Source organism: Phoca vitulina, unplaced genomic scaffold (assembly GCF_004348235.1).
Source record: "Phoca vitulina isolate PV1807 unplaced genomic scaffold, GSC_HSeal_1.0 scaffold3, whole genome shotgun sequence".
Classification (NCBI taxonomy): domain Eukaryota; kingdom Metazoa; phylum Chordata; class Mammalia; order Carnivora; family Phocidae; genus Phoca; species Phoca vitulina.
This window is the reverse complement of record NW_022589706.1, coordinates 35695753-35750877: the sequence shown is the minus strand read 5'-3', so window position 1 is coordinate 35750877 and position 55125 is coordinate 35695753. Positions and strand designations below refer to the sequence as shown.

General features: G+C 41.1%; 1 protein-coding gene across 1 annotated transcript; it reads right to left on the bottom strand.

Moving 5' to 3' along the window:
- Window positions 1-5635: 5635 nt before the first annotated feature.
- CWH43 (cell wall biogenesis 43 C-terminal homolog) lies at window positions 5636-54756 on the bottom strand. Its single transcript, XM_032397921.1, has 16 exons — window positions 54714-54756; window positions 52664-52855; window positions 51173-51293; window positions 50632-50786; window positions 47766-47967; window positions 46571-46659; window positions 40888-41145; window positions 38440-38562; window positions 34815-34894; window positions 28194-28299; window positions 26995-27130; window positions 24977-25126; window positions 19686-19830; window positions 15936-15997; window positions 8690-8845; window positions 5636-5747 (listed from the first exon to the last, which is right to left on the bottom strand). The coding sequence occupies exons 1-16, from the start codon at window positions 54754-54756 to the stop codon at window positions 5669-5671; spliced, it is 2097 nt and encodes a 698-aa protein (XP_032253812.1). The 3' UTR covers window positions 5636-5668.
- Window positions 54757-55125: the final 369 nt, after the last annotated feature.

The window sequence follows — 55125 nt, the reverse complement described above, 5'->3', positions numbered from 1 at the left end:
TTTTTTATTTAATTAAAATTGTTTTAAATTTGAGTATAGTTGACAATGTTACATGAGTTGCAGGTGTGCAGCATAGTGATTTGACAAGTTTATACATTATGCTGTGCTCACCACAAGTGCAGCGACCATCTGTCCCCATAGAGCGTTACTACAATTGCATCGACTACATTCCCCGTGTTATGCCTTTTATTCCCATGACTTATTCATTCCATAACTGGAATCTCCCACTCTCCTTCACCAATTTTTTAAAAGGTTTTTTATTTATTTATTTGAGAGAATGAGAGAGAGAGAGAGAGTGCATGAACTGGGGAGAGGGGCAGAGGCAGAAGCAGGCTCCCCGTGGAGCAGGGAGCCCGATGTGGGGCTCAATCCCAGGACCCTGGGATCATGACCTGAGCTGAAGGCAGACACTTAACCACTGAACCACCCAGGCACCCCCCCTTCACCTATTTTTGCCCAACTCTCCTTCCCCCTCCCCTCTGGCAACCATCTATATTTATAGGTCTGGTTCTGCTTTTTGTTTGTTTATTCATTTATTTGTTTTTTAGATTCCACATATGATTGAAGTCATATTTGTCTTTCTCAGTCTAACTTACTTCACTTAGCACAATACCTTCTAGGTCCATCCATGCTGTCCCAAATGACACAACCTCACCCTTTTGTATGGCTACATAATATTCCCGTGTGTGTGTGTGTGCGTGTGTGTGTGTGTACATATCACATCTTCCTTACCCATTTATCTATCAATGGACACTTAGGTTGCTTCCATATCATGGCTATTGTAAATAATGCTACAAATTTCAAAGCAGTGTTTTCATTTTCTTTGAGAAAATACCCAGTAGTGGAATTGTTGGATCATATCATATTTCTATTTTAATTTTTTGAGGAACCTCCATACTGTTTTCCACAGTGGCTGCACCAATTTGCATTTCCATCAACAGTGCACAAGGGTTCCTTTTTCTCCACATCTTTGCCAACACTTGTCATTTCTTATCCTTTTTATTTTAGCCATTCTGACAGGTATAAGGTGATACCTTATTGTGGTTTTGATTTGCATCTCCCTGATGACGAATGATGTTGAGCATCTTTTCATGTATCTGTTGGGCCATCTGGATGTCTTCTTTGGAAAAATGTCTATTCAGGGCCTCTGCCCATTGATTTTATTTTATTTTATTATGTTATGTTAGTCACCATACAATATATCATTAGTTTTTGATGTGGTGATCCACGATCCATTGTTTTCATATAACACCCAGTGCTCCATGCAGTACGTGCCCTCCTTAATACCCATCACGGGGCTAACCCATCCCCCCACCCCCCTCCCCTCTAAAACCCTGTTTGTTTCTCAGAGTCCATAGTCTCTCATGGTTCATCTTGCCCTCCGATTCCCGCCCCCTTCATTTTTACCTTCCTTCTCCTAATGTCCTCCATGCTATTCCTTATGTTCCACAAATAAGTGAAACCATATGATAACTGACTGCCCATTTTTTAATCAGATTGTTTTTTTGGTGTTGAGTTGTATAAGTTCTTTGTATATTTTAAATATTGACCCGTTATTGGATAGATCATTTGAAAATATCTTCTCCCATTTAATAGGTCGGCTTTTTGTTTTGTTGATGGTTTCCTTCCCTGTGCAAAAGTTTTTTATTTTGATGCAGTCCCAATAATTTATTTTTGCTCTTGCCTTAGGAGACATACCTGGAAAAAATGTTGCTACATCTCATATCTGAGAAATTACTGCCTGTGTTCTCTTCTAGGACTTACAGTTTCAGGTCTCACATTTAGGTCTTTAATCCATTTTGAGTTTATTTTTGTGTGTGGTGTAAGAAAGTGGTCCACTTTCATTCCTGCATGTAAGTGTCCAGTGTTCCCCAATACAATTTATTGAAGAGATGGTCTTTACCCCATTGTATAGTCTTGCCTCATTTATTATAAATTAATTGGCCACATAAGCATGTATTTATTTCTGGGCTCTCTATTCTATTCCATTGATACATAAGTCCTTTTTTGTGCCAGTACCATATTGTTTTGATAACTGCAACTTTGTAGTATATCTTAAAATCTGGGAGTGTGATACTTCTACCTTTGTTCAACTTTCTCAAGATGGCTTTGGTTATTTGGGGTCTTCTGTGATTCTATACAAATTTTAGGACTGTTTGTTGTAGTTCTTGGTATTTTGATAGGGAATGCATTGAATCTCTAGATTGCTTTGAGTAATATGGATATTTTAACTATTAATTCTTCCAATCCACGAGCATGGAATATCTTTCCATTTGTTTGTGTCATCTTCAATTTCATGCAAGTTTTATAGTTTTCAGAATATAGGTCTTTCACCTCCTAGGTTAAGTTTATTCCTAGGTATTTTATTCTTTTTGGTGCAATTATAAAGGGAACTATTTTCTTAATTTCTCTTTCTGCTACTTTGTTGTTAGTATATAGAAATGCTATCGATTTTTGGGTATTAACTTAGTATCCTGGAACTTTACTGAATTCATTTATTACTTCTAGTAGTTTTGGGTGAAGTTTTTAGGATTTTCTATGTATAGTATTATGTTATCAGCAAATAGTGACGTTTAACTTCTTTACCAATATTGATGCCTCTTATTTTTCTTTCTTTCTAGTCTGATTACTATGGCTAGGACTTCCAGTACTATGTTGAATAAAAGAGGTGAGAGTGGACATCCTTGTCTTATTCCTGATCTTAGAGGGAAAGCTCTCTCAGTTTTTCACCATTGAGTATGATGTTAGCTGTGGATCTTTCATATGTGACCTTTATTATATTGAGGTATGTTCCCTCTACACCCACTTTGTTGAGTTTTTGACATGAATGGATGTTGAATTTTATCAAATGCTTTTTCAGCATCTATTGAGATGACCATATGATTTTTATCTTTCATTTTGTTGAAGTGGTGTGTCACATTGATTGATTTGCACGTATTGAACCATCCTTGCATCCCTGAGATAAATCCCACTTGACCCCAATGATCCTTTTAATGTATTGTTGAATGCAGTTTGCTAATATTTTGTTGAGGAATTTTGCATCTATGTTCATCAGGGATATTGGCCTATAGTTTCCTTTTTTTGTTGTGTTTTGGTATCAGGGTAATCCTGGCCTCATAGAATGTATTTGGAACAGATATTAGTTCTTCTTTATTTTTTTTATTTAAATTCAATTAGCCAATTTATAGTACATCATTAGTTTCAGATGTAGTATTCAACAATTTATCAGTTTCGTATAACACCCAGTGCTCATCACATCACGTGTCCTCCTTAATGCCCATCATCAAATTACCCCATCCCCACACCCATGCCCCTCCAGCAACCTCAGTTTGTTTTCTATAGTTAAGAGTCTCTCATGGTTTTTTCTCTCTCTCTGATGACTTCCCATTTTGTTTTCCCTCCTTTCCCCTGTGGTCCTCTGCTGTTTCTTATGTTCCACATATAAGTGAAACCATATGATAATTGTCTTTCTCTGATTGACTTATTTAGCGCAGCATAATACCCTCCAGTTCCATCCATGTCAATGTATATGGTAAGTATTCACCCTTTCTGATGGCTAAGTAATATTCCATTGTATATATATACCACCTCTTCTTTATCCATTCATCTGTCAATGGACATCTTGGCTCTTTCTGTAGTGTGGCTATTGTGGACATTGCTGCTATAAATATTGGGGTGCAGGTGCCCCTTCAGATCACTACATTTGTATCTTCAGGGTAAATACCCAATAGTGCAATTGCTGGGTCGTAGGGTAGTTCTATTTTTAACTTCTTGAGGAACCTCCATACTGTTTCCCAGAGTGGCTGTACCAGCTAGCATTCCCACCAACAGTGTAAGAGGGTTTCCCTTTCTCTGCATCCTTGCCAACATTTGTTGTTTCCTGTCTTGCTAATTTTAGCCATTCTGATTGGTGTGAGGCGGTATCTCATTGTGGTTTTGATTTGTATTTCCCTGATGCCAAGCGATGTGGAGCATTTTTTCAGATGACATCCTACTTTATGTGGAAAACCCAAAAGACTCCACCCCAAAATTGCCAGAACTCATAGGAATTCAGCAATGTGGCAGGATATAAAATCAATGACAGAAATCAGTTGCATTTCTATACACTAACAATGAGACAGAAGAAAGAGAAATTAAGGAATTGATCCCATTTATAGTTGCACCAAAAACCATAAGATACCTAACCAAAGAGGTGAAGGATCTGTACTCCAAAAGGTACAGAACACTTATGAAAGAAATTGAGGAAGACACAAAGAAATGGAAAAACATTCCATGCTCATGGATTGGAAGAACAAATATTGTTAAAATGTCTGTGCTACCCAGAGCAACCTAGACATTCAGTGCAATCCCTATCAAAATACCATCAACATTTTTCACAGAGTTGGAACAAATAATCCTAAAATTTGTGTGGAACCAGAAAAGACCCCAAATAGCCAAAAGAATATTGAAAAAGAAAACCAAAGTTGGTGGCATCACAATTCCAGACTTCAAGCTCTATTACAAAGCTGTAATCATCAGGACAGTATGGTACTGGCACAAAAACAGACCCATAGATCAATGGAACAGAAGAGAGCACCCAGAAATGGACTTTCAAGTCTATGGTCAACTAATCTTCAACAAAGCAGGAAAGAATATCCAATGGAAAAGGACAGTTTCTTCAACAAATGGTGCTGGGAAAATTGGACAGCCACATGTAGAAAAATGAAACTGGACCATTTTCTTACACCATACACAAAAATAGACTCAAAATGGATGAAAGACCTCAATGTGAGACAGGAATCCATCAAAATCCTAGAGGAGAACACAGGCAGCAACCTCTTTGACCTCGGCCACAGCAACGTTTTGCTAGACACGTCTCCAGAGGCAAGGGAAACAAAGGCAAAAATGAACTATTGGGACTTCATCAAGATTAAAAGCTTCTGCACAGCAAAGGAAACAGTTTGCTGCCTACAAGAGACTCACTTCAGACATAAAGACACATACAGACTGAAAGTGAAGGGATGGAAACACATTTACCATGCAAATGGAAGCAAAAAAAAAAAAATATGGAGTAGCAATACTTATATTAAACAAAACAGACAAAATCAGACAAAACAAAGACTGTAACAAGAGACAAAGAAGGCCATTTACATAATGATAAAGGGATCAATCCAACAACAGAGTATAACAGTTATAAATATCTATGCACCCAACACTGGAGTACCTAAATGCATAAAGCACATACTAACAGGCATAAAGAGAGCAATTGATGGTAATACAATAATAGTAGGGGACTTTAACACCTCACTTACATCAATGGATAGATCATCCAGGCAGAAAATCAATAAGGAAAGAGTGTCTTTGAATGATACCTTAGATCAGATGGACATAACAGATATATAGAGAACATTCCATCCAAAACAACAGAATAAATTAGCAGTAAAACTTTCTTATATTACCCCACATTCTGTATTTTATCAGAAACTTAAGAAAAACAATTTGGAGAAATGCTTTTACTTAGCAATATATTTTATAAATTGATAGAATTTCCCACTGCGTAAGTACCATATTTTTTTCAAAATTGAGGTTCTTTGTGGGTAGTTCCCCACTTTCGTTCATCTCTTCTTCTTCTTCTTCTACTTTTGTTTCCCTTAGACTTGCTCAGTCAATGAATCCTGTTTTAAATCATTTATAAAAAGTATTTGGGTGTACTCATATGAAAATGATGATTATTCTCATAATGGTGTCCTTCTTTGTAGGATCCAAATCTAAAAAAAAATGTAATTGTCATGTAAAAGCCATTCAGAAAAGTACATTCTTATATAAAATTTCAACCATAATCTATTATGGTTTTACTTATCTATTATAAAACCAGGAGAGATATGATCAATTTACAAAACAGCAAATGCAGAAATAAAAAAGGATTCATGCATATGGGAAAGGCAGACTACAATTTTAACCTTCAAAGTCCTCTTTCCATGGTTATGAATCATTCCAAAAGCACAACTGTTTAAGAATTATTGGCTGATAACATTGGTGGAAAATAAGTCTGGATTTTCTCTCTAGTCTACAGTTTGAATAATATCCGTTTTATGGATGAAGGGATCATGAAAGCTGAAATGTTATTTATGTCACATTAATGCATATGTAATCTACTTTGGCACAATTTCAACTTCTAAGTCTTCCACAGGTGCTACAGATGAACACCTTAGCTTGCTGATGAATACTTAATTAATTTTACAGCTCTGGCTGGGATGATGAGATTCAAAAGGCACTAGAAGGGAAGGTAAGACCTGAGTAAATGAAGCCACTGACTTCCTTTTCTTCATCAGCAATCGCAATATCCACATAGCCTCCGTAACGCAGGACATAGGGGGTCTGGGTTTTTTTTGTCATCTCAAGACAATAATAAGGAATATTAAAATAGCACCTTTGAGCTGCTATTCTATGACTAGAACTGAGTCCTAGGAAATTAATCAAGGATATGCCCAAAGATTTAATAAGGAGTCCCCAGAAGACTTCTTAAAATAATGAAAGAATAAATGTGCAAAAACAACTAACTTGGTTAGTTATATTTGGTATATCCATATAATAGAATATTATGCAATCATTTAAAAACATTTTCAGAAGAATACATTATTGTGGAAGGAGGCTCATCATACACTATTTGGAGAGGAAAAATGAGATTAATAAATAGAATGAACATACACACACATACATATATGTTTCATACAATTATAAAGTTGAGATAATTGTGTGATATATAGATATATAAGCACATAAAAAGCAAAGATGTATCCAAAACTATTACCAGTGATAACTTTTGAATTGCTTATCTCCCCACTAGAACATAAGCTCCCTTACAACAAAGACTTGGTCTTATTCACCGTTTTGTCCTCAGTATCTAGCACAAGGCCTAGCATGGTGATGACATCGTGGTACTCAATGAGAACTTGCTGAATTAAGGAATGGGATTTTTGATGAACTTAGTATTCTTTGACTATTTTTATTTGATAAATGTTTATATATATATGCGGAATTTTTAAATTAATACAAGCTTTCTACTTATGCTTCTGCTATTTTCATAATTAAACTGGGAAAGCAGATCGAGCTCCCTTCACAGGTGGTTTGGATCAATCTGCAGTTGTGATTAGCTAACAAATATTTTATTTGGACTTCTCCACACTCTTGATGTATGAGAATAAGGAAACAGGGGAACCTTTATCTTCCCAGATTTTCTAGTTTCCATGTAAGAAGTCACCTCTGTCAACAAAAGGAGAAAACTTTGGATTTCACTTCTGTGACGATTACAAGTATTACTGTTGCTATTGTATCTACTGCCTATTCAGCATTCACCATGCACGTCCTCTTTTTTTTTTCCAAGGAGCTTTATTGAAATGTGCCAAAAGTACATGGACAGCACAAATGTGTGAACAGGAAAAAAAAATCACATGTATCACCATGCTATTCTAGGAGCTCTATGTTTCATTCAAACCTCAAATTACCTTAGGAGGTGAACACTACTGTTTTTCCCATTTTGCAGGTGAGAGACTTGAGGCTTAGAGAGATTAGCCAACTCGCCCACAGTTCCCCAGCTGTTTGCTGGCAAGAGTGAGGATTGGATCCGGGTAACTTGCCTCGGAGCCCATGTTCTTCACTAGCATATTACACACACAAGGGGTGACATCAAACACAGCGATGCAAGCAATCAAGACTTGTTATAGCTCTTCTTACATTCATTCCCTACACTTTGGTACAGTTTTTTTCTTGTTGTAAGGAGAGACAAGGAAGAAAAAGAAAACAGATAAATTCCACTGTCCCTCACCCACACCCTCCATGCCCTGGGGAGCAAATAAAATGAAGTTTGAGAAGCTTCTACAGCGATTAGCTGGTAAAAGTAGTAGAAATGTCAAATAATAATAACATATATGATATGTTCTGGGCTTGGTTTTATGCAGACATTTCTTCTCATTAGTCGTGAGAAGAAAAAAAAAACACATAATTTAAAGCACATAATTTGCTGCAAACAGATTTCTCAGATAACCTCTATTTAGAACTAAACAAAATCCAATATATTTCACATGCTAGAATCTCTGCAGTGGAAATGAATTATCCTCTCTACGTAGCCTCAATCCTAATTGCACATTAGAATAACTGGGAACGATTTTTGAAAACCCAAAGCCCAGAGGTGGGACTCCCCAGGTGAGTCCAGTGTGCAGCCAGAGCTGAGACTCTCAGCAACCCAACCATGCTAACAGCCTTCCTTCCCACTTCTGAGCTCTGTCATTCACTAGCCGTGTAACCCCAGTGAAGTCATTTCATTTTCCTCAGCCTGAACTTCTTACCTATAAAATGAGGATAATGAGAGTACCAACCCAAGAATGATTAACTGAGATAATACCGAAAGCACCTAGAACAGGGTCTGGAACACAGAACACTCAAATTTTAGCTGTCATTGCGGTGGTGATGGTGATGGTGATGAAGATGATGCCAATGTGATCTTTTTCACCTGACCCTGGGACCATAACGTGTTACTCTATCCCAGAAAGCAGGAACCATAACTTCAATCCAGGCAGGATCTTATCATTTTTACCATGACCATCCTTACCTGAACAAACCTCTAGAACCATATTTAATTTGGAACTCATCGCAGGATAATATATTTAGGTCTGTAGAGGGGATGTGGTGCCTCATGAAGGAATGCACTCACCTAGGATTGAAATGAATTTCCTTTGGAACTTCCCTCTGGTCTGTGACCACTTTCTGGTTGTCTCTATAATTAATGGGGTCATCAGGGATCCTAAATTTGGCCACCTGAATTTCAGAGTCACTCAGTTCAGCGTGGGAGATTCTTGCATAACCCAGCCTATGGCAGAAATAGAAATGGGTTGTAAAGGTTTTATCACCGTACAGAAATCTGATGAGATCTAATAGATATCACCTGCATTATTAGGCCAATTTCCCATTTATAACTCTACTCTGTACATCACTAGAATTAGCTTGATTTATTACTCCAAATATTTATCAAAATATTGCTCTTATTATATAAATGAATAAGGAACATGCACACAGATTTAATCAACTAAACAAACACTAATGAATATTCTGGTCTCTACAAATCACCTATCACACAATTATGTTTTGCATCAAGAACAGGAGTTCTCCAGAATGACAGGAGGATATGCCTAAACTCTTTCTTACCTTTAAAAATTCAAATACCACACACATATTTTCATCCACATTTACAAGTCTAAAATAAAAGATATTGTATGTCTGAAAAAAAAATTACACATCCTGTTTTTGCTTAGAGCTTTCAGTTCTACAGGAAATCAAAGCATTTTATAGATGTTATCCAAATAGTTACAGTGAGGCCCAGATGGAAAAACGGGGGAACCATGGGCAACCAAGAATTCATTTTATTTATATTTTGCCTCTTCAAGAAAAAAAAACACTATCCACTTCATTCATTCGCTTTTCAGTGAACAAATATATATCAAGTCCCTACCACATGCAGGCATCATTCTCGATAGGAGGGATAAACAGTGAACAAAACAAAACCCTTGCCCTCGTGGAGCTTTGATTCTAGTTGGGGAGAACAAATTAAATATGTATGTAGGTATAAAATCTATCAGGTGGTGAAAAGTACCTAAGTACCCCGGAAGAATAAGAGTAGAGCGGACAGGAAATGCTAAGTGGCAGAGGTCGCTAGTTTACAGTAGATGCTCAGCATACCGCTCTGACAGAGTGACACTGGCAAAAAGATTGAATGAAGAAACAACCCAGACAGATGTTGGCAGAAGGGCGCTCTAGGGAAAGGGAGCAGCAAATGCAAATATCCCGAAGGAGAACGTGCTTGACTTTTTTGAGGGCCAGTGACTGGAGTGGAGTGCATAAGGGCAAACACAGTAGGAGATGAGTTTGCACGCATGTCGGGGATGGTGGATGATACAAAGCTTTCCGTGCAGACCCCTCTAAGGACTTCAGATCTTCTTCCGACAGTGAGATGGAAATCCAAGCGGTTCTGTGCAGAAATGCAATGGCGACTGTGTAGAGAACAGACTCCAGGGAAGGGAGACCAGTTAGGAGGCCACGGCAAGGATTTAGGTGACAGGCGGTGGGGGCTTGAGCCAGACAAGTAGTAGGAGAAACATTCAAAACAAAACCTGTAACTACATGCCAAATAGAGACAGAAACCCAGAGCTGGGGCACGTGGAGGCAGCAGGTCTGCCCACCATGAAGGGAAAGAGGAGAGCTGTGACAGCATCAGAATGGGGTGACAGGTGTCTGACAGGCTGAGCTATTTGTCTAAGCCCAGGTCCCAAATCTGTGCAGTTCCCTGTAATTTACGGTCACTGTCTCTAGTAAATCTAACTTTTGTTATTTATCAAATCTCTAAGATCAAAGTTATAACTCATTTCATAGACACTGCCTTCAAGGTCCTTCTAAAAGTCCTTGAAGATAAGGAACCAGACAATCCAAATTGTCTACTAAAACAAGGAATCTCTTATTGTCCAGTAAGGATTTATTAAGTGCTTATGAAGTGCACATCATTGAATTAGATGGTTGATATAAAGTTTATAGAATTGGTTTTATGGACAGAAACTGAAAAACAATAATCCCTAACTTCATTAAATTTGTTTTTTTATTTTAAATTCCAATTAGTTAACATACAGTGTAATATTAGTTTCAGGTGTACAATATAGTGATTCAACACTTTCATACATCACCTGGTGCTCATCACAAGTGCCCTCCTTAATCCCCATCACCTACTTCACCCATCCCCCCACCAACCTCCCCTCTGCTAACCATCAGTTTGTTCTCTATAGTTAAGAGTCTGTTTCTTGGTTTGCCTCCCTCTCTCTTTTTTTTCCCCTTTGCTCATTTGTTTTGTTTCTTAAATTCCACATATGAGTGAAATCATATAGTATTTGTCTTTCTCTGACTGACTTATTTTGCTTAGCATTATACTCTCTAGCTCCATCCATGGCATTGCAAATGGCAAGATTTTATTCTTTTTATGGCTGAATAATATTCCACTGTGTATATATACCATTTCCTCTTTATCCATTCATCTATTGATGGACACTTGGGCTGCTTCCATAATTTGGCTATTGTAAATAATGCTGCTATAAACATAGGAGTGCATGTATCCCTCTGAATTAGTGTTTTTGTATTTTGGGGGCAGATACCCAGTAGTACAATTCCTAGATCATATGGTAATTCTATTTTTAACTTTTTGAGGAACCTCCATACTGTTTTCCACAGTGGCTGCACCAGTTTGCATTCCCACCAACAGTGCAAGAGGGTCCCTTTTTCTCCATATCCTCGCCAACACTTATTATTCTTGTGTTTTTTATTTTAACCATTCTGCAGGTGTGAGGTGATCTCACTGTAGTTTTGATTTGCATTTCCCTGTTGATGACTGATAGTGAGCATCTTTTCATGTGTCTATTGGGCCATCTAGATGTCTTCTTTGGAGAAATATCTGTTCATTTCTTCTGCCCATTTTTAATTGGATTATTCATTTTTGGGGTGTTGAGTTTTATAAATTTTGGATACCCTTTATCAGATATGACATTTGCAAATATCTTCTGTATCTTCTCCCATGCTGTAAGTTGCCTTTTAGTTTCGTTGATTGTTTCCTTTGCTGTGCAGAAGCTTTTTATTTTGATGTAGTCCCAATAGTGTAGTTTTGCTTTTGTTTCCCTTGCCTCAGGAGACATATCTAGAAAGAAGTTGCTATGGCCAATCTCAAAGCAGTTACTGCCTTTCTCTTCTAGGATTTTCATGGTTTCCTGTCTCACATTTAGATCTTTCATCCATTTTGAATTTATTTTGTGCTTGTCTTTTGCATGTTGCTGTCCAGTTTTCCCAACACTATTTGTTGAAGAGACTGTCTTTTTCTATTGGATAGTCTTTCCTGCTTTGTCGAAGATTAGTTGACCATAGACTTGAGAGTCCATTTCTGGGCTCTCTGTGCTGTTCCATTGATCTATGTGACTGTTTTTGTGCCAGTACCATACTGTCTTGATTACTACAGCTTTATAATATAGCTTGAAGTCTGGAATTGTGATGCCTCCCACTTTGCTTTGCTTTTTCAAGATTGCTTTGACTCTTTGGGGTGTTTTGTGGTTTCATATAAATTTTGGGGTTTTTTTCTAGTTCTGCTACTTTTCCATCTGTTATAAACTAAATGTTTGTATCATCCCCCAAATTCATATGTCAAGCTATATACCCAGTGTAGCCATATTTGGAGATGGGATCTCCAAGGAAGTAATTAAGTTGAATGAGGTCATAAGGGTGGGACCCTGATTCAGTAAGACTAGTGTCCTTATAAGAAGAGACACCATACTGCAGCCACTCTGGAGAACAGTATGGATGTTCCTCAAAAAGTTGAAAATAGAGCTACCCTATAACCCAGCAATTGCACTACTGGGTATTTACCCCGAAGATACAAATGTAGTGATCTGAAGGGACACCTGCACCCCAATGTTTATAGCAGCAATGTCCACAATAGCCAAACTATGAAAAGAGCCCAGATGTCCATCAACAGATGAATGGATAAAGAAGAGGTGGTTTGTATACACAATGGAATACTACTCAGCCATCAAAAAAAGAAATCTTGCCATTTGCAACAACATGGATGGAACTAGAGGGTATTAGGCGAAGTGAAATAAGTCTATCAGAGAAAGACAATTATCATATGATCTCACTCGTATGTGGAATTTAAGAAACAAAACAAAGGATCATAGGGGAAGAGAGGAAAAAAGTAAAACCAGATGAAATCAGAGAGGAAGACAAACCATAAGAGACTCATAATTATAGGAAACAAACTGAGAGTTGCTGGAAGGGAGGGGGGTAGGGGGATGGGGTAACTGGGTGATGGACATTAAGGAGGGCATGTGATGTAATGAGCACTGGGTATTATTTAAGACTGATGAATCACTGACCTCTTCCTCTGAAACTAATAATACATTATATGTTAACTAACTGAATTTAAATAAAACATTTTTTTAAAATTTTATTTATTTATTTGACAGAGACAGAGACAGCAAGAGAGGGAACACAAGCAGGGGAGTGGGAGAAGGAGAAGCAGGCTTCCCGCGGAGCAGGGAGCCCGATGCGGGGCTGGATCCCAGGACCCTGGGATCATGACCTGAGCTGAAGGGCAGATGCTTAATGACTGAGCCACCCAGGCGCCCATAAATAAAACATTTTTTTAAAAAAGAAGAGACACCATACAGCGTATGTGCTTGAACACACTCTTTTTCTCTGTCTCTGTCTCCAGAACAGTGAGTAAATAAATTTCTGTTGTTTAAGCCACCCAGCCATATTTAGCATATATATGTAAATATTTATATATTAAAAATCTGCCACCCCACTCTTCCAGGGAGAGGTGATAAGGGTCTTGGGCCACAAGTATACAGAGCCAAATGATTAGCTATTATGGGCACTGGTACTATAAATATCACTGTTCCCTGGCAACTAACAATATTTACAACTTCATTTTATACCTACTTCAGTATATATCATAAACTGTTTTCTAGAAATTCTAATATCCTCATTAAAACAACCACTTTAATATGAATGAAAACAGAAACAGTGTTTTCAATCTGGTATCATATACTTTATAAACTAACACTTTAGCATCTCCCTCCCACCTTAACCCTTTGGAAACACCAAAATAATAATCAAGCTATCTGTCCTGCAGCCACGTGGGCATGTTCTGGGCCTTTTGGAGTTTCTGAATTATTAGTGTAACCAGAACTATCTTGGCATCTCAAAGGTCTCCTTGTCTCATCCCAGCAAGCATATGAACCCATGAACCCATGGATTTATTCAGGAACCAATAAGGGTCACCATTTATTAAGTCTTAATAAGAGTCCACAGAACCTGACGTGATCTTCTGCCTTCCTTCCCTGTCCATATACAACCCCTTACCTCTTCTACCACCCCCATCCCCCTACACACACCGTAGCCCAACCAGCCTCACTTTTCTTCAGACACATCTGCACTCCTGCCTTCAGGCTTTTGCATTAAGCTAGTCCCTGGAAGGGTCTTCTCTCGGCCACATGGACCACTCCTTCAAATCTTAGCTCCAGTGTCACCTTCTCAGTAAGACCCACCCAACCGGCTATTTACAATGGCACCCACCTCCATCTTCTGGATGCTCTTTAACCTGCTCAGTTGGTTTCCACCATACTCACCACCTCCTAAACTATGACACCATGGAATTATGGTCTTTCTTCCTTCTGCCAGGGTAAGGATCCGTCTCTGTTTTGTTTACTGCTTATACCCCTGGTGCCTGGCATACATTATGCTCCACGAATACTTGTTGAATGACAAGGTAAAGAAGAGTTGAACATCACAGTGTGCTTTCACTAGACTATGACTCATAACTGAACAAGCCATATCTCCAATGGGAGAGAAGTTGATCCTGTGATTCTCATCCCTAGAAGCCAACCATTTTCTCTCATAAATGGAGACCACAGATCTTAAAATATATGGCTACTTAGGGGTGATAAGTTCACCATCAACCCCTAACTTCAGGTAGCCAATGCTAAGACACCTCTGGGTGATGAACTAGCCTGTGTGGAGAAGGGTCAGGCCAGAGAGGCCCATTCCTAGAAGCCCACACAGAGTTTCAGCACTGTCCCGAGGAGGGTATTAGAGGCCTCAAGTCAGATATCCCCCAACAAATTGTGTACTCGCAGGAGGATTGCCGTGAGTTTCAGGGACTATCTCCAGCATGTTCCCTCCACTGAAGAACCCTATAAGAGGAGGGACCTGTGAATCAATCCACTGTCTACATGATCTGTCCCCACTTACCTCTCTCATGTCACCTCGCTTCCATCTCACTCTACTCCAGCCCTGCTGGCCCCTTCGCTCTTACCAACAAATACTAAGCATGTGCCACTCAAACTTTTGTACTTGCTCTTTCCCTTGCAGGCAGTGCTCTTCCCGGGGTATACGCAGGTGACCTCCCTCATTTCTTTCAGGCTGCTGCCGATCCTCTGGATCATAGCACAGCCACCCCCCCGCCCCGCACTCCCCATGCCCATCCTTCCTACCTGGCCTCATCCATCTTTCCATCACATCACCACCTGTCATTCTCTGTCTTATGTGCTTATTTTCTGTCTCCTCCCACAGGAATATAAGCTCTATGGTAGTCAAGGAATGTGTTTTTTTCCTGTTAGATCCCCACTGCTTAGAACAATGCCTGGCACATAATAGTTTTTTAATAATTACTTGTTGAATGAATGAATGAAAAAAATCATTGGTCCTTTTTTTGGTATTAAACTGCTTTAGCTTTATTTAAGGAAATAGGGCCTTCAAAACAGATTTACACAGTTACATATTTGAATTTTAAGATCCTTTAGATACATTATTTTGGAATGAATATATATATCCATATATACATATATTCACATTATATAAATTCACACACTAATAAATGCATATATTATATGGATATTATTCACTTTTTTATATCAGGGATTTTTAAAAATATAATTTACCTACAGATCTCACCACAATATAGTAGCGATTCCAACAAGTGAGTTAACCTACCCAAAATTACATGATTAGAACTTGGCAAAGCTGGAATTCAGCCCAGGGCTTTCTTACTCCATGATCCGTGTTTCCACCATGCCCTACAGTCCAAACTGGTGCCGTTCCTAACATGTGTTGACAGTTATGTGCTTATCATGCTTAATAACTTACACAGTATCCTTTTTATATAATTAAGCTTAATTTACTCTACCATTTATTCTTTCTTAAATCATTAGGCCATGCCTTGAAAAAAAAAAAAGTTCAACTGTGTAACTAGCCGAATCAATGTTTATAAAAAATAACAAAATTAATTGCTTCTATAAAGTTCTTCCTTCCAGGATAGACCCAAAAGATCACAGTAATAGTAGGTAATAAAACAGCAACAACCACAAACCTCTGCTCACCTGATCAGCCCTCGGTACATAATATATTCACACCATCTGTCTTGATCTGTGCTGTCAATATCCTAAATAAAGAACAGAGGAGAGAACGTTTAAAGCACAAAAAACAATGCTCTACTCTGAATTGCCAAGAAAATGTGTGAACGACAGTAATAAATATGCATTTTGTGCACGCTGTTTTCTCTGCCTCACTCCTAATGATCCGTTAAGGTCCAAATTATTTATTCATCCTACAGATACTTCTGGAGCACCTCCTAGGTGCCCATCTAGGCTCTGCACTGGATGCTGGGGGTGCAAAGGTGAAGGTGGGCGAAAGAGAGGGGCAGGCAGGCAAATCAGCAGCACAGGGGCCGGCTCCCTGTGGCTTTCCGGGTCTTTCACGCCCAGCAGAATTTACCGCATCCTCCTCGGTCATGCTATGCAGCACTTTGTACACACCAGCCACAGCCTTCTGTACAGTTGTTTATAGGTCTCAACGCTCCCTTTCCCGAGCAGAGGAACTCTTAATCACGTTGGCTCCCTGGTACTTAGCATGAAGCCTGGCATGCGGCAGGAGCTCAATCTGAGTTTGTTAAATTGAATCATTGGAAATAAACACATTTGGGGAGTAATCATGAGTCTTTTTGATGTTGAAAGCTTAAGACCAGTGTTATTTTTCATCAGAGAAGCAGAACATAAAACATTGTTTTTCTGTAATGTTCTGGGAAAACTCTAAATGTGGAGCTTTTATACTGAAGAAATTTCCATCTTCTTCTTTTTAAAGAATCCTATCAATAAAAAATATACCTGACTCTTGATCATTTCTCAATTTTACTATTAAAATTTAACTTAAAACAGGTTTTTAAATCACTAAAAGAAAACATAATTTATTATCTATTTTTAAATTTTTTCATAAGCTTAGTGGTGAACACATGGATGCTTGTTAATCTTTACTATGACTTACATCTCACACTCACATACACACATATACATGCCTTGGCATACATGGAAAAATGATAATACATTTTTTAAAATTAAATTTTAAAATGTTAATGATGAAAAAAGCAAATAAATTGAAAGAGTACTGTCTGGTTTGCCTTGGAAAGAAATAAAAATTTAGTCATTCAGCTGTATATACAGGGAATAATAAACTATGAATATGTTTAACCGTCACTTTTTTATTAGATTTTTAAAAGATGCTGTCAAATTTTAAGGCTGCAGAATTCAAATACTCATTTCTTAAAGAGAAAAATCTGTTCATCCAAGCATTTATGATTAAAACTCCTCTCTGCATTAATAAACTTCCTAATAGAAAAAGCTATTTAAGAATCCACTGCCAGTCTTGACACAGCTTCTGACCATGATAGTGGTAACCAACAGAGGATTAAATACCAAATAAAATTCCTCTTCCTTAACACCATCCACATCCCTCACACACACACGCACACGCACACACACACTGTAAGAATTCCTTCTCTTATTAGGATGCATTTTTTCCTTAGACTTGCCAAATACTGTCTTGTCTAATATTCTTTTGTACTTTAGAGACCGTGTTCTTAAACAATTATCTTACCTGATTTTATGCATACAGCCAGATACATATAACACATATACATAGCTACCACTCACCGAGTGCCTCGTGCATACAAGACTGAGGGCTCTGCAGACATTATCTTATATTTCATCCTCATAACCACCCTGTGATACAACAGATATGACTATCACCATTTTACAGATGCGGCCACTGAGGCCAGGAAATTTTAAATAACTTGCCCCAGGTCACACAGCTGGTAAATGCGGCCCCGGTTGGACTAGTGAGACCACATGGAGAGAGAGGCCCGGCCAACAACCAGCAGCAACTGATACAGCCTCTGTGACCCACACTCGCCAGGATTTCCTTTTGTTCTTCTAGCCTCTCCTTAATCTCCCTTCTGAGGTGATTCCCCTTGTCTTCCCTCACCATCACTCCCACGATAGCCACATTAAATGTAGCCTTATCAGGGGTTTTCTCTGACCTTCCTTTCGCAATTCTCTACCTTAGTGTCATCCACTTCCGTGGTTCCCATGATCACACAGACGGTGGCAGCAACTTAATCTGTATCTCTAGTCGTGACTGCCCTCCTCCATTCCAAAGCTGTAGAGCCAGCTGCCCGTTGGACGTCCCCATCGATACCCCACAGATGCCTCGACTCAGCCTAGAGCTAGACTCATTGTCATCTTAGCAAAACTCTTCTTCCTTCAGTGTCCTCTTTGATAACGTCGCCATCATAAACCCTCTGACGGAAGCTGAAATCAGGAGTCCGTCTTGACTTCACTTCCTGCCTCATCCATTGTCACCAAGATTCACTCATCTCCCCAATATCTGACTGCCTTCCTCCCCAAGTTGTAGTATTTTTAGCTGTGTGTATATCAAGATTTCACAGTGAAGTCCCGACCTTCTTTCTGTACATCCAGGTGTGGCCATGTGACTAAATTCCAGTCAATGAAATCTAAGTACCCGTGTTGGAGGTCTTTTTCCTGGCATCTGCCTTTAGAGATAACTTGCATATGCTCTTGGCCCCTTCTTTATCCCTTCCTCTGTCTTGCTAACTAGAGCATGGATGCTGCCATCGTGGACCATGGGGCAAACTTGGGAATGGAGGCTCTGTGAAGTGACGCCCAGGACAGAGGAGCACATTCCTGACACCATGGAGGGCACCAGTACTGGAGTACCTGCCCAGACCTTTACATAAAGGAATTCATTTCTCTCCTATGTAAGCCACAGTGGAAACCCTCATCACGCCATGCTCTTTCTCATCTGTTTTTCCAAGCACGTGGTAAAAGGGGTAAGGCTTTTTCTCCACAAATATCTCAAGACATGAAGTTGAGAACAAAAGGTAAAGGGCCAAGAAATCCACATAGGGCATAATGAAATAGTACAATTATATTTCTTCTTATCAGTTGATGCATTTAGCATTCCAATGCACATATGGCTCAAGGATTTGATTTTTGTGTGTCAGTTCCCCAGAGCATGATCATATCTGGGGACACTGACAAATTGAGGTTTTGCATCCGAACAGGTAAGGAGTAATTCCGTTAGTGAGGCCCTATATGGCTGGTCAGCCAGCCTCTCTGTATATTTCATTCTATCCTTTACTCTCAAACATCATAATTAAGTTGCATAAGGTAGCAGATTATATTTCCTAAACTTGGCTACAATAACTCACTTTCCATATGGTATTCTTATAATGTGACTTTGATACTCCTCCCATGGAGAGATGGGATTTCTGTTTCTCCCTCTTGAATGTGAGCAGGCTTCACACGCTAGCACAGGTCACACTATAACTCACAAGGCTAGGCCATACAAGGCAATACAACTTTCTCCTGGTTCTCTGTGGGACACACGCTGAGAACCCAGCCATCTGCAGGGAGGAAGCCCAAGTTAGCCCATGGAGAGAAACCAGGACCCTGCACCCAAAGCCCCAGCTGAGCTCCTGGTCAACAACCAGCACCAGCTGGCCACCTGGGAAGCATCTGCAAAGTGGATCCTCCAGTCCCCGGCTGAGCCACCCAGCTGTGTGAAGCAGAGATGAGCTATCCCCTCCCGGCCCTGTCCAAATTGCAGATCCAGGAGCCACTGACGGTTGCTGTTGTTTAAAGCCAGTATGTCTCTTGGTTTTCTACGCAGCAGTCTATAATCAAAATACATATTAAATTGTTGCACTGGGGTTTTTTTTAACATGAAGAAGAAACATTTTACTTAAGAAATCAGAAATCCTATTAAGATTATGTTACCTTCACATTGCCGTGTTCGGTGAGCTGTATATAATCTCTGGAACCAGGTGCTGACGTGATATATCCCAGGAATATCACTTGATCGGAGCTCCTTTTCAGTAGTTTTGAAACAGCAATTGCCTGAAGTTCCCTGTCAAGGTCATCTCTAAAATGTAAAAATGTACTTCTTTATTGTATTTGCAAGGCAATTTTTTAAAAAGTACTAGTACATACCTTCCTATGGTTCCCAAAGAATATCTTCACACAGTACACAAACCCCGAGTAATTCCTACTTGGATAAATAACTTAATGTTATGCAAATGAACAAGACAGAGACACAGTGCTTCGGCTGGGCAGGCTGACAAACTCTGGATTAAGAACATGATCTTTCCCCACAAATCAGCTGAAGTCAAGTTGATTTAAGTATCTATTCAAAAACAGTATTTGCTCAATTTTTCACCAGAAGAAATTGCATCAGTAATCTAAGACCTAACCACCGTATTACAGCTAAAGAATAGTAGGTAAAAAGTAATAATATAAAATAAAATAAAATTTAAAGAGAGCCAGAAATACTGGTAAGAGGGAAAATCCTAACGTTCACAGAGCACACCAGGCTTATGTAACCTACTCAGCTCCATCAACCGAACACTTCCTAAAAGCCTCCCTGTCTCTCCTGGTCAAAAGCTGGCTAAACATGATGCTTTTATTGGGCTAAGCATTGTAGGTGTGTAACAGATCATTAGGTAGGTACATCATGCTTTTGAGAGGTTTGCAGTCAGTTTGGGGAAAAACAGGGATATCACATTTGACATGATCCAGCCAGGAAAACTGAAACCACTCTAGGTGTTTTAAACAGGCTGAATTTAATACAGGAAATTGGTTACCTAGGTGATGGGAAGCAAAACAGGAATCAGTGAGGCAACCAGAATTTAGCAACAATGAGAAACCAGTAGCACTGGTCGGGCTAGAGGGGCAACAAGAGATGATATGCCCAGAGTCTGCACTCCCACCGCCCTGACTGGTGGGAGATGGTGCTGGGGCCACCTAAGGAGCAGTTAGAGCCACAGGAGGGACTCGGCTGCTGCCAGAGACAGCAGAGAAAGAAGAAAGAGAAAAAAAAGAGAGCGAGAGATCATGAGAAACACCTTGTCTTCTCTCTTCCTCCAGCGCTCCAGCCTTGCACTAAGGCCTTCCATGGGCTAAACCTATCCAGGAGCCAGAAAGCAGCAGACTCTGGGAAATGTGGTTCCCTGCAATGTTTAGCCAAGAGGGAGACAAGCCAGGAATGGATCCAACAGCAAACAGGCAGTAGAACTCACATAGGCATTTATAGAGACAGGTACCTAATAATGACTTAAGCAAAAACAAAACAAAACAAAAACCCAAAACAAAAAACAAACCATGACAAAGACAGAGATGACCAAGAACTGAACTGAGAAGATTGGAGAAACGTCACTGAGGTAGGATCTGAAGACAGAATTAAGCCTAGATAAGAATGTACAGACAGCTGAGTACTATTAAAAGATGTCTTAAGAAATAGAAGAGTGAAAGAATGACCATTTGTTAAACATCTTTGACACCGAATATTCACAATAACTGGAGAGGCAGGCATTAGCTCTATTTTTAAATGAGGCTAAGGACCATGCCTATGGTTATTTTCTAACTTCCATGTTCGGATCTGTTCTCAGCCCTTCTCTGTGTCCCGAGAGGCTCACGCATGCAGATTTCATCTCCTGGCTCTCTCTTTTCTGCTGATATCCGGTTAGGTTTCGCCAATTGGAGGCACCAGTAGGAGATAAAAAGGTGGGAGGAGAGAGAGGTTTGAGTATTTCCTCCCCAGTAGCTGCACTCTTTATGCTTCATGGCCCCTCTTCCCAACTACTGTAGTATCTCTTATCTGTTGTTTTGACCCTTCCGACATCTTGGTGAGCAGTTCCTCAACGGTCTGCAGTGAATTCTGTTCCTTCTGAAGCACACAACTGGGATTCAAATCTAGTCAAGAGAATTCCAAGGTCACTGTACCACAGATAGTGTTTTCATGCAAATATATTTTAGCAATATATTATTGGGGAAAAAAAATCTATGAATTTGGTTTCACATTTTCTCAGGAGATAAATTTCATCCAGTGATAATAATAAAAATAAATAGTATATTGGGGTGCCTGGCTGGCTCAGCTGGAGGAGCATGCAACTCTTGATCTCAGGGTCATGAGTTTGAGCCCCATGTTGGGTATAGAGATTAAATATTTTTTTAAAAAACAGTGTATGTATGAGTATCAAAAAAGGAGAGGAAAGAAGGGGGGGGAGGGAGTGAGAGAGAGAACAAATTTTATGTTTCCTTACCTGTTAGTATTTGATCAGCCCAATAACCCTATAATGTGGGCTGGAAAAAATAATTTTATCCAATTCAGAAACAAGAGGACTGGAACCCACTGAGGTTATCTTACAACAGGACCAAAATTATAACTACAGACTACAAGTTCTGCACTCTTTCTTCTTTGTATACTTATGATGTTATAAGGAAAAAAAAAAGTGGTGATTAACTGGTGACTCAGTTAATTGCAGAAAATAACATTAATTTTAGTTACAGTGTACACCTAAATGCTTCTAAGGAATGCTGCTATTTCCTATTTATTGGTGGTAAAGAGGTATTTGTGTAGTTGGTAATTTAAAAAATCTTGTTGAATCAGCTAATAATGTGCAGAAGCATTCCATAATTCACTCCTAATATGACTTCCTGTTTGCATGCCATAATCACTAGAAAACGAAGTCTCTCAATATTTATTCACACTAGGAATTTTTTATCTAGTATTGGAGAAAACAAAGGCAAATAGAAACATGTAATGATGGCTTCTCAAATTATTCAAAGGATGACCGTCTTCGTCACCTGCTTCAGGGAGGCTACGGCGTTCACCGAGCTATGACCGCACCTCGCTCTGTGCCTGGAACACGGCAGACGCTTGACCTGTGTTTGATGAATCGGTTCTTTTTTAAGCTGCCCGATTAACTGAGCACTTACGTACTCCTGTACTTTGCATGAGATACTATCTCATTTTTTTTAACTTCAATGTTTTAATATGAAATACAAGTACACAACATTGTACGAGTATATGTTGTACTACATGGAGATGGAATAATACATTTTTTATCAGAATCTGTATCACCCAGTGCTAGCCACTGGACCAATGGTACTATCTCATTTAAATCTCACAAGAACCCTATGACATCAGTAGGATCACTGCCCCTGATTTACAAATGAGAAAACTGAGGCCCGAGGCAATTAAATAACCTGGTGAAGGATACACCTTCAGTTAGGGTTCAGACCGACTGTGTGATTCCACGTGCTGGAATTCCATGCTTTTAGCCACCCAAATACACTGCTTCCCTCCCTGGAGTTACAGCACCTCAGTACGTGTTCGCTCGCATCGTTACTGCTGTTGTCACTGTATGTGTGTGTGTATGCACGTGTGCGTGCGCGCATGTGTGTGTGCACGTGTGCGCGCATGTGTCATTAATCCAGCGAATAAGTGAGAACATGTGAAAGGCATGGCGTTGATTAGAGAGCTTTAAATATGTGGTTGATAGAAAGTTAGAAAAGGTAATCCTTCCCTCCTCTTTTCCAAGCACATTCTGAGGGCTCTCTTTCGTCTCCTCTTCTCTTTCAAGTCTATTCTTTACATTTTGGAGGTTGGAAGGAGTTAAAGGGGACAGGGGGGAAAAAAGCAAAGGAAAAATGGGAAGGGGTATATTCAGCTGTTTCTTAGGTTAAGACCTTGCAACTTTAAACACAGAAGTGCCTGTTTTTTAAAAGCCAAACCCAGTGTAAGGTCAGGGGAATGGTTTTTTAATATCTGTACTTGCTACATGAAAATTATTGAGAGAAAAAGAGACATTTCTTTAAACAGCTTTTTAAAGCATTATGGACCATCAGCAAGTATCATCTGTCCTCTAAACACCCTTCTTATTTCTAAAGAGACAAGCAAGGGTCCAGTGAGCAAATGGTTCACATTATTACATTTGGATGGTTTGTTTATGTTACTAAGCTCTGACTTAGTTCAGAAGATATTCAAGTATGCCTTCACAGATCCACATAATGCTGTGAGAGAACCAGAAAATAAGGGCAGCAGACACACTCGTCTTGTTTAGGTGAAACTTACAGCACAGCAGTGTTGTTCTAATGTTCTGTATGTTACGTTAAAGCTTTGTGGCCTCTTGTCATTAATGTGGACAGAACCTATATGCCCTGTTTTATAGCACTTTATGTTAGTATTTTCCATTGTTATTACAGAATGTTTAGCCTGACAGAGTATAAATTATATACTTTTATCTTTACTTTTATGATATATAGTTGGTATTATTCATGATTTATTCAGGACGAAGTCACTGGTTGTAAATGTTATCCTTTGGGGATAAAAGTCATTCCCCATTCCTCATGTCCCCTTACAGAAGGACTTGCTTAGAAAACCATGTCTGGCCTCTCTCCCTCACCTTTTACTTTTTGGGAGGACTTTTCTAACTAGTTGGCAGAATGAACTGGGCAGGCTTGTCTCAAATCCTTCCTCTCTCTTCTCCTTGGAACCTGTTAGCTTGCAGACAGGGCATTTCTGGCATATTCTGTCTACCTAGGGGAGATTTTTGACGGGGCAGACTCTGCCCCTGCTGGTAGGTCTGCTGCTTTGGGGGAGTCAGTTTCCTGTATTGTTGCGGGGGATGTATCAGCAGATCCATGTGGACACACTTAAGCCATGTCGCCCACATAGGTTTATCAGAATTAAGAGATATTTTGATCTCCCTGCCAGATTCCCCTGCCTACCCATTAGTGGACTGTGAAAACACGAGGGCAAAGGGAATATCGTTTAGTACCCTCGAATCCCAACAGTAATAATCCTGTAGGAAAGGGAAATTTCCTTTTTCTGTAGTCTGGTTTAGCATGTGGTCCCAGGTATGAGCCATCTCTGAGCTGGGTCTGCCTAATGCCTCACTGCATGACCCTGTCCAACAAGTCATCTACCCTCTCTCAGTCTACAGTCTTTATCTGTAAAATGGGGCTATAATGGTCCTGTGTACAATAATGCACTTAGCACAGCACCTGCTCAGCCCCTGCTGGCTCACACGGCCCTCGTTGCTGCCCTGTACCATCACTAAGGACCGCCCGCATCTCAAAGGTTTCCATGCCTCATTCTTAAAACCAGCTACATAAGGAAAAATACTTTGGGAGAAAAAAAAAAAAAGGTCAAGGCATGGAAATCAAAGTAACGTACTAATCGTATTTCTTGGCATTCGGGTACTACTAGAAAGACCAAAGAAACGCACTCATGATTCCCAAAGTGTGTCACCACAAAATCCACCAGTTTGTCCGAGATGTTAACGGTCAGTGTGATGGCTGGTGCAATCTCGCCCTCTGGTGACGGAAGGAGGTGATGCTCTGATTTCACAATTGGGTATCGTGACAGAACCATAATCCTGCATTGGAATGAAAAGAAACACGTGCATCACCGTTGGTCCCACCATATCATGGAGACAGGACTAAACACAGGTGTTAAAAAGGGATGTGTCGCACTCCAAGCAAACCACTGAGGGCCATTCAGAGCACTAATGCGCAGTCGGCTTGATAGGGCAATAAGTCTCTGCTATTTAGCATGTCTCGCTGTGTCGCTAAGCACAACGCCATCAACTCTGTTTTAATAAATGCTATGGAGACATAAATAGGGCAGAATTAGTAATACACAAAATCCATCTTCCTTGCATTGTTACTCTGGCAACATATTTGCATAAACAATTCTAACATCAATCAGCCCATTTCAAAATGTTGGAAATGTCTTGCCAACAAGGACATGGAGTAACAATTCACAAAACTAGCAATTACGACTGTCCCATAAAGATATGAAAACATGTCCTACCTTACTCCAAGGCCAAGAGCTACATCTGAAAAGGATGAGCAGAGCTCAGACCTCAGCCAGCTCTCTTCCCCGGCTGCATGCACTCTCTCTCTGGCCCCCGATGGAGCCCCTCCAGCAGGAGCATCTCTACAGTGATGCTACCTGAATCTACATACATGTCCAGCTTGTCCTGTCCCACTTGGCCCTCCAGGCTTCACACAACTTTCTACTGGACGTCGCTTAACTAATCCAGAGGCGTCTCAAATTTAGCACAATCCAGCTGCTCTGCCTGGTCGGTCCCATCCCATTAAACAGCATCATCTCTATCAGGTATTCAGGTAAAAAACGTCGATGTTGCCCTTGTCCCTTCCCGGCCCCTGACACCTAAACCATCAGTAACTCCTGTCAGCTCTGTTCCAAAGTAGTTCCTGAATGTGCCTCCTTCTCTCCATGTCCACAGCTCCCACTGTCATAACTCACCTGTGCTGGTGCACCTACCTCATCACCTGTCTCCCTGCTCGCTCCCACCCTTTTCCCCAATAAGCTGTTCTAGGAGCAGCCAGAATGATCTTTTTAAAATGTAACTCAGGGGCGCCCAGGTGGCTCCGATGGTTGAGCATCTGTCTTCTGCTTGGGTTATGATCCCAGGGTCCTGGGATCAAGCCCTGCATCCCTGCTTGGCAGGGAGCCTGCTTCTCCCTCTCCTTCTACTGCTCCCCCTGCTTGTGCTCTCTCACTCTCTCTGTCAAATAAATAAATAAAATCGTATAAATAAATAAATAAATAAAATGTAAATCAGATCAGATGGCTCCCATCTAAAAACCAGCCAATGGTTCCCCATCAAAACTGAATTACTCAGTCCTCAGCATGGACTATGTGGCTCTCTAAGATCAGGGGCCTGCCCTTGACCTCATTTCTTACCAGCTCCCCCTCGGTCCCCACATTCAGGCCCACCAAGCCTGATCCTGCCTCGAGTCTTTACACTGGCACTTCCCTCCTCTTCCCAAGGCTAGATCCTGGGTCCTTTTCATCACGAGATCTTCACAGAGACCTTCCTGACCATCCCCCTGTCCCTCCTCCCCAGTCACTTTCCTCTTCTACATAGCGCTTACCACCACCTCAAATTCTTATTTATCTCCATGTGTGCATGGTTATTTTCTGTTTCTTCACACAAGGATGTAAACCCCATGCACACAGCATCAGGTCAGACATGCTTAGTGCTGTAACCTCAGCTCCTACACTGAACAGTTTATAATGCTGAAGAACAGAAAATATCCAGCAACAGGGACACCTTTCAAACAATCATGGAATATGCATATCTTCCACACTTCCTCATCCCCCCTTGGAAGCACCCTGGAACATACTCATAGGACTAAGGTATGACAACATCAACTTTCCACTCGAAGCCCATGCTGCCTGGTCTTCGGGGCTATGTTCCCAAGGTACACTCACCCCCAAGTGTGATCCCTCGTGCTCGGGCCAAAGTCGGTATAGAAACCCAACTTCTCCCCTAACCACATGGTTAAGTCATTGTTCCCAATATAGGGCTTAGAGGCATCACTCTCCAGAATTGTTATGAAATCTGCACCTATTCAGGAAAAAAAAAAAATGCACTCAGTGAGTAACCAAAGCTGTACAAAAACAATTAGCAAAACTTTATTCTAACTTAAACCCTTTGCCTTTCCTCATAAATCAAAAAAACAAAGTAATTTATGAGTCACTAAAATGAAGCCGATCAAACCTGAACTATAAAAGGAGTTTTCCCATGTTTAGAATGTAATTAAAACATGGGACACCTTGAAGAAATGCAGGAAAGGATAAAAGCATAATTTCTAAGTTTTCAAATATTTTTAACATCTTTCCCAAAATTTCAAATAAGCATAATGCCTTTCTCAAATATCCAACTGATGTTCAGAAATAATAGAGTGGTATGCAACAGCATTTTACTCCTGGGAAAACACCTCCATGGTACTGGCACAGAAGTGTCCTGGTTTTGTCAGACCCTGGCCAGAGGTGCCTCAGAGGCCTATAATCAGGATGAAGAGCCATGGAAATTTCTCAATGGCATTAGAATCATACAGACCCCCAGCAATTTCTCAGGAGACATGGTTATCATTAGGATTAACCAGAACAGTTTAGCTCTTTCCATATCTTGCTCCATGCTCCACGAAGTTGATCTAAGAACCAAATACCCACATCTTTGACAGGATGCTTCATACAAAGATGAACACCCGAGGGCCCAGAAACTTAAAAACTGGCCCTTAGGCTTTTGAGAGCAATCTGCTTCACAAATGAGCATCACTCTGACCCATTCTGCCTTTTAACCCAACTGCTTTCTGATCCCCAACGGTGGGTCCCCAAGCAACCGAAGCCACCAGCAGGAGTATCTCTAAAAGCAAAGGCATGACAAGAACTCCCTGCAGATACTCAGTATGAGGCTTTGTTCAGAATCAACTGAATTAATTGCTCTCAAAGACAGATATGGTTAGAGAAACTTAATCCTTCTGCAGCTGCCTACCCGAGTAAAGCCTTTTTAAGAGATTAGTTTATGACCCAGCAAACCCTCCTCCTATTACTTATGATCTTGTTCAAAATAAAAATAACAATAGTAGTTTCTTAAAACCTGGAACTAATTCCAGTAAAAGGCTTACCTGTTTGATTGAGTACTTGAGCCGATCTTTCTAGACTGGACCATCCTTCGTTGTCGTAGCCAAACCTAAAAGGCCAGATGGCGGCAGATACCTCTGTGGCTGGTGCCTGAGGAATAGTTTTAAGGGTAATTTCAGATGACTGTGAACAATGGCAGTTTTCTCCACCTCTCTACCAAAATTTGTATTTCAGCAAAAGAATTTTCTTCTTAAATTTGCCCACATTTAATTCATAAAAATAAGGAGCTCTTTGCTAGATGATATACTCATAATAAATCTTCTGTGAACTTCTATCTTAAGCTTGGAAGTTAGGAGGAATATTTGGAAAGTGAGTGAAGTGCTCATTTATAACGAGCATTGTTTATAATAGCAAAAAATTAGAAGCAACCTGGCTGTCGTTTCAATAGGAAAATAGGAAAATGGATGAATAAGTGGTGTCACATACATAAAATGGAATATTACACAGCCCTAATAAATGAGCTAAGGCTGCATATTTCCATATGGATGAATCTTATAAAGGTGATTTTAAATTTTAAAAAGTAAGTTGCAAAATGTATATGTCAGATGTCATTTAGGTGAAGTCAAAAACGTGGAAAAACAATATCCTCTGGGGCTATATCGCAGGTAGTAATAAGATAAAGAAATGTATGAAAATGATAAACACCATATTCTGGATAGAGGCACCCTTGCACAGGAGAGGAATGAGATCACAGAGGGATACAGAGAGTCCTTCAACAGATCTATAAAGCAGTCTGCTGCCTCTGAGTTATACATGTTGTTACTCCCCTACTGTCCGGGCAAGGCCAGCGCTCAGGAGCACAGCCCCCTCTCAGACTTCATCTTTTGGGTCCATGGGCTCAGTCAGACAATCACTGCCCAACCCTAACCATCCATCTCAATGAATACCTAACTGATCTATAACAGGGATCCTGAGAAAGAGTATGGCTAGATCAGAACAAATCCACCACCACAACTGGAAAAGCAACTTAGAGTGGACCATACAAGTTCAGATTGGGAGAAAGATAAGTAGCAACCTCTTTGTAATGGAGGGCCGCTACGTAACATAAACAGCTCAGTGTGCTAACCAGCCTGGTAAGCTGGACCTTTCATCCTTATACAGGAAGGATTATTCAGTGGAGTGAATATCATATAAAGAGAATGGAACCATCAACAGGGATTTCAAGAGGCATGATTATATTCATCAAGCTATCCCTTTTCACATAACTCTACAACTATAATTAACTCTGGATTTCATCACTCCAAAACCTGTTATTCTCTCATTCTTCCCCTGTCAATAAATGCCATCACCCTTGATCCAGTTGCTCAAGCCAAAGGCATAAAAGTCATTCTTGATTCCTTCCTTCTCCCCATCCAGCAACATCGAATCCATCAGCAAACCCTATCAACTCCACTTTCAGAATACCACTGACTTTGGAACAACATGGGAGTTAGGGGCGCTGTCCCCCTGCACAGTTGGAAATCCATGTCTAACTTTTGACTTCCCAAAACCTTAATTACTAATAGCCTACTGTTGATTGGAAGCCTTACCAATAACGTAACCGGTGATTAACACACATTTTGTACATTATATTATATACCGTATTCTTACAATAAAGTAAGCTAGAAAAAAGAAAGTGTTATTAAGAACATCATAAGGAAGGGAAAACACATTTACAGTCCTGTACTCTAGTTAATACTGTAAGTTTACATCATCTGTTTACGATACGAATCGTGTATCAGTACCTATATCTCTGTAGATGTTACATGTAGTACCAACAGCAGACATCAAACATGAAAAGATAATGTGAAAAAGAACTTCATATTTACTTGCAGCTGTAACAATTCATGCATTGATAATGAAGCAGCAGCAATATGTTTGTTTTACAGTGGCCTAGTTTAATCGATATGATGGCCTCACGGTAGCCTAGCCTATACACTGATGAATGAATCGTCATAAAATTTTTATGGCTTACAGTATTACAGTCATAAATATAATGCAGTATTGGAAACACTGTTACACTTAAAAAAAAAACTTCCCTGTAATGATAGACTGATACACAGTTTCTCCAATTATGAGAGAGAGAGGCATACTGTATAATTCTTTGAAAGTAGAGTTATAAAATAGTAAGAAAATGAAGATGTTATTACATTAAATACACTCACCTGATGCCTACATAAGGCTAGGCTGTCCACTTCCACATGAGTCTTGCACATGCTGTTCTATGCGATGAATATTAGGTGACAACGCCGATGATGACCCCAAACGTCTCATACAGTTCTTGTCACACAGGTAATAGATTTTCACACCAACACACACACATACACAACAGATTTATTAAGTGTACGGCATGATGGTTATTTACAATTCATGAAGAGGAAGTGGATCATCATAAAGGTCTTCATCCTCATTGTCTTCACGTCGAGTAGACTGAGTACGAGGAGGAAGAGAGGGTTGGTCTTGCTGTCTCCCGGGCGTGCCAGAAGTGGAAGAGGTGAAGGAGAGGTAGGCCCACGCAGTGTAACTCTCTGGATATATACTGTCATTTTTGTCTGACTTTCTTGCTTTTCCATTTCACCAAAAATGTGTCTATATGGCCCAGTCCTTCTTCCACCGTTTGCTTTAGGGTCAGCGCCCTTGTCATAGGAGGGTCCGTGTCGTAAAAGAAATTAAAAGCAGTCTTGCGTAATCAGCCCCCTTCTGCCGGACTGTCTCACGTCCGTCTGTTTTCTGGCACTTCTTCTGCGTCTTTCTCACCGCCTGGTACTGCTGCAGAAGCACTCACCTCCATCAGGTCGTCTCCCGTTCATTCCTCTGCTGTGCTGTCTGTTAGCTCTTGAATTTCTCCAAGACTCATACCTTAAAACCCTTCAGCCTCCACCATTTTTGCCATTACCCACAATCCCTTTCATGATTCCCTTGATTGGCTCTGTCATAAATCTGTGAAGTCACGTACAGCATCTGGACACAGTTTTCTCCAGCAGGAACGTATTGTCTTGAGCTTGATGGCTTTCATGGCTTGTGCTAAGCAATGGCATCTTCAGTGGTGTAATCCTTCCAGACTTCCATGCTGTCCTATCTGTCAGGGTTCTCCTCCACAGCACTGACAATTCCTTCTCAGAGTATTGTGGGTAATGGGCCTGAAAGGGCCATGTGACTCCCTGATCTAGAATCAGAGATGGGGGCGGGGGGAGGAGGGGTTGCAAGCAGACCACTTTGATGTCTTCCGTGCTGAACTCATGGGGTCCTGGGTGGCTGGGGCATTGTCTCCTATCAAAAGAACTATAAAAGGCCATCCTTACTGGCAAGGTACTTTCTGACTTCAGGGACAAAGCATCGATGGAACCAATCCAGAAGAAGGGTTCTCACTGCCCAGGCCTCCTTGTTGTACAGTCAAAAGACTGGTAGCTGGTGTTTACCTTTTCCCTTCAAGGCTCAGGGTGAGCAGCTTTATAGATAAAGAGAGTCCTCATCATAAGCCCAGCTGCATTTGCACAGAACAGTGGAGTTAGCACATCCCTTCCTGTCTTAAATCCTGGTGCTCGCTTCTTTTCCATACTAATAGATGTCCTTTGTGGCATTTTTTTTCCACAATAGGGTACGTTCACCTGCATTAAAAACCTGTTCAGGCAGATATCCTTTCGCCATGACTTCCTTCATGGTGTCTGGGGACTCGTCTGCTGCCCCCTGGTGGGCAGAAGCTGCTCCTCCTGTTATCTTGACCTTTTTTTAAGCCAAACCTTTCTAAAATTAAATTCTCCAGCTTTAGATCTTTCACCTTCCTTTTGCTTTGTTGTTATATAAGGATTTCACTTTTTCTCAAGTCATGTTGGTCTATAGGTGTGCCTTTCATACAGCAATCCTGCACCCGCACAAAAGGTGCCTTTTCAATATGATATAAAAAGGTATTTTGCAAAAAGTGCAGGGTTTTCATGCCTGTGGGTGTGGCTGCGGCTACAGCTTCACGAATTCCCTTTTCTTTTTTTACAGTGGTCCTTACACTGGCTTCATTTCTTTCAAGATGCTGGTGAATGGGGCTGCAGGCCCCAATCTATAGCATATTGGGCAATTCAACTTTTTCTTGTCATGATTGTTCTCTGCTCATTGGGAGCCCTTCTAGCATCACTAGTGGTGCTTTGTATGGGTCCCATGGTGTTATTCAAGGTCTATGGTATTATTTACAGTCAAAAATGCATGAGAACCACAAGAGATCACCTTTTTAAAAAAAAAAAATTATTTATTTAAGAGAGCAAGAGAGAGAGAGCGAGAGGGACAGAGCAGGGGGAGGAGCAGAGGGAGAGGGACAAGCCGACTCTGAGCTAAGCCGGACACGGGGCTCGATCCCGTGACCCCAAGATCATGACCTAAGCTGAAATCTAGAGTCAGACACTTAACTGCCTGAGCCATGGAGGTGCCAATCACTTTTTACTGTAATAAGAAATTTACTAGAGAGACGAACTGCTCACCTGGAGATCAGCATCACACAGCATTTGAAACTGATACAACACTTGCGCTCACTGCGATAGCAACAGGAGGTGACTAGGAAATAATTACAGAAGTACAGTATGTACCACACTTCATTTTATGCAGTTATGATTTAATACTGCATCTATATGTTTGTTTACATTTCTCTCCCCTACAAATGGTGCCATGTACGGTCTGGGTTTGTGTGTGCAAGTTTTGATACATTTTAACTTTTTATAATAAATTTGTGTATACTTTATTAGTAAATGACAAAATAGACTAGTATCTACATATATTTTATGCATTCACAACATACCTTTTTCTGAAATTTTCACTATTTCTAGGTAGTACGGTTTGCCTGCAAGTTTTTTCAAACTGTCGCAAATCTCCAAAAAATGTTCCGCCCATACTTACTGAAAAAAATCTGCATTGGCGCAGTTCAAATTCATGTTGTTCAAGGGTAAACTATATATTCTAAGTCTATCCACTTCTCTCCAACTCCACTACCTACCGCACCCATCCAAACGTCCACGGTCTTTCTCCTGGACAACTGAAAAAGCCTTCTAACTTCTCTCCCTACTTCTACTCTACAATCCATCCTTCACAGAGCAGCCAAACTGATACATATGTCATGTTTCTTCATGCTCCTGCTGGAAATACTCCAGTGGCTTCCACTGCAAGAAAAATCAAATGAGGATGCCTCACTGTGCTCTGTGAGGCCCTCTATGATAGGACCCTCCCCAGCCTCCCCGTCCCCATCTTCTACCACTCTTCCCCTTACTCACCAAATTTCAGCCACACCAGCCACCCCGGTGGGCCTCAAACACACCACACTCATTTCCCCTCAGCCCTGTACACGCATGCCCTCTGCCCGAATCCTCTACCCCTAGCTCTGTGAGTAACTGGCTTCATTTTAGCTTTCAAGTCTCAACTCAAATCTCATCACGTCCTCAGAGCAGCCTTCTCTAACCACCCAGACCCCGTTACTCTCTACTTCATAATCCTATTTGCTTCTGAGCAGCCTGATCTAAAGCGATGGTTTTATTTGTTCCTCTGAATACCATCTTTCTCCCCTACTAGAATGTAAACTCCATGAGAGCAAGGGTCTTGTCCAACTTGTTTACCTTTATACCCCTGGAACCAGGCACACAAGAGACATTCAGTAAGCATTTATCAAATGAATGAATGAATTAAAAAAACAGGTATTAAATCCAACTGCAATTACTCCTTTTGAAAAGAGTCCCTGGCTGACATTAGGTGTCTTCTTCTGACCGACGTTATGTTGCAGTAACAACAACTAACAATTAAAGGACAAAAGAGAGAGACCATATAGTGAATTATTTACTTATTAAGGAATAGTTACAAAAAAAGGAAAAAAAAGGAACCGCTACTGAGTTCTGAATATGTGCCAAACACTTTGTGAGATGCTGGAATTACAAAGGTAAATAAGAGAAGCATGGTCTCTGTCCTCAGCATAGCTTTTTATTTATATGGAAAAAAAAATCTGCCTGGTAATACAGAATACTAAAATTCAAAGTTAACCCTCAAATTCTGCTTTAGCCAAAACTGTAACTCTAACTGCATTATGAATCACATCAAACTTCACCAGAGCAGAGAGAAAGCACAACACTGCAACTTACTCTTTCTTCTGCCCATCTATCTAGAAGAGAAAGGGACAGTAAAATATTTAAAACCGTAGACAGCAAGAGAGAAAGGGAAGACAGGAAAACTTCCATGACCCAGCAATACATAAGCTACCCAAAATCTTCAAATTCAAGAATTATCTATAAGATCATTTGTAAATCAAACTCTTATATTGTTGCCTTCGGCAGTATCTGCCAAACAGTACAAAAAAGCCCATTATAAAATAGTTCTTTATTTCATAGTTTAGATATGTTAAATCATGGAATGGAAAATATAACTTCATACAACAAAATTATGAGCATCTTGCCTTTAATAAATGGGTCTATCCCAAGAACCCAACTTCATGAAATAATTCTATCATGTTATCAGCCTATGACCTAAGGCTTCAAGAGATGGTTTACAGGGCCCTGAAGTCATAAGATGCAGATCTACAGTTCAAACATAATGAAAAGTGTACAAATAGATGCATATGCATACATACCATATAAAATTCTGTATCAGAAGTTTTCCTTACTTACCCCTTTGCCCAATTTCCTCTCATAGGTTTTATGCCGTACTCCTAATCCCAATAGCCCCACACCAACAAGCAGCCACAAAACTAAACAGAAAGAAGAAATAATTGTTTAAAAGAAACTAAGTTTGTCTTTTTAAAAATAATTTTTTTTGCAAATAATGCTGTAATAAACATAGGGGTGCATAGATCTTTTCAAATTCATGTTTTCATTTTCTTTGGGTAAATACCCAGAAGAGGAATTACTGGATCACATGGTAGTTCTATTTTTAGCTTTTTGAAGAACCCCCATAGTGTTTTCCATAGTGGCTGCACCAGCTTGCATAGGTGAATGGATAAAGAAGATGTGGTTTATATATTCACAATGGAATATTACTGAGCCATAAAAAAGAATGAAATCTTGCCATGTGCAATGACATGGATGGATGTAGAGGGAATAATGCTAAGTGAAATAAGTCAGAGAAAGACAAATACTATATGATTTCACTCATATGTGGAATTTAACAAAACAAATGAACACAGAAAAAAGAGACAAACAAAAAACAGACAAACTCTAGAGAACAAACTGCTGGTTACCAGAGGGGAGGTGGGTGGGGAATGGATGAAATAGGTGATGGGAATTAAGAATACTCTTGTGTTGAGCACTGAGTAATGGATAGAGCTGTTGAATCATTATACTGTAAACCTGAAACTAATATAACACTGTATGTTAACTATACTTGAGTGAAAAATAATAATTTTATGAAATTATTAAATCTATTAGTCAAGGATTTTGTGCAAAGGAGAAGTCTAATTCCTGGGTTAATTTTCATGTGTGATATGTATGCATTACCCATACTTGCAACTCAGGTTTGTCTGGTTTTTTTAAAGATTTTATTTATTTATTTGAGAGAGAGCAAGATCAAGAGAGATCACAGAGGGAGAGGGAGAGGGAGAAGTAGACTCACTGCTGAGCAGGGCCCCAATGCAGGGCTCAATCCCAGGACCCTGAGATGGTGACCTGAGCCGAAGGCAGATGCTTAACCGACTGAGCCACCCAGGCACCCCTGCGACACAGGTTTTAAGGGATCTTCCCTGAAAGTATTCCAAGAACCATCAATATATGCAATAAATAATATCCAAGAAAACAAGTCTCCATGAGCAGAACCCATCAGGGGAAAAAACCCTGTAGAATCAAACTCACAAATACTTCAGATATTGCAGCTTTTAAAGATTTTATTCATTTATTTGACAGAGAGATACATAGTGAGAGAGGGAACACAAGCAGGGGGAGTGTGAGAGGGAGAAACAGGCTTCCCACTGAGCAGGAAGCCCGATGCGGGGCTCGATCCCAGGACCCTGGCATCATGACCTGAGCCAAAGGCAGACGCTTAACGACTGAGCCACCCAGGTACCCCGATATTGCAGCTTTTAGAATCAGAATACAAAATAAGCATGCTTAACGTGTCAAAAAATAAAAGAGGGTATTCAACAGGATGACTAAGAAATAGATTAAATTAATGACTCAGAAAATGTGTGAAGAAATAAAATAGACTTCTAGAAATAAAATTATATAATAAACATAAATAATTGAAATTAGAAACTCAGTGGACAAGAAAGGTAGCAGTAGACAAAGCTGAATAGAGAATTAGTGCAAGGGACAGCTTAAAAACAAAAGTAGATACTATGAAAGTGGTTAAGGGACACGGAGAAGATACTAAGAAGATCCAACACAATCTAACTGGAGTCAGAAAGGAAGAAGAGAAAGAATGGAAAAGCGGCAATATTTGCAGAAATAAAACTGAGAATTTTCCAGCGGTGATAAAAGACATGATTCTTCAGATTCAGAAAGCCCAAACACTAATAAGCAAGAAGGGGGGGAAGATGGAAGGGGCAGTGGCGGGGTGGGAGTCACATCCAGATATATCCCAGTAAAACTCCAGAACACCAAAACACAGAGAAATCCTAAGAGCTGCCAGAGAAAAAAGGGACATGATCTCCAAAGGAGCAGAGATTACGCTGACAGCTCACTTCTCAACAGCAAGAACTGAAACCAGATAACAGAACAGTATCTTCAATGTACTGAGAGAAGGAAAAAAAAAAAAAAAAACCCAACTACTAAAAGAATAGAAATTGAAAGTATAATTTCCAAACTAGAAAGTGGAGTAGAAAAGAGAGGATAAGAAAAAAAGAAAACCCAATCAACGCAAAAGAAAGCAAGAAGAAAAAGAGGGAGAAATATGCCTAGAGAAGGTAGAAAAAGCAAAAGCAAAGTAAGATGACAGAAATAAATAATAATGCATGAGAAATCACAACAAAACTAGATTACATTTTCAAGCTGAAAGATGAGACTGAAGGTGGAGAACAGGCAAAACAATGGAGGCTGTAAAAAGATCAGTAGTTGCCAGGGTTTGGAGTCTGCTTGAGAGTCTCTCTCCCTCTCCCACTGTCCCTCCCACTCATGCTCTCTCTAAATAAATAAATAAATAAATCTTTAAAAAATAATGATAATAATAAATGTAATAATAAACTCTGGTGGGGGGTACTGATAGTGGGGGAGGCCATGTGTATGTGGGGTCAGACGGTATGTGGGGTCAGTGGGTATATGGGGAATCTCTATACTTTCTGCTCAAACCAAAAGTGGCTCTAAGAAATAAAGTCTGTTTTAAAAAAATTACACAGAAATGTCTAAACAACTTTGTAAATAAATGGTTCCAAATGCCTCAATCTGATGAGTGAACTAGAGAATTCTGGTTCTTAATTCTACTACGGCTACTAATAACAACAATGGCAACAATAGATACAAAGACTGTCAGGATTAAAAAACAAACAAAACCTACCAGGTCTTAGTTTTAAGAGATATACCTAAAACGTAAGAACACACAAAACAAAACTCTAAATTTTAAAAATGTCCCCAAAATTGTAATACAATCTTTTCAAATTATGATGGAACATATATGAAGGTGTTTACATAATGGTCTTACTGCTTTGTGACATCTCTTTTAGAAATATATTACAATTTTATTTAGCTTAACTGTTTTCTCTTTACACTATAATATTTTGTCTTCTTTATAAAAATACCAAGTCACAGATGATGGAGACCTGTTTTTACACGTCTTTGTATCCCACATAATGCTGTGTGGTTATGGAGCTCCTTGTATCCTAATACACTATCTGCAAATGTTATCCTTTCAATAAACATTTTTATTTAATCCAGTCCATTTGAAATTAGTCAGATTGAATAGTAAACTCACTTCACTTCTGAACTTCTAGTTCATCAATATTCTGAATGTTAACATATTTAAGCTCCCCAAAAAGGAGAACAAGAAATGAAATAGTCTGAAATAGAAATAGTTCTAATAAGAACAAAGCATTTTGGAAATTCTACCTGTTAAATAATCTTATCTACATGAGAAATGAAACAAAACTAATACAGAGTATTTGTGGTTGAAATGAGAGGCTGTCAGAGATTTGCTTCAAAAGTACTTCACCAAAACCAGTAAGGAAGACAGCTGTTAACAACACTGGCATAATGTTAATAATCGTTGGAACTCGGTGAAGGGTACATGAGGGTTCATTATACTCTTTTAATTTCATATATGTTTGAAATTTTATTATAATTAAGTACTTTAAAAGAAGAAAGCAAAACTTACAAAGTTTCATGTATTTTTCACTCTTTCTGAAAAGTGCTTTAGGACTATTTTTTGTTTGAAGAAAGTCAAGGCTTTTCTTAGGACCAAATAGCATATTCAGGCCAATAATTAGCATCACTGTCCCTGTTAAGAGAGAAAGCAAGAACATATTACATTTTAATCCAAAAATCCTCCCCATGGTAAATTCCAGGAGCCTAGCTTTCATTTAAATGGACATACCCTGAAAATTCAGCTATTGAGTTAATTTATCTCAGTACCTAAGCAATTACTCTAGTGGTGCTTTTGATAATTGGGATTGATCCTAAGAAATCAGCTAGGTTTCTAGGAACCCTGCTTTAAATGAGAAGACTCCAGCCTGTTCTCTATGAGGAATGTCTTTTCATTTCCTGAGTGTTTCCTTCTTGTTAGGTTGGTAATAGTGTGCTTTGCTGTTGATTTTGCAGAGGAGGGTGGAGTACGACAGAAAGGAGCCTTTTGAGTCCCTGCTTTAGGGACTGAGTTTTCTGCACTGAAAAGACCTCAAATGCACCAGGTTGAGGAGCACAGGAGGAAGAAACGTAGATTCTTAATCCAGCAGTGTTTGTGACAGTAATTCTCGCCTGGGGTGCAGGTGCTCACAGAGGATGCATACTACAACCCACACTGAGCCATGAGGGCCGGCCAAAGAAGTTGAGCTTGGTTTGGATGCATTACAATGTAACTTATATGTAAAGTTTATATCCTTCTCAAGTCCTATACCATGAGAATGGAAACAGAGGTATGACTGAACGATATCTAAATTAGGAAATGTCAAGTAGAAGTTAAGCTTAGGTGGAAGGCTAGCAAAAAAAAAAAATTATATGCAATTCTTAGGAAATAGCAGGAGTAAGCTTGACAATAAATGTATTACTAGTGTCTGATTTACTACAGATTCTCTTCAATTGTATTAAAAGCTATGCTGAACATTACCAACTTGCCTTAGTTTTTGTGGCCTTATCAATATGTCACTCTTACTTTAAAAAAAAAAAAATTTGTTGTATGCAGCTGTAATAAAGCCCTTTCTGCAGTCCCATAAATAGTGAGAAAAAAAAAAAACTAAAAAAGCGCATCATTCATAACATTCTAAAGAAATAAATTTATGCTTAGAATGGCTCTTACTGTTGTTCGTTTTCTCCACATGGCAGACCCCTAAGCAAGCTGGAGTAAGAAAAAAGCAGGGCATTGGACAAGAAGATAGAGCAGGACAGAGTACACATACCTGAAAGAAACCAGAAGAAATACACAGTTCGCAAAGCCAAGATTATTGAAGAGGAAAAGCAGCAATATACGTCTCTAAGTTGAGAGCATGGGTGTTTACCAGAAATTGCAAATTCTCCAGTTGTTTTTAAACATTTCATATAATTAAAAAAAAAAATCTCCCAAATCAGCCTTTCCTGACAGATGCCTAGCTCAGGGAGTAGAAAAGTTTCTGTGAAAATGTACAGTTGTTGGAAAAATACCAAGGGCCCAGGGGGAACTACAGGTAGAATTCTAGACCTCTGTGCAGCACTCACCCCAACTATAATCCCGTATTTGTCTACTTGTATGTGTGGTGTTGTCCCCACTATGCTGACGTTCCAGATGGGCAGAGACTCTATGTCCCTTCAGTCCCCAGCACCTGGCACTGCCTGGGACATACAGGTGCCCAATAATTTTTTTAATGAACAAATGGAAAAATGCATTTGTGAACAAACAAGGACTGAATCCCCTACGGACATGTTTTGTCTCCTCAATTTTTATCCTGGAAGCATTTGACGTGTTTTACTCAAACTAAAATGACAGGTGACATTTGATTTGTGTATGCCTGTATTCATCAATAATTTCCTCCTTGCCAGAAGGTGATTTTTGAAATAGTCAACTGAGCTAAGTTTATGAAATTTTCATTTTGGTACATAGTTTACAACCACTGAAATAGAAAATATTTATTCTGTGACTTGGGAATTTATCATTTAGACTAAGATTCATATATGTAAAATGTATTGGCAAAAATATGGTAAATAAAAATCATAGATAAGATATGGGGGAAAAAAATCACAATTCCTTTTTATATTTATGAGCCAACACTGAAATCGCAACATGAGCACCAAGATCATACCTTTTCCTAACATATCCTGTAATACAACTGTTACATAGTATTTCTTTATACTCTACTATGGATTAAACTTGTTTTTTTTCCCCACAACTAACTTAAAAAGCCTTTGCAGTAATAAATATTACTGAAACTCACTGATGAATTAAGAAATCTTTTAAGTAGTAATTTAGACATTCCTCCAGTTTTATTTTTATCAAGACAGTCTATTTTAATTAAAAAAAAAAAAAAGTAAGATCATCCTATTTAGCTCCACCAGTCAGGTAAAGTGCTAAATCCTAGTCTGCCTGAAGGGTATTTTCAAGCAGTTACTTTAATCCAGACCTTTCAAATATACTCACCCAAAAGCACATCAGATCTCTCTCTAGCGTAGACACCTCCTGGGACAAATTTAAAAGCTGTGCACCATGCACAGAAAAATATCTCTAGAAGATAAAATATCATGGCAATGGTCATGGCTTTCCCAGGGCCCGACCCTGAGCTAAGAAGGTGTCCAAGCACTTGAGGCCACATGGACGCCGTGAAGAGGGCGAGCACACAGCCAGAAACAGCGGCTGCCCACGTGGGCAGGTACAGGAGGCCCGCGGCCGGAGCTGCTCCTGTTTGTGACAGAGAGAAAAAGAGAAAGAATCAGACAAAAAGGCAGAAGAGTCTCCTCCATTTTCTTAAAAAAAAAAAAAAAAGAAAAGAAAAGAAATAATAGGCTAATAGAAGAAACAGGCTCATATAGAGAAGTTCAGAGCCGGAAGGGACCTAGAGGTCATACTGGTCCAATCTCCAGACTGATGAGCAACTGAGGTCTAGCGTGGTTAACGTGATTCGCTCAAGGTCACACGGCTAGTTACTTGCAAACCTGGAGACAGAATGTGAGTCTAGTAATTCTCAGTCCAGAGCTATTTCTTCAGGAAGGGCAGGGAGAGAAAAAAAGGCATTTTTAGGTTATTTGTGTTAAGATCCTAATAGAAAAAAACAAAACTGAAAAAACCTGAAATTATCTGTAATACCAAAAATATGTCCATTTAATTTAACCAGCCAGATCCAGGGGCGCCTGGGTGGCTCAGCGGTTAAGCGTCTGCCTTCGGCCCAGGGCATGATCCCAGAATGCTGGGATCGAGCTCCGTGTCGGGCTCCCCACTCAGTGGGGAATCTGCTTTTCCCTCTGCCCTTGGCCCTGCTTGTGCTCTCTCACTCTCTCTCTGCTCTCTCTCTCTAATAAATAAATAAACTCTTTAAAAAAAAAAAAAAAAAGTAACTGTTTAAAAAAAAATAACAACTAGCCAGATCCAAGACATTAGGAAACACGGAGAGTCAGCGTGGTTTCTAGGACAGTTTTGTTTAAAGAACTTTCTAAAGGACTTTCCATCCACCTAAATGCCGCCCCTTGTCCTGCAATATCAAAGTGGGCTTTCCCAAGCACACGTCCCCCAAAGATGTGACTGAGATAGGAGGAGTGGGTCACGGCGTCAACAGTTCTGCAGTCGGTTCATTCACGACCCAGCAGCCTAGTCGGCGTTGAGGGCTACGCCATCTGCCTGGTCCACAGCAGGCACTTGGTAAATGTCTGCTAGTTTGCTGAGCCCAACCTGAGAGCACAACATTTCTCCCAGTTCCTGTGAGATCAGTTCTGAGACAGCACATCAGGGTCTTACGGCACCCCATTTGGGATCCATCAGGGTAACACCTTTCTGTCAAATGTGACATTTTACAGACAGTTCAGTTGGTGTTGTATAAATGTGACCCACCCTTCCAGGATGTCTCCAGAAGGTTCCTCACTGCTGGGACAAGAACTCCAGAAAAGAAGTGGGGAGCAGGAAGTGGCTCCAGCCAGGCCCCCTTGTTCTCATCCATCAAAGAGTTCCATCTGTACCACCACAGGGCAATGCGGTGGGACTGCCTACCCCTCCCTGCCCCCACTTCAAAAAGAACATCACGCCGATGAACGCGAGAACCAGATTCCAGAGCCCTTTACAACCCACAGAGGTTAACTCCACAGTAAGACCTTACAATACTTAGATCTGACAATAGTTATTTTAATAACGAAAAAATTATTTCATTTTGAAATGAACGAATGTAATAACTATTTGCTTTAGAAATTTTTAAAAGGGCGCCTGGGTGGCTCAGTTGGTTAGGCGACTGCCTTCAGCTCAGGTCATGATCCTGGAGTCCCAGGATCGAGTCCCACATCAGGCTCCCTGCTCAGCAGGGTGTCTGCTTCTCCCTCTGATCCTCTTCCCTCTCGTGCTCTCTGTCTCTCATTCTCTCTCTCTCAAATAAATAAATAAAATCTTTAAAAAAAAAAAAGAAATTTTTAAAAATACGTAACTTTTTTTTTTAAGATTTTTATTTATTTATTTGACAGAGAGAGTGAGGGCGTGAGAGAGGGAACACAAGCAGGGGCAGAGGGAGAGGGAGAAGCAGGCTTCCCGCGGAGCAGGGAGCCTGATGTGGGGCTCGATCCCAGGACTCTGGGATCATGACCTGAGCAGAAGGCAGACGCTTAACGACTGAGCCACCCAGGCGCCCCCAAAATACAAAACTTTAAAGCAGTTAAGGATTGCCTAAGACCAAGCTGATCACAGCCAATACTCATATGTATTTTTCCCTTAAGTCTTGTTCTATGTATATAAAAAAGTATTTTTACACTAATGGAATCATACCACATATTGAGAATTATATTCTTCTCTTTATGTGACATTATATCCAAGAACATTTTCTCATAACATTGGTTTTTTTCAAAAACATTTTTATGTATATATACTATACTATGGATAAATACACCACAAGACAAGCCACCATTTTCCTACTGTTGGCCATTTACGAAGCTTCCAACACTGTGAGGAACAGCTTCCTTTGTCAACTAATCTCTTACTGCATCTTTGATCATTTCCTTAAAATAATCCTTTAAAAAGAGATTTAAAAGTACAAGTACCATGTCAAGAGGTAAAAGCATTTTATTTATTTATTTTTAAAGATTTTATTTATTTATTTGACAGAGAGAGACAGCGAGAGAGGGAACACAAGCAGAGGGAGTAGGAAAGGGAGAAGCAGGCTTCCTGCAGAGCAGGAAGCCCGATGCGGGGCTTGATCCCAGGACCCTGGGATCATGACCTGAGCCGAAGGCAGATGCTTAACGACTGAGCCACCCAGGTGCCCCAGTAAAAGCACTTTAAAGAGTCATTACTTATGGTCAACTGCTTTTGTAAGAGGTTGTATCAATCTTCATTTCCTCCAGAAACCTTGCCCAAAGTCTCACCTTTTGAACCCTGCCAAAATTATTTTCTAAAAATCTTTATCAAATTAATGATGAAAACAGTATCATATTTTGAGTTTCACTTTTCTGATGATTAGTGTGAGTGAACTTTTCCTGGTACCAGCTTACAAAGGCTGTTTTTTTAAAAAAAAAAGAATGAGTCCTGAGTTGATATTCTAAACGAAAGACATTCAAATGACTTTGTTGTTTCTGTCTTACTACAAAGAATTACCTGGAGGAGAAGAAAACATCTTTTCAAATTCCCTTGACTGTTACTGCTTTTATTTTTAATTTCCATTTTTAAATGGGCTATCTATTTTTACATCCACTACACCTGTATTTTTAAATAGCTTATAAATTCAAAATCCAAAATTCAGAAAGGTGAAACGGAGTCTCTCTGGCCCGTCACCCATTAATTCCCCCAATGGAGGCAACCATTGTTAGCACTTTGTCTTCCGCTGATTTCCAGAGATCGTCTGATGCATAGAAAGAAATATATGCATGTGTGGGCATTTCTGTCCCTTTTTCATACCAGTGATGGCATATGACACACACTGTTAATCACTCTGCCTCTTTCACTCAACTCTGTATCTTAGTTGTTTTGTGTTTGAAACCGAGTCCTTCCAAGTAATCTCCTCCAAATCTTTGTACCTAAGACACCAAGCAGAATGGTAACTGAATATTCCAATAATATTTATAATAACTAACATGTTAGTTTTCAATAGATCAAATTTTTCATACAATAAAATCATAGGACCACTGTATAGTACACTGGGCTCCTCTCCATGTGTTTGGTACACCTGTTTTTTCTTTTTTTTTCTTTTTTTTTTTTTTTTTAAAGATTTTATTTATTTATTTGACAGAGAGAGACGGTGAGAGAGGGAACACAAGCAGGGGGAGTGGGAAAGAGAGAAGCAGGCTTCCCGCCGAGCAGGGAACCCGATGCGGGGCTCGATCCCAGGACCCTGAGATCACGACCTGAGCCGAAGGCAGTCGCTTAACCAACTGAGCCACCCAGGCGCCCCCACCTGTTTTTTCTTTTAATAGAACTTTGATTTTAATAATTTAATTGCCACCAAGATTTAAAGCTCCTGTATCTTTGCATTTGTAAAATTCTATTGGTCATTGCCATGATTTATTTCATGCTGAGACCCACCGGGATTGCAAATTTTAACTATACAATGAAAAAAAATAAGATTTATTTTTCTATACTCTGCTTTATGAGACGGTTTCCAGAGATGGGTCACAGTGAAAAGGGGGCACCATTTCTAGGTAATTGTGTGAGCTCCAACTTATTTCAGGTGAGCAGAGACAGAGCTGAAGCCCATGAATTGTGGCCCCGCTTTCCTCTTTACTGCAAAGAGCCCATTAGAAGCCTCAAATCTGCTTGCCCGTGGGGTCTTTTTAAACTACTATTTAATACTTCAGAGAGACAGCAAAACTAGATTAGGTCTGACTTTACTTATCTGGGGAAATAAGTATCAGCATACTACTAGAGGGTCCCAGATTTTCTGTCCTTTAACTGACAGTTTATGTTTCTGGGGACCTCGGTTTTCCCATGTTTAAAGTGAAGCTGCCAATTCCCTGCCCAGGAGGCATGTTGCTTATATCCCATGAGAAAAGGCATGCTATCCATGCTGAAGAAACTTCCAATGTACTTCATGTCCCTTTCCCCAGTGGTGTACAGATTGAGAAGCTATTTTTGCTCACTGCAAATTCGGCATTTACAAAAGCCCTTTTCTTGAGGAATCTTCTTAGCACGTCTCTGATGAGAAAAAAGGTTACTTCTGTATGCTAGTCATACAAACTTCCACAGACCCCATATAGAATGCCTATCAGAAAATACGCATGCAAGTAAAACAGCTCACCGTGACTGCAAGGGTTTGCTCACGCAGCTCCAGGAGGATGAGGACCCGGCCAAGCTCATTAATTGAGCCATCTATGCGGATTACACGTATATCTCCATGCAAGAGTGATGGACTCAGGGTGTAAAGAAATGTACTTAATTATGCTAGTCAACCTGCACCTTCTCTTATGGCTACACAGTCTCGAACCCACACAGGGCTTCTAGGGCAACACTCTGGATCACCTGGCTAATGAATATGTATGGGGCATCTCTCCTCACAGAAACCAATTACGCTGTTTGCTCTGTCACAGAGTGGGGAGTTTTTTATTTAACGCTAAAACTGACTCCAACCATTTCTGCCTCTTAAGGGGAAGGCAGAAGAGTGGCACGATTTGGTCATAGTAATAAACTATAGTCATAAAAATAAGTAGTTGCTCCTAAAATATGATGGCCTCCTTCAATATTCTGTAATCCTAACGGGTGTGACTGGGAAGAGAGGGTCCCGGCCTTTGAAGGAGCAAACGTGGACCCCAAAGCTGGGTTGAGGGGTGAGACGCTAAGGAGGGTGTTCCTTAATACCAGAGGAGCAGGGAAGCTTGGAGAGGGCAAGACGTCTGGCAACGTGGTGATGCCTGACCTCCATCTCCTCAGCCCTGCGGGAACACTGTTACTGACACATGTGGCTTGTTCAGGAGACGGGGGACAGTATGGAGGCGTCGTCAGGTAGCAGTGTGGAGCAACAGCAGGAGAGAGGCAATGAAGTAGGAGGAAGCAGGAACCTGCAGCCGGCGGGCACTGGCACCCGTGGTGACATCCGGGTTACAGCGGCCCACCTGGCAACAGCACAGATCGGTATGGCCGCCTGCCTGCAAGGACGCGGTCAACCAGAGCAGAATGGCGGGCACTTCTACAGGCAAACTCCACGTACCTGTAACCCACCAGATTAAACTGGAACTGGGAAACCACGCACACGTCGAGAGCATCAATCCGCTCGCCAAGCCCAGCAGGACTGCACCTCTGTAAGAAAATGACATGCTATGGGGCATCTGCCGTCATTAATATTTCACTGCCCCAAATATAAAAGGGAAATACATCTCCTACCTCTAGGTACGTCCAAGAGATAATATGAGGGTGAAAAAACCCACTGAGATCATGAAAACCAACATAATATCCATTCAGAACATGGAAGTAACAGCTCAGACTTGAGATAAATGATTATCTTCAATCTTTCATGGTCAAGGTAAAACACAATGATTGAGTTTTCTCAGACTGTTAAATTAGAATCTATATTGGCCATGTGACATTTTATTTTATTTTTAAAGATTTTATTTATTTGAGAGAGAGAGAGTGCAGCGCAAGAGCATGGGGAGGAACAGAGGGGGAGGGAGAGGGACGAGCCGACTCTGCGCTGAGCTCCGAGCCCAGTGCAGGCTGTCCATCCCAGGACCCTGAGATCATGACCTGAGCCGAAATAGTTATCTGAGGCAGATGTTTTAAAGGTTCCTCCAATCTTTTTACATGAAAGGCTGGGCCTGAACACAGGAGAAAACAGGTATCCCAAAGATTAGAGAAAGGGTTAATGAGGACCAAGTACATGAACCAACACTTAAACTCAAGACTGCGGACTCCCCGGGTGCCCCACAGTTGGAGCAAGTACCAGAGGATGCAGAGATCTCCCTGGGCTTCCCTCCTTCTCAGAGAATATAGATCGATGCCCAGACTGCCAACCTGGTCTCTCTCAATCAGGGCACTGAGGTCTCATCCCACCAAATGCCAAATGAGGGGTCTGGAGGAAATGGTCAGGGAACGCCATGTCTCCCCTGCCCCAGAGAACGCTCCTCCAGGCAGGGATTCCTCAGAGTGCCCAAGCAGGAGCTCCCAGAACCTCTTACTCAGCCGTGCATATCCCTCAGCCTTCCATCACCTGCTTTTTAGCAATTGTTCAGCATGGGGGCAAACACCCTTCTGGCTCTATCACCACAGTACACAATAATGTCATGCTAGGTCGGGAAAGTGGAATATGAACTATCTGGCTGGCACAAATCTAGCTGCTCAACAAAAGAAGTATTTCTTCCTTCAACTATACTAGCCAATTTATTGATTGCTTCCAAACCAAAACTCACCCAAATGGGTTAGGATCTGGCCCTGGATGGGGGTGCCCACTCACTGCCCATCTGGAAACAAGCGAGACCTCTCCAAAAATCCAGTGAGTGAGGAACACAAGACTGCCAAAGGCAGCCCCTGCCAACCACCAGGCAGGTCTGGAGGCCATGCCTTTTGCTGCCTCTCCGGGCTTTTTTCCCTCTGGTTTATTGCAGTCACCATCTAGGATTTAAAAAAAAAAAGGAAAAGAGTCAGTTACATGAAAATTTACCCTCTACCTTTCACAGACTTTTAGCAAGTTAAGAAATGGTACCTGGCTTCAGGGAGCTTATTTCAGAAGGGAAGGTGAGACATGAAACTACAATATAAAGCAGAATAGGCTGAGAAGCTAGTTGGTGGGAGAGACGATTTCAGACAGGCTAGATCAGGAATGGTTTAGAGAGAATAAAGCATTTTGGAATTTTACAAGTGAAAATGCATCAAGGGGGGGGCATGCCTGGGTGAGTCAGTCAGTTAAGAGTCTGCCTTCGGCTCAGGTCATGATCCCGGGGTCCTGGGATCGAGCCCCACATTGGGCTCCCTGCTCAGTGGGGAGTCTGCTTCTCCCTCTCCCTCTGCCTCTCCACACCACTCTTGCTCTCTCTCTCAAATAAATAAAACCTTAAAAAAAAAAAAAAAAGAAATGCAGCAAGGTATTTACTGTGAAGTTAACAGTTATGTGAAGTTAACAGTTACGAGCAAAATTATGGAGAGAAAAAGGGACTGATACGTTCAGGGAATACCGGGCCGCATCCCCCCCAGAACAGGGCTCTCATCTAACCCGCTGAGCACCCAGAGGAACAGCAGTACACTGACTGGGCAGTTACTGAGAGTCAGGTCCTGTTCCCAGCCTTTGATACGAACTCATTCCACCCTCCCAACAACTTCATGAGTAAACTCTATTACTAGTCCCATTTTACAGATTAGAAAACTGAGACCCAGAGAGAACAAGCCACTTGTCCAAGATCATACCGCTGGTAAAGAGAGCTTAGGCAGACTGGTTCCCATGCCTCTGTGCCTAACTATACCATACTTCATGGGACTCTTTCACCAAGACGTCTCATTTCATTGCATCAATGACTTCACGTACAAAAACGTAAGAACTGGACAAAATGCTGGCAGAAGAATTTCTTTGTAGGAACAGACAGCCTGTTGGGCAGAAGCCTCATGATACTGTGAAGCTCTCCACAGGGTAGAAGAAAGCCTTAGGGTCTGCCTGTGGGGCTGGCAGCGGGATTTCACAAGGAGGAAGAAAGCCCTTCTGCCAATAAAGGGGCCGGAAGGAGAGCAGAGCTGGGAGCTACAGGGATGATGGGGAGGGTGGTGAAGATGCAAGAGGCCAGGACCTGGAGACTAAGCAGTCTTTAGGAAAGAAGAGACCTAAATTTGCCAAGTATCACTGCTGTGTCCTATGGTGCGGGACCCTGCCCCAGGACCCAGCAAATCTTTGATAAAACTACAGAAATGCCTGGTGTGATCTGATATTCCGGGGAAACAGGTGAGGAGTCTGGAGTTTCGTAAATGAGGCACAGGGCAAAAACAGGAAGGGACCAACAACTGGGTCACATAAATTTAAAACAGGCGAGAAAGAAGAAAACTCAAGTCGGGAAATGTAAACGATACCCTGACGTTCAGGTCCTTATCAGGCTGTACCTGTGAAATATGCTGCCTGAGTTGCCACCTTTAAAAGTTAGTGTTTTATAAAACATAAAGCAGGTATTAGGGCGCCAGACCGCATTCTAAATGTTCTAACTAATATTGTCACTTGACCAATTTGCTTGCCTGATGCTCCCTTATTCTCACTGCCCCCATTTCATGCCAAAGTTGGGGCCAAAGGGGGATTATACAAGCACTTTGTTCATGGTGAGCCAAAACCCTCTAAACTTCCATTAATCTGTGAGATTTCTCCTTGTATTGACAAAAGAATAGTGACTCACTGAGACTTACACAAAAAGCCAGGTGTAAGTTAACCAGAATCTAGTAACACTTCTCCCTTTTTTGAGAAGGATCTCAAGTTAGCATATGGAGCAAACATCCAAGTTGGGTATGTCTGTCTCTGAGAAAGTCAGCTCCAGAGAGAGACAGGTGACTTGAAAGGTGGTGTAAATATGCAAGATTTCCTTTCTTTTCAAGTTTCAGACTTGAAGCTTAAATATCTTCAGACTCCCGGGGTATCTGGGTGGCTCAGTCGGTTGGGCGTCTGACTCTCGATTTCGGCTCAGGTCGTGATCTCGGGATCCTGGGATCGAGCCCCGTGTTGGGCTCCCTGCTCAGCGGGGAGTCTGCTTATCTCCCTCTCCCTCTGCCCCTCCCCCTGCTCACTCACTCACTTTCTTTTTCAAATAAATAAATCTTTAAAAGAATATATCTTCAGACTCCCACAAAAAAAAAACAAAAACAGAAAAAAAACAAAGAACCCAGATAGTTCTCCCAGCCCTTGCTGACAACTAACTTCTCTTCCTCCATACTGATCCCATACTGGGGTCACTATGGAGGAAGAGAAATGAAGGGTCTCATCCTGGAAAGCTCCGTCCGGAGGGAAAAGGGAGAAAGACAGAGCTGAAAGCCAGCTGGGAGTCTGAGGCCTGGTTTACCCTCCCACTCCACACTGATAAGAGCCAGAAATTTGCACCCTCTGTTCTGGCAAGGAAAAGGTGCCTTCTGCTTAGATAATACTCCACTGGCTATGGTGGTTACTATTTCAGAGGGACAGAACATTGAAATGGAGATATAGTGCAGAAAGACTTTTTATCTTTTCAAGATGTGTTGCATTCAGATAAGAAAAGTAAACTATGCAAGAGAGCAAATTCTTAAAAAAAAAAAAAAAACAACCGAGCGTACACTTACCTGTGTAAATGCGATCAAGTGTGGCTATGGTACTTAATGTGAGTATCACTCTGTTGGACATCTGATAACTCCAGACTGGGTTTAGTGAAGTGTACCAGATGCGGAGAACAAGAAGAAGAATCTGTCCTAAAATGAATCCCCAGATTCTGAGGTACCTGTAAATACAAAAATACATTTAACAACTTTTTATGTGGTTTCAGTATACTGTGTTCAGTGAATGTCATAATTCAGAGAATGAGTATATGAAATAGTCCTGTTGGTAATTTGCAGTAAGGAACATGCCTTAGTCTTTATATAGTCCATTACCTAGGCAACTTGTTATAATTCCTTAATGCTCAAAACATGATGGAGACTGACGGCAAGCATTCCCATTCTGATTTTGTGAAAAAGAAAAAAAAAATGAGACTTCTACAAGCTGTATGCAAAGTAAATACTATCACTTGGAATTCCTGGTCCCAACCTCCCGCTTGGAAAGCTATCACACTTGTTTGTCTACAGGCATAAGATACGAACCTCTGTCCGTAGACAGAAGATACCATACCTTTGCAAGCCACTTCCTGTCCACCATGTCACGGCTTGCAGGATCAGCGAGGAAGACACACCAAGCGCGAGGACCACCAGCCGAACCCTGGCATTTGGAGCCAGGAAGGAGGCTATGCCGCCTACAAACAAATGAAGGGGAGCTAAACCTTTCTGGCAATCATGCATTGGAACCTCATGATCTGCATTTGGTAACTGTTGTGTCTTATACTCAGGAAGATCAAGTTAATATATAATCGTGTGTATAAATCTTTTAAAAAATTTTTGTGACGTCATTCGTAACACAAAATCCACTATGTTAAAGCGTACAATTCAGTGGCTTCTAATATACTCACGAAGTTGTGCACCTATTACCACTATGTAATTCCAGAACATTTTCACCACCCCAAAAAGAAATCTATACCCATTATCACACCCTCCTTCTTCCTCCTCCCCACCGCCCCAGCCCCTGGCAATCACTAATCTTCCTGTCTGTCTGGATTTTTCCCATTCTGAGCATTTCATATAATGGAATCATATAATATATAGCCTTCTGTGACTGGCTTCTTTCACTTAGCATAAGGTTTTCAAGGCTTATCCATACTGTAGCATGTATCAGTTCTTCATTCCTTTTTATGGCTGAATAATATTCCACTGCACGGAAATAGTGCATTTTGTTCATCCATTCATCAGCGATGGGCGTTTGGGTTGCTTCCATTCTTTGGCTACTAAGAATAATGTTGCCATAACCATTTGTGTTCAAGGTCATATGTGAACCAATGTTTTCGTTTTTCTTGGGTATATACTAAGAAGTGGAGTTGTTAGGTCATATGATAACTCTGTTTAACATTTTGAGGAACTGCCAAACTGTTTTCCAAAGTGGCAATCCAGTACGTGAAGTTACATACAAATATATGTGTGTGTGTGGGGGGGGGGGGGGTTCTTTGTATTCTACACATTTTAGTATTTTTAAGAACCAATTATACTTCCTTTCCAATAAACCGATCATATTCTTTGCTCTGTTATCTATTGAGTTGTTGGTCCTTTTTATTATTGATTTGTAGAAACCCTATGTTAGTGAAACTAGCCCTTTGGCTAAAAGAGCTGCACGTATCTTTCCTAATTTGTTGTTTGACTTTGCTTTACTATAGTGTTCATCATGCACAATTTTCCTATTTTCATTCAGTAGCATTCAACAATTTTTAATGGTTTCTGACTTTTGTGTCATAGTTGGGAAAAGAACACAAAATGTTCAAGAGGTGACCTATTCTCCCTCTTCATTTCAGTGATCCTTAGGCTTTTCCAATCTGATAGAAAAGTTAGAACTGTTAGAGGCATGGACTCTTAGTGTAGCCTTCCAATTCCACTACAACTCTTTAAGGTAGTCGTAAGAGAAAGAGGAATCTTGTTTCATTTAATCATTTAGCATTCAAAGAACAGTCTACATATTTTCACTTGATTTTTGACAAAAAAAAAAAAAAAAAAACCTCACAGAAGCACTTTTAAATCTTACCCACAGTAGTTATCCGCAACAGGATGAGCATCCACTTCTTGTTAGCCAATTTCCAGAAAGGAGTAAATATTAGGAATATTGGAGAAAGAAACGCTACGCCAAAGCCTTCAAGCCCAGTGAGTTCCAGAGTTTGCAGGGGAAAGTAATAGATCATCGGTCCCAGGCCATGGCAGAGAGACCAAGAAACATACCCTAGGGGGGGAAATGTTTAAAGAGGAAAAAAAAATGTTTAAAGGGCAAGTGTAAAGGTGTCCTTGTTTCCCACAGTAGCCCTGCTCCCCGCCCCACCATAACTGCTCTGGCTGACCCACCCTCCTTCACCATTCTGACCTTAACAAGATTCCACTACAGAATTCCTCCCCTCCCCCCCATCAGAAAGAGAATGTCCCAGGATGAGAATGGGTCCTGCTGTGGTGAGTCCCTTGACACCCCTTGTTTACTCCTTTAACCTTGTTCACACTCCCACAGGTCGTCCCTTTCTTAAAACCTCTTCATCTGGACCATCTGGGTTGAATTTGATGTTCTGTCAGGACCCTAATTGATAAAATGTCTTTACCTAAGTCAACCCTTCTATAAAGAGCAGTATCATGAAAATCAAAAAGAGGAACAAACAGGGGCACCTGGCTGGCTCAGTTGGATGAGCATGCAGCTTTTGATCTCTGGTCGTGGGTTCAAGCCCCATGTTGGATGAAGAGATTATGAGAAAAAAAAAAAAAAAAAGCAAAGCAAAGAAAAAAAGGGGTGGGGGGACAAGCAGCAGGACTCCCTTCCTCGCACTCCAGACTGCACCCAAAGGCAGGTTAGTTAGGCAACAATCATTTTCTTGTAAGTAGACTTTTTTAAACCTAACCTTAGGAGACAGTATGGGGTAAGTGAAAAACCTAGAGCTGAAGTCAGGCTCACCTCGGCCAACTACTGACTGCATCATCTTCTACATTAATGATAATTAACTAATGGGCACTTACTATGTGTCAACATCTGTGCTAAGTATTTACGGAGATCATCTCCCTTGTTCCTCATCCAACTCATGTCCTATGAAATGGACACTTTTTACTCCCCTCTTACAAATGTAAAAGCAAAGAAAACTTCTGCGATTCAGAAAGTAACTGCCTAAGGTCAAAACCGTAACACATGGCAGAGTGAACCTAAACCCGGGCAGTCTGGTTCCAAATGCAGTCATCTATCTTCGTCACGTGTAGTTAACTTTCTCCCCTCGTACTTCTCAGCCTTCCTTTCTTAATCAGCAAAATAGCTCTTTTAGCCACCTCACAGGGTTGTTAGGATTAAATGAGATCAAGTACTCAGAGTACCTAGCACCCTAGGTACTTACTGAATGTAATTCACGTTACACTGCTGTACTTATGCGATACATTTGGAACCAGGGCAAAAGCGGGGGGGGGGGGGGCTTCTGAATATGAGCAGCTCCCAGAAAATCAAGTTTTTAGGCAGGTGCCCCTCCCAAGCCCAAGGAATGTTTCATAATGAACAGCGAGATGATAGCATTCTCCCAAACGTTTGGCTGGGGATTCTGATTTTAATCACACAAGTCCGACAGAATTACACCAATAATTGTTCTTGGGACTCTGGGCAAACCTGTTAAGTGCGCACACAGGACTCGAGTTCGACGCTCTTCGTCAAATGCCCAGTGGTGAGGTGTGCTCACCTCAGGCCGCGGGGGGGACACGGCGGCCCCTTTCCTTCAGAAAGGTAAGGTCCAGCACTGACGTTTATTAATCTAAACTTAAAGGTCTGGGGGGTACGGAGGTTCGGGGCTGTACAGCAGCGCCAGTTCAAGGCCTCCACGTGGAGAACTGGGCGCAACCCCGGGGTGGCGCGGGAGCTCCGGGGCACTGTCTCCCCCCGCACCGCCCCCCGAATCCTCGGCTTCCCAACCCCAATCTGGGTCTTGTCTTTTTTTGACTTCGGTAGCAAAACTTCCCAGGGGACTTCTCTATTTGGGGCGCGGAGCGCGCTCCCTCCTTCCCGAGCCCAGCCCCCCGGCCCAGCGCCGCGGCTCCGGACCCGCGCGCCCAGGGCGGCCTCGGCTTACCCAGCAGGCTCTCCAGGAGGATCTCTCGCCACAGCCAGGGCATGGCCGCGACGTGGAGCAGCGCTTCTTCAGCCAGCAGCACGCGCCCGCCCCGCCGCGCCCCGCGCCCCGCGCCCGCCGCCGCGTCCTCGGGAGCTGGGTCCGCGCGTACGTCCCCTCGCCGAGCCGGCCGCCACCCACCAGCCCGCGGCCAGCGCGCCCAGCCGAGCCCGGGCGAGGGTGGGGCCGCCGCGCGTCCGCCTCCGCACCCCACGCCCAGCCCAGCCTGCCCGGGCCCGTGCCACCTGCGCGCTCCGGCGCCGTGCCCCCGGGCCGGCCGCCTCCGACCCCGCGACAGCTCCCGGCAGGCTCACGGGGGCCTGGGACCCCGCCGTCGGGCAAAACCCGGGGCGCCCGGCCCGGCCGCAGAGCA

Coding starts and splice junctions, on each gene's coding strand:
- CWH43 (XM_032397921.1), bottom strand. CDS start 54,756: ATGCCCTGGCTGTGGCGAGAGATCCTCCTGGAGAGCCTGCTGG. Junction 50,787..51,172: donor ACAGGAAGTGGCTTGCAAAG/GTATGGTATCTT, acceptor TTGTATTTACAG/GTACCTCAGAATCTGGGGAT. Junction 47,968..50,631: donor ACTTGATCGCATTTACACAG/GTAAGTGTACGC, acceptor TTTAAATCCTAG/ATGGTGACTGCAATAAACCA.